General features: G+C 50.7%; 3 protein-coding genes across 8 annotated transcripts; 1 reads left to right on the forward strand and 2 right to left on the reverse strand.

Annotated features, from left to right (window-relative positions):
* Positions 1-29,630: 29,630 nt before the first annotated feature.
* MRPL46 (mitochondrial ribosomal protein L46) lies at positions 29,631-32,080 on the reverse strand. Of its 2 annotated transcripts, none has more exons than XM_017805111.1 (4): positions 31,865-32,080; positions 31,362-31,554; positions 30,738-30,911; positions 29,631-30,077 (listed from the first exon to the last, which is right to left on the reverse strand). In XM_017805111.1, exons 1-4 carry the CDS (start codon positions 32,075-32,077, stop codon positions 29,827-29,829), a joined length of 831 nt encoding a protein of 276 aa, XP_017660600.1. In that variant the 5' UTR covers positions 32,078-32,080; the 3' UTR covers positions 29,631-29,826. The 2 variants fall into 2 exon arrangements, with proteins under 2 accessions (XP_017660600.1, XP_017660601.1); XM_017805112.1 differs by lacking the exon at positions 29,631-30,077 and adding an exon at positions 30,435-30,642.
* Positions 32,081-32,131: 51 nt separating this feature from the next.
* On the forward strand, positions 32,132-35,814 carry MRPS11 (mitochondrial ribosomal protein S11). The gene is made up of 6 exons (XM_017805118.1): positions 32,132-32,202; positions 32,342-32,455; positions 32,692-32,781; positions 33,522-33,651; positions 34,952-35,017; positions 35,444-35,814. The coding sequence occupies exons 1-6, from the start codon at positions 32,150-32,152 to the stop codon at positions 35,549-35,551; spliced, it is 561 nt and encodes a 186-aa protein (XP_017660607.1). The 5' UTR covers positions 32,132-32,149; the 3' UTR covers positions 35,552-35,814.
* An 8,327-nt stretch (positions 35,815-44,141) lies between these two features.
* On the reverse strand, positions 44,142-58,399 carry DET1 (de-etiolated homolog 1 (Arabidopsis)). 5 transcript variants are annotated; one of them, XM_017805115.1, is made up of 5 exons: positions 58,376-58,399; positions 56,631-57,762; positions 53,393-53,583; positions 51,563-51,754; positions 44,963-47,841 (listed from the first exon to the last, which is right to left on the reverse strand). In XM_017805115.1, the coding sequence occupies exons 2-5, from the start codon at positions 57,711-57,713 to the stop codon at positions 47,652-47,654; spliced, it is 1,656 nt and encodes a 551-aa protein (XP_017660604.1). In that variant the 5' UTR covers positions 57,714-57,762; positions 58,376-58,399; the 3' UTR covers positions 44,963-47,651. The 5 variants fall into 5 exon arrangements, with proteins under 5 accessions (XP_017660605.1, XP_017660604.1, XP_017660603.1 ...); XM_017805114.1 differs by lacking the exon at positions 58,376-58,399 and adding an exon at positions 58,109-58,321; XM_017805113.1 differs by lacking the exon at positions 58,376-58,399 and adding an exon at positions 57,983-58,321.
* Positions 58,400-69,455: the final 11,056 nt, after the last annotated feature.

A 69,455-nucleotide genomic window follows, 5' to 3' on the forward strand; every position in this document is an offset into this window, starting at 1 on the left:
TGCCCAGCATTGCCCACCTCTCCTAGAAGACATGACCTTTACTTGGACTCCCACTTTAGGTGCAGAGCTAGTGGAGGGGGGAGGTTCGTATGGGCTGAGCCCGATGCCTGCCTGTCGTCACCATCTACACAGCACCCCACGGTATTTGTCTGTCACAGTCACAGGACATGGTCACACTCACAGATCCCTGCCCTCTGACTAGGGCTGCCCACACCCCCAAACACAATCCTTGTGTTGTCCTTCCCACCATGGCTGCATTACATCATTTTTGGGTTTCATCTCCGGCTGGCGATGCCAAGTCTCACGCATACACTGCACACTTCCCAATACTGGATATTTTCCTTAAAGCCCCAGTTCATGGAAACAAGTGATTCAGCAAGACTCTCAGCTTTTAGCTTATACTGAAAAAAAAAAAAAAGAAAGAAAAAAAGGAAAAGTTCTAGTTCTTGCAGCTGGGGAAAAAATAAATAAAAGCTGTGAGTGTTATTTGAGTGCAACCTACCGGTTCCAGAGCCAGAAGGCAAGTGGAAAGAAAACAGTACTTAATATCTTTGTTTGAATTTGGAGACCAGACTGGTGAACTCTGAGTGTCTGGGGTCAGGAGTACGGCACCTGTTGTGCCTCTGCTCTGGGGAGCAGGTGAAGGAGCCAGGCTCATCTCCTCAGGCAGATCTCTGTGGCTTCGCAGACAGGGCTCTGCTTGCTGTAAGGGTGGGTATTGTGGCAGGGGAGAGTTCCCCATCTCCATCAGGAATATCTGAAATCTCACTGCAATTTCAGTAGCTTCTTATTCCTTCCTGTGTCATGAAATGCTGCTGCCTGCTAAACTTGATGGCTAACCCATTCCCACCCATATGAAGTGATCTCCATATGCTGCCTGATAAGTCAGTGGCTTTCAATCCATGGTCCTTGAGACCTGGGGGTCCAAGTGACTACTTGCGTGGAGTTGTGAAAAGGTTGCAAAGAAAAGCAATTTCCTTTCTGCCATTCAACACTCTGCATCTGTGTTGCTGTCAGAAAACTTGTAGCGGCCCTCAAGCTGATGAAGCTGAAAGCCATTGTGCTAAATACATTAAGGATCCTGTGGGATGAAAGGTGGAAGAACAGGAGAGAGCGCTGTCAACAGGACAGGAGCTGCCAGACTGCCTGTCAAGGAAGGAGGACAGGGATATGTGAAGGTGGAATCCCCAACTTTGTGTTTATTCCTTTGGGCTTTTGTTTGTTTATGCCAGAATGAGTTTCAAGTGAAGTGTGTGGATGATCTCCTCAAGCCTTTCCAGGGTGGGAGTGGGCAACATGGAGTGCTCACAGCTAACGGTCCTCCTGAAAGGCTTGGATGGAAGCAAACAAAATATGTCACAGCAGTGTTCATGCAGTAAAGTTTACTGCTGAAAATCAATTTGGCTGGCCACGCGCCTTGGACTGGGATGCCATCTTATTCCCAGGCAGCCATGGCATTGCAAAGATGGTCCTGAAAAACACCCTCTAAAATAAATGGGGCAAAGTAAGGGAAATCTCTGCTTGAAAAATGTGTGTCCCCATCTGTTAAACAATATTCAGGTGCTCCTGTATTTACGCTTCCTCCAGATTTATCCAGTGATGGCTTTAAAGGCAGATTGTCAATGAGAAGAACAGATGGAGTGAACAATCCTCCCATCCAAGCTCTGCACCAGAACTGAAGAAGTTTGTAATCTGGTTCTTGTTTACAGAGCCAAGGCTTCAAATTAAGCCCTCTCTGGTCTGACTGAGTAGCTCAGGAACCCATGGTGGAGCTGAGATACTCCTGATTTTGCTTATTGTTTTCTGCTGGTTTCCCATTGAGGGATATTTTGTTAAAGCAAAAATGGTGTCAGGGACTTTTTCTGCATGGGCACCCACTGGGGTCAAGAATGTGGGCCAAAGATTACAGGGCAACGGAGCCAAAATTTCCTTCTTCCCCATAGATATGAGAGAAAATGTTCCAAGTGTCTGAGCCAGCTTCCCAAGCTTCAAAATCAACTGGTTAGCAAGTCTCTTCACTACTCTGAACCTTTCATCAGCACTAAATTTCTTGTAAAATGAGAAAAGTCATTTCAGTGAAGCAAAATAATACTCAGTCACATCAGCATCTCGGCTCCCAATCTCTGTTTTCTGTATCTCCATCGATATTCAAAGGAAAACAATGTGATTGTTAATTACAAACTGTTTTGAATGCATGAAAGAAACTGTTTCAGAGCCAGAGCCAGCCAGAGGCAGGAAAGCTGAGAATACAACAACATGCACTGAACTGCTTTAAAGGGCAGAAAGTCCCTTTGTAATTAAGGCTGATGCAATCATTGTAACAGACGCAAGGTGGAAACGTTACCTTGCATAGCTTCCCACTTGCCTCCTCTCTGCCTGTTGGGTTTTGCTTTGGACTAGGTGAAAAATGCTGAAATATCAAGGGAGTGCTTTTCATTTCAAAGAAGTTAATGTATAAGTGATGTGATTCATTAGTCGTCTGTGGATGTATTGGTGTTCCACGGTCCACAGCCCTTACTGAAGGCAAGTGCTGCCCTATGCTCATCTTCTGCTTCCTGGGTGCTCAGGAAGGAAGAGGCCAGCTGAAACCTGGCAACTCAACCCTGACAGGAAATATAACAGAGCTGGAGGTTGGTGCAACAGCTAATCCTCAAAACACAGTTTCTTTCCCCCACTCTAGGTGATCTTTTTAATCTCATCATGACCTAGCCTGCCATGGGGAAAGCAATCACAACAACTTGATGATGTATAGGATGAAAATGAAATGCACAGCTGTAAACAGAGAAGGAGTCCAGATGTCCATGTGGAGGATGGCAGTTCACAGCGGTATCTCTGGGGCAGGAGACAGGGGACAGTGGCTGGAGCATGTGTAGGAGAGCAGGGAGGAGAGAAAAAAAGGATGTGAAAGACAGACTGGATTAGACACCCAGACCCAAGGAGGCCTTCGGACAGAGCCATGTGGAGGGCTGTGGGAAGGTGCCAGGAGCCCAGGACAGCTTGCAGCACCAGTTCACCGTCTTCTGCTCATTAGCAGAGAGGGACTGCAGAGCTTAGTATACTGCACTTGCCCAGCCAAGGACAGCTGTGCCTCTGCCACTTCTGACTCCCCTGGCCTCCTCTCTGTCGGCAGTGCTGCCAGAAATCTCCAGCACCCCGTGGCCAGAGCTTCAGACCTGCTGCCTTGCACTTCCACCCACCCTGCAAATAGGGCAGCTGCCTACTCTGCAGTTCAAAGGCATCCTGCTTTCACCTGCCAGCCAGGCCAAGGCTAATTCAGAGGGAAGAAAATAATGCACGGAAGCATTTGTGGTCACTCTCTGTCTGATCTGCTGCCCATGTACTCCACAGGACCTGGAAGCTTAGGGTGAAGGGGCTGGATGAAGGGCTCCTCTCCCAGCTGAGAACTCCCTCCATGCTTTTTGACCAAGGCTTCTGCAGTTGGGACCCCCCTTCAGGACAGACAGCCAGGCTGTCTTCTCATTGTCATCTCCTGGAAACTACTCAGAGGGGAATGTCCCTTTGCTCAGCCCTGCTCTGCTCTCCTTGAGGGCACCCCAAAAGTTCTCAGACTCCCACAACTGCCTTTCTTTGCCCTTGCCCTGCTTTCTCACCTACATCACTAAGCCAAACCCCCTGGAGTGCTTTCCTCTTCCCTTTCCGGTCCATCTTCTCCAGTTTTATCTAACTGCCCTCATGCTCATTCACACCAAGCTCCTCCTCCCCAAAAAGGAGCACTGGGAAATGTGTCAGTTCCGTGGCAGGGAAAACTTCTGGGTCTGTCCCTCTCTCGACCTAATCCCAGACACACATCAACGACTCCATGTGTGACCTGGCCCCTTCCCTCCCAGGTGGCTGCAATGTACCCAGAATGTTTTTTCTGCGCCGTAAGAGCCGTGTCAGCACCGGTGTCCCCCAACAGCCTGCTCACAGCCCCAGCCAGGAGGCTGCCTGTCCCCTCTAGCTCCGGACACAAGGAGAAGGACGGGCAGCGGTGACACCGTGCTGAGCCGGTGGCTGTCTCTAGGACTGAGGTCTTGCTCCACATCGTGGCTCTGCTCCTCCTCCTCCTCTGCTCACAACCTTCCTCCTACGGGAACGGTGACTAATGCTGATGGCAGTGCTCCTCTCTGGAATGCATCATCCCGGCGCACGTGGGTGTGCGAGGGTGAGGGAGCGAGCGCACGGAGCGGGGGGAGCGCGCTTGCCAGTGTGAGACGGGCTGCGGGAGCCTGCGTGTGACAGTGGGAGGGAGGGACAGCCCGGAGACCATGAGAGCATCCAGGCTGCCCCTCTGGGCACAGAAAGAGCTGGGGATGCAAAGGGATTGTCCAGGTGACACCTTCTAGTGGGATGTTGCTCCCAGGGTTCTGAGTGAGTCGGTGCACAGACTTGAAGGAGCTGGAAGCACTGGGCACACTGGGAAGATGGGGAGTCCTGGGTTTCTTTTGTGTGAGAAACAGAGCAGGAGGCCAGACAGAACAGGTGACGCACTTAGAGCAAGTCATGTCTCAGCCTCTTCCTCAGTTTCCCCCTGAGCAACACTTGATACTGCCACAGCCATTATTTTTAAACAGTCTCCCAGACTAACATTCTCTCACCAGCTTGGTGCAGCTCCAGGACTCGATACGAGACAGCTCATGATGCACCGATCCATCAGCAGTGACCATAAAGGTTGATTGTGGGAATAAGGAGACAAGGGAGTGGCCCAGCACTGCCCAGTGTCCCTTTCGTGGGCTGTTCCATCACCCATGGGGTGTTAGACACTCAAGGAAAGGAGCTGCTCTGGGTCAGAAACTTAGGTGACCCTTCCCTCCCTCAGCAGTACCACCAGTCTCCATTTAGCCCCATTCCCCACACAGTGCATTGGTTGGTGGTTCCTGGGGAACACAGAGTGCTGAGGGATGCAGGATGCTGAAGGAGGTAGCCCCAGGAAGCAAGATCCGTGCAAAGTCTCAATCCAGTAATGGAAAAGAGCATTCTTGCCTGCTGCTCAGGCCAACCTTGGGTGCCCACCTGCAATTTATCTGTGCACGAGTGCACCCATGGAAGACTTGGATATTGCTCCTGAAGGCTGCAGGGCTCTAGCCAGGGATGTCCTTGCAGGATATGGGAGGACACAGCCAGTGTCCGTGGTTGGGATGCTGCTGTGATCTCAGGCTCTGGCTGCAGGATCAGTCCCGGCATCCTGCCCACCAGGTATGTTAAAACCCCACCTCCGGGATCCGCTCTCCCCTCAGGCTGGTACAGTATAAAATTTATAGCATTTCTGGCATCCAGGAACTGGTACTGGGGGCTCATGACACATCTGCCCACTTTTGGTCAGCCTGCCATGTGGCTGCCACCCATGCACAGCCAGGACAGTCCTCGTCCCCTCCTGCCACCCTCACGCACCTCCTCCTCACCCCGCCAGCCCCGGGGAGGCTGTCCCATGAGAGGCCAGGCATCGCTTTTAAACACCACGGTTAACCATCGCCTCTGTTTTCCAGGCGCGCGGGCGTGTGGTTGGTTTTTACAAGCCCACTTAAGAGTGGAGGAAGGGGTGAGCTGCCGGCTGCCCTGCCGGCGTCCCCGCGGGCTCCGGCGCCCCGCACTGCCAACCGCAGCCCGGCCAGCCCGGCGTAATGGCCTGAAGAGTGGTGGAGAGAGCCAGAGCAGCCTGCTAATGCGAGCAGAGCAGACAGCGAGCACTGCCTGTGCCCCTCATTCTCCCCCCACTCCTCCTCCCTTCGCCAGAGCCAAGCCCAGAGGGGGAGCCTGGGGAGACTGGTTTTCTCTAGTCCTCAAGAAGAGACCCTGACAGGGCTGGATGGGGAGATAGGATCAGGCTGAGGCCAGGGGAAGCCTCTCCCACCCTGCATCCTACCAGTGGTTGCTCCAACACAGCTGTTCGCTTCCCTGCCCTTCCCCTGACAGCTCCATCCGATCTGCGCTCAGGGACAAGGTGCCCTGGAGTAGCGAGGAGGGCAGCAGGATCAGGCCTCCTCAGCCAGCTTGGAGGCTGGGAGCCATTTAATTGACTGAGGATTTTAATTACCTGTGCACTGGATAGAGCCCATGGGGAAAAGAGTGATGGGCAGGCAGCTGGACTGGCAGGTACAGAACAGGGAAGGTCATTGCTGAAGGTTTTTGGAGCAATACTATGGAGCAAGTGCCACTGAAAATGCACCTAACAGGTGCCATTCTGCATGCTGTGCATCCATGGGCAGGTATGAGCCACTAAATGGGGCCCTCTTGCACCCTTCCTTCTGCAAAACTCACCCAATAGACCCTACACAGGGCTGGAAACAGCACCTAAACAATTCTATGATTCAAGTCCATGTTACCAGGCAGGAGGAGGATTCGATGGTCACAGCCTTGGCCCTCCCATTTATTAGAAGAGCCTTGTCTTCATAGGGAATAGGTATGGATCCAGAGCACAGAGGGCAGAGACAAAGATTCCTCACCCAAGTCCTGCCCAGGTCTCACCAGAAACATGCTATGGGACAACAATGACAAATTTAGAGATGCTGAAGGTGTTCAAGCCTCTGTTTGCAAAGATTCAAGGCATAACAAGTGTCAAGGCTGCAGAGCAGCATCAGTGTTGATTTAGAGGATTTCTCAAGGCCCAAAGAATCCCCTCAAAAGCCCCCAGACCTCAAACCCCACCACTGACCCCCAGACCACCAATGGCAGGTGTCATTACGTAGCAGCAGCGGTCATTTGTCACATAAGCCTTGTCCATTAGCAGCAGGGTGGAGTCTCAAACAGTTTTTGTGGAAGATTCTGAGCAGTTTTTGGCACCTACTGTTTGGATCAGAAACACAGTCCTTACAGGCTGCTCCAATCATAAAAATGGGTGGGAGAAGCAATAAATATTCCTTAGTCTTTGGCATAAAAGCACATAAAGGAGGAAGAAAAGCATCTCAGCTCAGGTGGCAAGGACAGAGCATCCGCTGAATCCTCCAGTGCAGGTCCCCATGCTCCCAGGCTCACCACAACCTGTCTCCCTCATCCCCCACCACATCCACCCCATCACAGTGGGGACACATTTCCCAGGCAGCCCTCATCCGGAAGGACCTCAAGGCTTTTGGCAGCTGCTGCGTCGCAGAGCATTTTTGTGGCTTCTACATGAACATCTCCATTCCAGGAGAGCCCATAAAGAGCCATCAGCGGTTTCGGCATCGGGGCAGACGCGCGCTGGGAGACGCTGCCTGCCAATTCAGCAGTGCAAACGCCTCGGAGGGGTCTGTTGCAAGCAGAAAGCTGGCCAAATCCTGCTTATCTGATGGGATCTACCAACATCCCTGCTCACAGCAGTACGACTTCAGGTTTTTTTGTCAGCTGATGATATGAGGCTGAAATGAAGATAAATGAGAGCGGAAAAAAAAAAAAAAAAGAGAGAAATCCTTCCTCAAAACACATCTGAAGTCAGGATAAAAAGCAACTCAGCGACAAGGGCTTCTTTTTTTCTTCTCCCCAAACTTTGGGAACTTGGATGTGGGTGTGAATATCACTTTAAGGATTTATAAAATGACACATGGCCTCACCTGTCAGCATGCCAAAATCTGAATGTCGGTTTTAATTACACCGAATATTTTACTTTCTTATGCAGAGGCATAATCAATTATCTTATTTAAAGGCATTACGATAATGTGTGTGTAAAATGGAGCCATTCCCTGTATTGCATTAGATTCTCTAATTATAGGAGAATGTTTGGAGCTAAAATGTCAGCCTGTCATCTGGCGGGTGTGTAATTCATGATCTGCATTTGCCGGCACGGATGGAGCTGACAAAAATTGCATTCATTCTCTTCCACTGCTTTGGCCTCAAATTTGCCTGGCCTGGAGGTGACAAATCTCACCCTGTCTCCCTTCTGGAGCACAGTGAATCCATCCCACCCTGTGCTGGGTGGATGATGCCATGAAGAGCTGAGTTTGACAAAGTGGTTTTTATTGGTGGGTGTTTCTTAGTTAAACCTCAGTGAGCGCAGAGATCAAGCGTGGGGTTATATACCAAGCTCTTGGGCAGTGTGGAGCTGTTTGGATGTGATCATGAGCTCAGCAAATGCTTCCTCATGTCCCACATGGCAGGAGGAGATCGAGGCGTGAGCAGAGCTGGAGGCAGAAGACAGAACCCACCAGGGACTCTTCAAAACACCCTCATCTGAATTACGAATAATGAAAGCCCTCCAACTCTCAGTTATTAAAGCAGAGGGATTAGATAAAAATAGTGTGCTTGTTTCTTGGGATTTTAGTCCTTTCTTTAAGCATTACCCAAGTGAAAGCAGCCTGGATGGCTTCCATGTCTCTGTTTTGCAGGACAGTTCCTGATCACATCTGTTATTTCACTTCTAGGTGGGCAACCATGCAAAGGCAGGAGAGAAACTCCTCTGACTTGGGGCAGGAGCAAGGAGGAGCTTGGGGTTTTGGAAATTATGAAGCTTTCTCATTAAATATGAAATACTGCAGTGAGATTGCTGTGAGAGCACTGAAACAGTGATTGTGATCCCCACAGGGCAAGGGGTAGCAAGAAGCATCACCTGGAGGTGACACCTCAGCAGCAGCAGCATCCCCAAGGGGATGGTCCTGATGTAGGAAATGCAGCTGGTGGCCATGCCATTAGCCAAAGGGACAAATCACATCAGGGAGTGCCATTGTTTTGTCCAGGCAATGCCTCTTCCTGGGCAGTACCTACCCAGTCACCCCAAAAACAGACACTGTAGGACCAGACACACCACACAGTGCGATGCCACAAGCTGTGGGCAGTGCCACCTTCTGGCCTGTCCCTGTGCCCCAGCTTTCAGACCAGATCACCTTCTGGATTTTCTGCAGTGACCCGGATCCATGCAGCAGAGCAGGACCTGAGTCCCCCACAGTGCTTCCCGCATCACCCCTGCCTTCCCAACCCTCAGTTCCCAGCACTGCCTTCCCTGCATCCAGGTATCCTAACACAGGCATCATCCCAAAGCCGCCAAGGATCCGCACGATGCCATTAAGAGGCTTATTAAAAAGTGATGCTCCAATTTAACACCTATTAGCCAGCACGATGCCCTTTAACAGCACAGGGGAACCTGCAAATGGAAGCCCCAGCTCCCAGCAGAACCCTAAGTGGCTGAGTTTAACTTTATGGCTCCAATTAGAGCAACACTAAAGCAGTACCCGTGCTGTGGATTTATTAACACTGAGCCCATCCCCAGACCACTGCAGGCCGATGCCAACAGCAGGCACGAGTGGGTGCTTTGCCAGCTGTGACCACACCACCACGATGCCCCATCCCCCCAAGGGGAGGTTTGGGGGAACTTCTAGGGAAGGTATCGTGTCAAACAAAGTGGGATCAAGGGGAGCACAAGCTGAACCCACCCCCAGTGGTTGCTGTAGCTTGAGTTTCCTATTTTGGCGGATCTTGCCAGCAGGTAGGATGCTAAGGCAAAGCAGGGGAATGTCTCTCTGGGTCTCAGATCTTCCTTTGGTCTGGATGAGCAGGGCAAGAGTGGGAGGGAGAGCAGCTGCCTTCATGCACGGTTTGGAGATGTTTAAAGAGCCTGTTTGTTCCAGGAGGTTTATAGGCCGCCTTTGCCTAATAAAGTAATTTTTTAGCGTCTTGCGTCACCCTAATTACTTGTCACAATAACGAGAGGCAGCCCTCGTGTGGTGTGCTCCCTGGCCCAGTCAGGGGCAGGCACAGCCAGTGGGAGAGATAGTGGGATGCACAAGTCTGCAGAGAGGATGGAGACTTGGCGTCATTCATTCCCACCCCTCATCTGCAGCATTTGAGGTCATTTTCCCCATGCACCTGCTGTTTCCCATTTCCTCATCACCACTCCCCAAAGCAAAAGCACAAACACCTCAATAGGGGCCCCTCCTGCCTGGGTTGTGTTGCCGGTGGGACCCTTTGCCAGCTGCAGGGGTGGGAGCAGCTTTTCAGCACTGCCCCGGTGCTGCTGCCCTGGGACCACAAACATCCCCTCCCTGGGACACACAGATGTCCCCAGAACTGAGCAACTAATGCCTGCTAAGGAGAGCTGGGGAAAGACAGAACAGCAGGACCAAGCAGGTCCTATTTTGGACCCTCCAGTAGCACATTCTCTCCTGTGTAAACCACCCATGGGGCTGCAGTCACCCCAAGGCAGGTCCTACACAGCCCAGGGAGCAGCCCCTGCCCACATCACTGCCTTAGCCAGCAGAGCAGGCAGCACAACTCCCACAGTGCTGTCTCTCCCACCTTTCTCAGGCTGCTGTGAAAGCCCAGGAAGGACCTGATCACTGCAATTTTCTCCCCATCCCCACCGCTGGCTCATCAGCCAACATGCCCCCGCCAGCACGGGCTGTCATTTCCTCACCATGAACAACATCTAACAGCTCTTTTTCCCTCTTCATTCAGACAAACAAACAAACCAACCATTCCAGGCCTTTGTAGCAAGAGGAAAATTAGTAGCAGGTGAAAGCAGATTTTAATGAGACCAAACTGTTCCTAACACAGCCTAGGAACAGCAGTTCCTTCCCCTCCCTTTTGCTGTTCTGTGGTTTGAGTGAGTAAAAAGAAAATTAGCATGGGGAATGCAGAAGGTTTTCCTGAGCAAAGTGCAGGTCTAAAGGAGAGCTTCTTCCAGGCATCTGTGTCCCTCCTTGCTCCCTGCATGGACTTCCCCGTCATCCATCCTCTGTCTGTCCTCTACAGACTGAATCCAGCCATTATTCATGTGCAATGCTCCACAAAGTATGAACTTTTCAGGCTGAAAAACAAAAAACTCATTCCAGTTCAACATGAAATGTTTCATTTCATTCACACATTACTTGTTTTTTACATTAAAAAAAAAAATCAATGGCAAACATCAAAACCCCAACATTTGGGAACAAAAAGTCTCAAGTTTGGTTCTGGAGAGGCTCATGAACTGCCTGGATGTGGTCACATGCTGCCCAAGAAATGCCTCATCTTTGAGCCAAACCATGGTGTTTGACTCGAATTCATTAGTTCCTTTTGTTTCTCCTGCCACTATTTTCTCTGTGTTTGTTTACATGAAGAAAATCCCCCCCTTCCCATTCCCCAGCTCTCCTCACATATTAGAGGAACATTATGGGATATTTATAGCTCAGCTGAGCTTGCTAAATGCCTTCTTCTAGGAAAATAGTTCATCAAACTGTCTATTTTGACTATTTGTTTATTCTCTCTTGCCCATCTGTTCCTACTTCCGTTGCTGGAAGCCCGGCACCACCTGAGTGAGAACAGGCACAAGTGCACAGCTCAGTCTGGGGAGGTCACCTGGCTCAGGAAGGCTTTTTTAGCTGGCTGCACCCACTTATAGCACACTGGGCAATGCAGAAATGGACCCCCGTGGGCACATAGAGGAATGTGCCACTGCCACCCTGGCTGGGAAGGAACATCCCCCGGCACAGGGCGCTTTGCTGCATGGCTCCACTTTCATTGAAAGCCTGGCAAATTTGACAAGCTTTGAAGAAAAATCCTTGTGCCCTCAGGCTGTGGAGCCAGCTGTAGTGTTTGTGAAGCAGGGAGGGGAATGCCTCTGAGAATCCTACAGCAACACAGAAGGAATAGCCCGATGTGGGAAGCCTCCACTTTTTTCCACAAGAGATTATTCAGATAATTTCAGAAAGGTGATAGGAGTGACAGCCTGCTCCCAGTCCCCTTGCTGTCCCCAGGGTAGCTCTGGAGCCACATCTGTACCAGCACATCTGGCAGGTGTCCCTCAGAGCAAAAACTGTGCTCCCCACCTGAGGTCAGAGCTCTGAAGCATCCCACCAATCCCCCTGCATCCCCACCTATGGCCACACGGCCAAAAGGTCTTCTGCTCCCCTTCTTTCTAATATATAGGAGGGAAATATCTGAGATCACTGCAGTTTTATTGTCAGATTTGGCAGCCTTTTCATATTTGCTTGGATTGAGACATAAATTGAATTTGGTTTTCTCCCGCTGACTCAGTTATTTGTTATAGGAATAAGCATGTGGTAATGGATTAGACAGGGGAAAGAGATTTCTCTTTCAGGCGTGTGCACAAGGTGGGATTTGCCATGCCCTGTCCCACATTTTCCTGGCGTGGCTTTGCATCATCAACAACTCTGCAAGCGCTTTCCCCTCACTGTCTGGCCACAGCTGGATGTGGGACTCTTTTCACGGCAGGGCTCTGCTTCTTTACCCAAATTCTGCAATGTTTTAGTGCAGAAGAAGTCTTACCAACGGTGAAGTCATTTTCTAAATCTGCTCCCCACCCATATCCTTCCCTCTCCCTTAGTCCCCCATCAGTCACTTTGCTGAAAACAGTGAAAAGCATTTCTGGGGCTCATCAGCAACCATCCTGACTGAGGAGCTTTCAAGCTCCCTTTGCCCTTCCATCTTTCATTTGTGCAGACCAGGAGCAGTACATGATGCTCTCTGCATCCAATCCACATCCTTCCCACCTCCCTGCTCGCAGCAGGGCCACACTGCACCACTACCAGCCCTGCAGGGACCGAGGCAGCATATGTGGAATTAGCCCCTGGATTTGCCCACCAGCTTTGGCATTTCTACACTTCCCATCCCAGCATTGCCCCTTCATCCAGAGTCTGGCACTCCTGGTTTTCCTCCAGTGTCCCCAGCCCACCTGGGGGCAAACAGAGCCCTCCAAACTCTCAGGCATGCTGCAAGCAGCAGAACCCAGCTCTGGCTCCCCAGCATCCCTCCTCCACAGCACTTGTGGGAAGTTTTCATGGAAAATCCATAAAATCCTCCTGTCCCTGGCACTTGACAGGGATGCAGGTCGCTGCAGCATCCCTGAAGCCACAGCACACTCTGCAGGCACTCACACCACAGCACTGACCCCAAACCCTCCAGCACGTCCCTCCCCACAAGTGTCACAGCATCAAGCCCCAGCCACTCCACATGTCCCTGGAGATGGTGGCACTGGGCTGCAGAGGAGTCTGTGCCCACACCTAGCCCAGCAGGTGCTGGCAGGTGGGGCCATGTCCACAGACACGAGCAGGCAAAGGCATCAAACAGAGCGCATCGCACCATCCTCCCACCTGCCCCAAAATCTCTACCGTCCCACCACATCCCCTCTTTACAAGTCACCAGGCACTCACTGCCTGCAGCCCCCCCCCCAGTGGGCTTTGGCAGCTGAGGGCAGCTGCTGCAGGGCCTTGCCCCTTCTGATGGTCATCCCAGCTGCAGGGCTCCAGCACGGCACAGCCGTGGCTCCGCTAATTCTATCAGCATAAACATGGTTTATAGGGCTGCCATTTCCATGTGTCAGCTTTTCTAAATCACCCTGTGCGATGCTCTCCATCCCTCACCAGAGCACCAGCCCCTCTCCCGAGGGCAGAGATACTGGGAGATCCCACTCAGCAGCAAACAGCACTAAAAGAAAGTTCATGTCAGGGATGGGGCAGGCTGGAGACACTCAGAACAGCCTCCATCCAGGACGCCTCCACACCACCCAGAGAGCAGGTCAGCCCCTCCACATCTCTGGGGTACATCCTGCAGGGGGGCATTTAGGTGAAAATAAAATCAAACAAGCAAGAAAGCAAACTAATAAACAGTCAAAAAAGCCCTCAGAAAAGAAAATACAAGCTACACAGCTCTGTGAAAAGAAAAACAGAACAGCCACAGTCCAAAAACTCTGCCAACCCAGCTGCTACCCACTGTCCACTCCCCATAAAGCTTTTTTTTTTTTCCCTTTTTTTTTTCTTTTTTAAAGACCCTGCTCAGTTCCCCCAGAACATGCCCAGTACCTGCTCTCAGCCACTTAGAGCAAACACCCCATTTTTTGAGCTTGAGCCCACATCAAGCTGGATATGAAGCAGCTGTGGCTCCTGACCCCCTTGTCAGGCCCAACAAGCCCTCACATCAGTGGTTTCACCTGCGGAAACCACCCGGCCCCAGCTCTTGGGCATCTCCCTGTCCCAGTGCCAAACGTCCCAGCGCAGGGAAGGAGGCCAGAGCTTGCCAGAAAGCAGCAGCATTTCTGAGCAGAGCTCTTGCAAAATTCCCGTCCTTTCCCACGCGATTCGCAGCAGAAGCAGCCGCAGCGTTCCCACCTCGGCGGGAAGGAGCCACGAGGCAGACGGAGTCTGCCAGCACTGAAGCACTGTGGTGCAGGCTGCCAGGAGCCAGCCAGGATGCTCCTAAACAGCATCCAGCAAGCCTCAATAGCGTGGAGCCTGGTGTGGCAGCAAAGCCCTTTGCTGTGATTCCTGTCAGGAAGGCTGAGGACCAAGAGAGACACTGTGGAGTGTCCAAGGGCTGGACCGGTCCCATCGATGGCTGCTGTGGGGTGACACTTGACTTCTGAGGACGGCACCCAAAAAAAGGTGTGTGAGTGGTCCCTGGAGACAATGAGGATGATGGGGCCTCTGGGGAGCTGGGCATTGGGGAAATCCAGCTCCAACGAATCCACAGAGGGAAGCGTGGGATGCCAGCTTGCTGCTGAGGGTCTGAGCCTTCAGAGACACATGCGTGGGGGTTAAAACCTGCTGCTCAGTTTGCACTCGCTTTTGGAGGCAGTGGGGTCCCCAGGCTCCTGTGTCCTCCCTGCTAGAGTCACACACCATGCCAGGAGGGGAGCTCAGCACCCTCCTGGGTGTCCCCCTGCTGCCCCCCTCACAGCCTGCATTGCCCAGAGCCTGATGTCTTCAGGGTACAACTCCCAAAATCTGTCCCACATGTGGAAAACTAAACAGCTAAACCAGCAAAGGGACTTTGTTGCTGCAGCAGGGCCTGTCAGCTGGCCCTGTCAGCTGGCCCTGTCCACCTCTCATGTCCCAGCTAGGCTGAGCCTCTGCTCATGTGTCTGTCACTGATATTTAAAAATAGAAATAATGACAACCTCTTCTCTCTTTCCTGCCTGGTTGGAGAAATAGCTTAATTAGTTAATAAGGGGTTTAATTTGTTGTGTAGCTGTGTGAAGAATTTGCAGAGGGTGAGCTAGGTCAATAAGTCCAAGAAATGAGTCTTAGAGGGGAGAGGAGGGGAGGGGAGGGTGCCCCAGCTGTGACTGGTTATGTTCCATGGGGAGACCCAGCTTTGCCTCTGGCCTCAGAAAGATTTCTAGATCAGGCCTGAGGAGCTTCTCTTGTGGTGAAATAATTGTGTCTGGGGGGAAAAGTTGGGGCAAATCAATGGTTTTTGTTTTGCCTAACAATTTCTGCCCACATTAGCAGTGCAGTTGGACCTCAAGATGTTCGCCCTAGACACAGGGGTCTCCCCTTCTCTGCACTGAGATGTGGGGTTCCCAGTATCCCCCAGTTCTGGGGAAGGGCAGGGAGATGACCAGAGGATGGCTCTTTATTCCCATGCACTCAAACCCAGCTGCAGTGAAGATGTCGACTCCTGGATATGGATTTCAAAGTCTTTATCTCCGAGGGCACTGTGCTTGAACACTTGGGGACACTGCCCATATCTCCTGTGCCCCTGTCCCAGCTGTAGTGGCAGGACCTGGCCCCCCAATACGCAGTCCCTTTGGCCATCAATTTGGCCAGGGCATGTGCTGTCTCAGCAAGCTCCTGGTCCTAAACAACCTGGCAATTGCTTATCCATAGCAACACTTAAAAAGGTAAAAAATGGATCTTTATATGGAGTCACTGCCATGCTCCAGAAAGGGCTTCAGCACTCCTCATTCCCAAGCCTGGGGTGGGGATTGAGGACCCTGTGATGGTAGCCAAGATGCTGTGGCAGTTACAGCTCTCAGAAATGTCCTTACATTTACTGGTTTTTAGTGGTGTTGGCTGGAACTTGTTGAGAATGAGCTCTTATGCCTCCTCGACCCCACTGAGCACCAGCTGATATCCTAGAAGGGGAAAGGGTAGTCTGGGCTGCTGATGAAGCCAGAGACAGGGAAAGCTGCTGGAGTCCACCAAGAGCCACACTGGGAGATGCTGGAAGTGCCAAAGGCTTCTCCCCATCTATCCAAGGGAAAGCCACAGCAAACTTGTCTTTCTTCCCCTATGGCAGCTCTCCACTTCCCATTTGGGTGTCATTATAGGTAATTCCCTGCTTGAGGTCTCATCAGAGGTGGGGGAGGGAGGCACCATTTCAAGGAAAGACAAAAGGGCTCTTTCTTCATCAGCATTAACCTCAGGCAGCTCTCAAGAAAAATTCTGGGCAATTAGTGGAGCATAAGAAGATTTATAATTGAAATCTAGTTTGTAGCACTACAGGCAGCTCCCTCGAAAGACATTTCTCAGAAACCAAAAAAAGAGGGGAAGAAAATAATAGAGAGAGACAGAGGGGGAGAAGGAACTAGTTAAAGAGTTTTAAAATCTCACTGAAAACTCCATTTAGTTTAACATTGCATGATAGCTTTCATAATTCAGAACAAAGTGCAAAGCTCTTTAATGAGGCCATTAATGACCCTTTAATTTACTCCACCAGGGCTGAATTCATAAAACATTTATGTTCCATTTACACAGGATTTTCCTGAAACTCTTTGGGGCAAGTCACCATCACAGAGCAGGTGGGATGAAACAGAGGATTCTTCTTTTCTGTTCCCACTCTTCTTCACCCCAGTGCTGTAGATCCACATGGGACCCAGGAGGAAAAAGAGCCATTTTTTACTCCTCTGCATGATAAACAGATGCAGAGTGCTCACTTGGATTTCTGCTCTAGGAACTGTGAAACCCCTTCTAAGATCAAGCTGGGGCATCAACAACCAGCCTTAAAAGACATGTTTTTAAAAATCATTACAGCCCAATTCGTTACACACTTATGATATCAGATTTGCTCTTGGGGTAGCACTGTTGATCCCAGAACATCTGGGGAGATATGACTCCCCCAGCTTCCCAGGCTGCTTCCCACACTTAGAGTGGTGATGGAGGAAGGGATGGGGGGAGACTTAAAGAATGCAGGTATGTAGGTGAGTGCTGAGGCTGCTGAGGCTGACTGCTCTGCTTGCTGATGAGGGTGGGCTGGGCTGGGAGCTGCTGCCAGGCTGAGCAAAGGTGCCTGCTGGGCTGCTGGTAGAGGTGGTCACTGAGGTTGTCTCTTGGCATCTCAGTGTCTCCTGCCCCTGGCAGCTGTGGGAAGCTCAGAAAGCTGTCAAGGGCACATAGGGCAGCACCCTGAGGTGAGAATGGGCTGGTTCAGCACTTCCTGAAGGCCACACCTGAGCTGCAAGTGATGCTTCAGTCTGGTTGTCCCTCGACTCAAACTAAGCTATTTGTCTCTCCATGATTTTTTCTTCTGTTACAGATTGCAAGCAGGGAGAGACACCTAGGAATCTTTAATTGTTTGTATTGGCTGAAACATCTCTTTTTATTAAAAAAAACAAACAAGTCTTCCTAGTTTATTTCAAAGACCTCACTCTCATTTCTTCAGTAAATGTCAGTTTCTGAACATCTTCATATAAAAAGAGCCATTAATCATCCGAACAGGGTTCACAGCATCTTAATTTTGCTTTGACCAGCCTTCTCATATGCTTGCTCAGCTTTAGGACTTTTAAGCACTTCGATCTGCTTCTGGCTTTGACTTAAGGAGGGTTTGTTGCACCTGCAGACACAATATTCATGGCAAAATCAGGCGTACCAAGGTGTCAGCCCACAAGAGTCAGTCCCCCCAAAAGCCCTGCAGAGAGAGATAGGGAAGATGCTCTCAGGCTCTCGGAAGAGTAAGAAACTTGGAGCCCGTTGGAGAACGTGTCCAGAGTCAATATTTCCAATATCTATGAATGACAGCAACAGTCCATTCCTGATGGTCTGTGGAGCTGGGTGTCCCTACAGCTTGTGTCTGGTAAGATGTGGGGACACGGGCTCAGAGGGAGCTGCATTTTCCATATCACCTGCCTTCTCCCCCTCAAATTCAGGTTCGGTTGTCATTCTGTTTTCCTTCTTCGCCCCTTATTTTGCTGACGCAGGTTAGAAACCCAATGGACCATCAAGGTACTGACACCGCTTGCGTCCGTGCGGTTCATGAGTCATCCTCCTCGTTTCACAGCTAACAGGGCTGCTGACGCTGATGCCCTCAGAAAGGATACATCAGCAGGAGCATCAGTACCTCTGAAACCATGTCAGCACTCATCAGCAGCGGGCTGTGTGCACACTGGTTTGTTATTGTAGGGTCTCTTGTGTGCACCAGGTTCTACGCACCAGGTTTGTGGTTGTAGGGTCATTTTTCACTTCAGGGGAAGGAAGCAGAGAAAAAAGATTGCTTGACCTACTTGAATCATTCATGCAGAACTGCTCTGCAGCGTAGGGTCAAGTTTGTCAGAACACTTACATCACAAAAAGAAATTATGCCAAAAGAAACTTTAAACATGGACAAGGAAAAAAAAAAATAACTAAACCCTCACAGGTATACACTCCAACTTAGAGAAAAAAATGGACACAATTTTTCAAATATTCCAAGACCCTGACAGGACAAGAAGGGAATTGGTCCCAGTTCAAGTCCAAAGTGTCAGTAATGCAAGTGGTGTTGCAGGAGATCAGTGAATGGGAACCTACAGCAAGAAGAGGAGGCAAAATGGAAGTGGCTGCCCAAGGGACCAGTATACCCAGAAGCAACAGGTTACCCACTCTGAAGAGATACTCTCCATCCCAGCACAGAGGTGGGATTTGCTTAAGTGGAAGCATTTTGTGAACCACAGTAGCAGGAAAAGTCAAATTTCTTTGCTGAAATCACCCTCAAAGGAAAATGGAGAAGCAGGAAGTATGAGAGCAGCAGTGCTAACGGGAGCCATGGATGGAGCTCATGGGATCATTCCTGGGATGCTGTCTGGTGCAGTGACAGTTGACTGACAGAGAGCAGGGAAAGGAGCCAGTCTGAGCAGCATGGGGACCTCTTACTGTCCCACAGAGCTGCCTGCAGACCCGGATGCTCCAGGGGCTCTCAATCCCTTTGGCTCTATCAGCAGACTACTCTGGGCAGCTCCAGGAACAAGCTGCCTTAGTTCAATTGTTATTTGATTTCCAGAAACATCAACACAGGGATCCCATTCAAACTGGACCCTGGATTGTTTACTAAGCACAGGCTGTCATTTAGTTAGAAACACATGAGCTTTTATTATATTTCCCTGGAAAAAAACAATAGTTTAAACTAAGGGGGAAAATATTTAGTAAAAATCCTAAATTGCACTCACACAGAGGCTCTGATGTTTCATAACCACTCAGTTCCCTGCTCACCCATCCCAGTTTCCTGCTTAGCACATCTCTACTTACAAAGACCAGCTCTAGGGAAGCCTAGAGCCAAGGACTTGGGTTTGCTAAAGTTATCCATCTTGACAGCCACGTGGGGTCAAGACTTGCAGGCTATGAAGTAGAGGCAGGGTCCTGAAGCTTCCAATGTTTGCATCGATTTCTTAACATCTCCGTAGCTCACATGCCTCCAGGGCTCCAAGAGCCAAGACCTGGCAGCTACTGCCCTTGAGAGCACGCAGTACTTGAAGCCAACAGACACACCACCTGTACAAGGATCTTTTTATATTTTAGCTAAAACCAGAAGTGCAGAGTTTCAGCCACACTGAAAGACCCTTGCAATATATCCATGAGTGATCCAAGCTCCTCTGAGCAGTCCAAGATCTCTCTCCACCACTATAACAGTGCACAGACACTTGAGGATCATCATGTACCCACTTTCCTGCTACTGCTTTAAAACCTGCAGAAGAGGGCAGCTGAAGCACTAAAAGCCTCAATTTGGTCATTTTGACAGGCCCCAGGAGGTGGGCCAGTGCTCACAAGGTGTCTGTCCTACTGGTGGTGTTGATGCTGCCTGAAAATCAACAGGGTTTTGCAGCCAAACCACAAGGTACAAACAGGGAAGGATCAGCAGGCCTGTGGGAATGCCCTGTTTTCTTCAGTACGGCTGCTGGATCTTCTAATCAAGACTATCTGATACACTGATGTCATGCTAGTAATGGTATAACTCTATATCAGCCTAATGACACAATGGGTTTACAAAAGGAGCAGTAGATGCAGCAATACACATTCATGCTTGCTAATCCTTCATAAGCCTGTAATCCTGATTTTCTTTTCCAAATAATAAGTGCAGATCTATTAAGACCCTATCACTAGCTGCATGCTAAATTCCCCTCTTCCTGCCTGGAATCTGCAGTGTGCCCTACACATGGTGGGTCAGGGGAATGACATGTCATGCCCACCAGCTCTCAGCCCCTGTAATGATTGGAGTGGTGCTTGCTTGAAAATCCCATTCTGGGGTTTCTCCCTCACCTCTACCAGGGGGAGTACAAGGAAGCAACCACAGCTTCATTGTCACTTCACTTCCTTTCTGGAGGGTCTGAGGATGCCTTCTAGAGGGCATTTCTGCATCAAAATGAAATACATTTATTCACAGGCATGCAAGTAAGCAAGGGAATAACCAGCAGTGTTTGACAGACTCCTCCATCCAGCCCTGGCAGAGTTTTTCATCCCTTTCTTGACGATTGCGTCCCACTGCTGCCACATCCCCACCTTCACCAGCATCCCCAACCACGGACAGCTGCTTCCAGGGAGTCTTGGTATCAAACAACATTTCATAACCACTCCAGCCACTTCATGCAAACAAACTGGAAATAACCCTTCCAGGAGTGACAAAGTAATAGTCACTAATTACACAATTAATTTATTCTTTGGCACTAATAAAAAAAATTACTTTGTGTTTCAAAGCAGCAGGAAAAAAAGAATCTAAGGACTTGTTTAATTAAAACTACAATGTATTGGAAAATCAAGTAGTTCTAATGACACAGACAATGGTGCCATTTTATAAATAGTAATTAATTACCTATAGAAATGACACTTTCTTTTCTTTAAAGAAAAGAAAACAAACTTCTTTTCGTGTTGTTTTTCTTTTTTTATTTGCATGCAACTATCTTCAGGGCACAAAAATCCTGGGAGCTACCAACCTGGTTCTGTGTGCCATTCCTCAACTATGGGCAGAGGTGCTGTGTCCTCACCTCTCACATCCTGATCCCCCCACTGAGCACCAGTTGCAGAACTCCCTCCACAATCTCCCTCTGTCTGTAACAGCTGCTCTCCGTCCTGAGCTCCCAGCAAAAGCGGGCAACGGGGCAAAATGTGACTCCAGCCATGAAGAGCCACTGGGACAGAGCTGACAGGCAGAACAGCTACAGCCTTCTCTGGAGGGAGTCAAGGCATGGACTGTTAGCCCAGTGCTATATATATATATTATGCTTATAAGTCCTGATGTTAACCAATGTTATATATATATTTTAAGTATTCATGTATTCACAGCTATAAAGGCCTTTTCTCTACTTGAGCTAAATTGTATAACCGTGACCTATTGTCCCAGAAGGGTTTTTATTCATGTTAAATGGGTACTGAGATTAGAGTGCTCCTTGGTAGTAGGTACAGAAGCATTCTGGAGGAGACAGGAGAAGATAGATTGTTGTATTGAGGCTCAGCACAGAAACCAAAAACAGGAGAACCAAGCAGCTCTGCAGCCCAACTGGCTTCACATCTGAAAAATCGGCTGTGGGGTTGGAGTGGGGACAACAGAGCTCAGCACACACCCCTCACTCATTCACAAGTCCCCAATTCCAGTAGCTCCAACTTCCTATAGTGATGCCTCAGCACTCTCCAGTCCCATCTGTTCCCTGACCTGTGAGCCAAATTGGCCTTTGTGGTGCTGTCCATGGTGGTGCTTCACAAGTGCTGCACCTCTGACAGGTTCTTCCAGGAGCCTGCTCCTCCAGGACACCGTGCCTGCTTGTATTGCCCCTCATAAACAGTATGAATTGTCACTGGGTCCCTAGTACCCATGGGACCCTCCAGCCCCATCAATGAGCCCAGATGCACCTTGGTAGCTCCCAATTAATATACAAGGGGAAACACAAACTCCTTGGAAAAAGCTCTGCATCAGCATCCTACAAACTCCTGTGCCCTCATGCCTCCCTGCCCAGCCAGGAGATCACTGCAAGTCACGTCACTGAGACTGGCAGATCCCCTGCTCTGATCTTAACCTTTATCCAAGGCCAGGGAATCCCTCTGGTTTCAAGACTCATGGTCACATAGCCACCAGAGGTGACATATCCCCAGTCTGCCTGTTCATTCCCAGTGCACACCAAGGACAGCCTCAGTTCCTTAGAGACCTGTTACCTCCACACTGTCTTGTGAAGAAATCAGGACAAGGCTGGCCTGGGTGCTGGTGCCAGGATGCACAGTGCTGGCCAGGGATGCTGGTGACCCCTCGCCAGCTCTGATACTCCAGTCACTCTAACACAGTCAGGGTGGAAGCAGCAGTGAGCTGGCTGCTGGCTGTTATGCTGGTGCCAGATGGTGGATGAGATTAAAAGAATTTGATTTTCGAATAATCCATAAACCTGGCTGAGCTAATGTCGTTTCATATGCATTATCTTGTAATCCCAGGGAAGAGAACGTTTCAGAGCAAAGAGCCTTATTCTCCCTTCCTGCAAGGACTCTAACAAGCTATAGATAATCCCCTTTTTGTTGGAAGGTGCTTACAGGGGACCTACAACACCCACAGTGTGGCACAGGGGCTGCAGCTCTGTGCTTGTGCCTGTGAACAGGACAGCCAGGCATCCAGCACCACGGGCTGTCTTGCCCTAAGCTTTGTAGGGGTGGGACCAGCACATAGCAGGGCCCAGGGACAGCTGAACTCAGACCTCTGACCAGCAGAGGAGGGATTTTACCACTCCTGCCTCCTCGAAGTGCATAGGACCCCATGCTGCACCACTAGGGTAGAAGAGGGGGATACATATATTCTTCTAGGTAAGTACTTTTGTGTGCACTTCTGGGGATAAACCCCCAAAGCCCAACCCAAGTAAATCAAAAGCATGCTGTGCCACCTTGGAAACAGGATCAGGCCCTCCCTGGTGACTGAACCCCACAGCCAGGTCTGGTGACCACCTTTCCTCTCGCAAGGTGAGGGACAGCATCCAGCTGAAACCTGGACACTGCTGGAAACACTTCCACTGCCCTCTCCAAAGCAACTGCTGCACAACCAGGGTTATAGGAAATTCATCCTCAGGGATTTCTTAACTTCTCATTGCCTGTGTCAAACACCCACAATCATTTTTTGCCCCTATCCTTACCCTCTGTGGATGCAACCCTTCTGCACTTCCATCCCTCCCTAACCCTCACACAGAGCCCTGGGCAGCCCTCACAACCTGCCTGCCATCCACCCTCCAGGCTCAGATGCTGCCTACCTGCTGCCTGTGTCTTTTCTCTGCACTAGAGATTCCTTGGAGTCTCTCGCTACTTGTCAAGCCTCAGTGGAGCAAAGACAACTGTCTGCCAATCACTGGGATCCTTCAACATGCAAGGCATAAGCTTGAGCACAGCAGTTAAAAATTGTTGATCCTTATTCCATGCTTCAGGTTCCCACGTTGAAGCATGCGAGAGCTAGAGGAGGAGGTGATTTTAAGGGGAAAGGGAAGTAAAACTCCACAGATAGGATTTCCCAGTCACTGCCTGCCATCTAGTGCCTAGCACCGAGCTGTTACATGGGCAGCAAGTGACATCCACCTCCATCCTCGGGGGAATTTAGGTCTTAAATTAGAGCCAGTGACATTCAAGCATCGAGCTACCAGTGCTGATAGTTGCCTACCGTGTTCCTCAGTCTGGGCGAGGGCCAGGGAGAGGAGTTCGGAGTCAAATAGCCCAAATCCTGGTGGGACCTGTCAGTGAAAACAGCATGGGAGTGAGGGGAGGCGATGCTGTGTGTGCCTGCCTGGGTTGTGACACAATGCCTGGCTACAAGGAGCTCACTAAATACAACATGTCTCTCTTCGCTGCACGCCGCTACCTTCAAGGTCACATCGCCGTCGTCAGCAGCTCCGATCGAAGCAGTGCAAACAGGCATTGTGTGAAGAGTGCCACAGACAGGCTAAAAACAGAGACATGAAGCACGAGGTAAAGGGGTGAAGGGTGAGGCTTCTCAGCTGCGCAGAAGACTGAAAACTTACAGAGAATCAGGAAACAAACAAAAGTAATCAAGAAACACTGACTTGGTGACTTGGGATATTCTGGCACTTGGACACACCACTGGAGTTTCCTGCCCGGTTCAATCCATGGGCAACCATTTCAACAGGAACACAGTCCCTACCAACCACTTGTAGCCTTTGGGTTAGCACCAACAGCAGGTGCTTTGGAGTGGTTTATAGGTCCTCAGGCAATCTGGGGGGCTAATGCTCTCCCTCCCCTTCCTTCAGTAGGGATATACCTGTGTTCACCTTAGGGGGTGCCTGGCAGCTTCTTGCCCCTCTGAAAGGGCTCTGATACCTACCTGCCCACAAAGGCAGGAGAGAGCAGGCAAGACACCTACAGCTCACCATACTCCTGCTTTCAGGCAGAGAAAATGAAGGAATATGAAATCCAGAAGGATGTGGGACAGGTATGTCCACCTTGCTCACTGCCTCCAGCCCCTGCTAGCTCAGGAGCCTCTAGCACGCTGCTGGAAGGCACCGTCTGCTGCACCACATCCCTAAGCAGGGGCGAGACTGGATGTTGAGCTTTGAGTGCTGGTGGAGCAGAAAAGTGGCTCCCCACAGGCACCACATCCAGCAGTCACCCGACCCACCCCCTGAAATGGGGAACTCACTGCCCCTACACACAGGGCACTGGTGGGATCAGACACCCCGAAAGCCCAGCCTCCCTCCTCTCCAAGGCTCTTATCATTTGGCTGCCCACTCCCTATGGCATGCCACTGCTTCCCTTGAGCTCATCCCAACATTTGCAGCCCGTGCCATTTGGTAGTAGCACAGCTTGAGAATTCTTGCAGTTGCTGTTCTGCAGAGCGGGGCATTGGGTCTGACACACTTGGGCTGCATGGGGCATTTGGAAAAGGCAGGCAGAGCAGGGCAGCAGCTTCCAAACACACAGAACCAGACTGACTGATTAGCACATGGCTCTCATTTCCTCCAATGCTTCCAGAAAAGCAATAGGCGACATTAACAAAAGGATTACTCAGAATTCAAAAGTAAATGGGATTTGTGACCCATTATATTAACTGGGGACTGGGAAAGCCCTACAGAGAGAGAACACTGCCAGCAGGTCACCAAACCAATTATTAAGAGCTCACAGATCACGAAAGTAGAGATATACACACATCAAGATAAATTTCTATTTGCCTGCAGAAGCAGGATGCTGGCTGAGCCACCCTCCCAACCCAGTGTGGTTTTTCTACGTGCCCATTAAACCTGGATTATATCTAGTTATTTCCCCCAATAATTCACTCACCCCACAGGTTTAATGCTGTGGAATAACATTTGGGAGGGTAAAACCTGAAAGGAGAAATGTAATGGTCGTAATTACTTTGATAGATGAGAGAGTGCAGAAAGCGGGCAGGCAGCACGTGATGGGAGCAGGACAGTAGCACACACTCACCCCTGGCATCACTCACCGTCCTCCCAGCAGCAGTGCTGGCCCGTGCCTTGTGTCCCAGTGTCCCCAGCTTCCCTCTGCCCAGATGCTTGAGAGGCAGAGCAGCCTCTCAGAAGATAATCTGCCTTCGACATCAGCTCTCACCTTAAACTCCATCAGAGATCAGCTTAAACTGCAAATTGCTCAGTGAAAAATCTCTTTCTAAACTTCTGCCTCAGCCAGTTATGACATTGGAAGTTCATGGTAGACAGGTAAAGGGACAGGTCCTGCCAGCACACTGTCCTGCTTCTGGAGTGGCCTGTGATAGTGAGTCCTAAAGCCTTGTACACCCTGCGTTAGGGCTTTGTTGCCTTTCCTCGGTTTTGAAGAAGCTTCATTTTTATGTTGCTGAACAACCCTTCATATTTCAACTGAAAAACGCCCCTGGGTCTCCAAGCATTGCCTATGAAGTCCCAACAAAGGATTCTATACCCCCCAAGATCTGTTAGGGAAAAGTAGCCTTGACAGAAAGCTGTAGCTGGAACTATCTGAAGGGCGTTCCTGCTGTCAGCATTTCATACTCACCTCACAAATTCCTGGCTTTCCTTTTCGTGGGCTTGGTGTCAAGGATAGGGTATTATGAACAAAGTTTCTGGGGTAATTTTACCCTGAGTACAAGTTTCCCAGCAGCACCCCTTCTTTTATATCCATTCTTACCTTTGTAGAGATTCACTCAAGCATTGCCTTCTGCTTGCCCCACTGTGCATCCTTCCAACATGCTGGTTATGCCAACACACAGGGGTGATTTCAAAAGAAAAGGGAGGTAAAAGGTGTCCTGAAAACAAAAGGATGGGACAGAATCCACTCATGCCACTGCTGATCTCAACCAGATTTTCCACACAACTTTCTGCTGGGTCTCTGGGCTGCCATGAGCAGAGCAACCCCATGCTGCATCCCCTGCAGGCAGCAGAGCACAGCAGGAAAGGGTAGTGCTTGCAGAAATCCCAGGCACTACTAGAAAAATTCCCTCCAAAGACACAGATCCCTTCCAACACAAGCACAGGAGCTTGAACAGAACAAAGGCAAAGTGACTGATGCTTCTGGAGATGCTTCATCCTCCACGACAGGGAGCAAGCCCAAAGGCTACACCAGCTGGGACAGCATAACTCCCACCTTCCCTGAGCCAGCCCACCCCTTGCCCCAGCAGTGAAGGATACCACAGGTTCTCCCTGCACCCAGCAGCTCTCCCTGCTCGAACAAGCTCACAGCTGCGTTTGGGAAAAACAGCAGCTCCCCTCCTACAGGTTTTCAGAGAACAGTAAGCCACTTAGCCTGTGATTCCAACAGCCTCTCCTGGCTCCACACATATTTATCTTCTCCATTTTGAAGCCTTTGGTTGCTCGGGGCCAGCCAGGAGGAGCAACAAACAGCAGCTTCCCATTATGTGGGAAAGCATGCAGTTCTGAACAGTTCACAGAACATGTGAGCACTAACCCCCAAAACTCACATAGACAGGGAGGGATGTCAGCTAGGGAATGATTTTGTAGGAGAAGTAGAGGAAAACTATCTGTGAAGCTGAAAAGCAGTTTTATTAGCACTTGTTATCTCTCCTCCACTGGAGGGGAGTACTAGCATCAACTTGCCACAAAAAAACCCTTCATCTCCCTCTTCTAACATGATGGCTTAAGCAATGGCTTAGATGCTTAAATGCTGGTGTTTTAGGTTGCAATTGATCCTTCCATTTGTTTCTGCTCATGGTAACTTTTAGCAACAGCTGCTGGACTCTATCACACCAGGGAAAGGGCATTTGAGATGCTTCCTTCCCCCTGGGAGGGGGGAAAGGATTTGGCTTTTGTTTATGACCCTCATGAATGGAAGCGTCCTGTGCCAAAAATGGCTTTGAGGAGCAGAAAGGCCCCCCAGTCTGACCACATCCCAGCTTCCTCCCCCCGTGTGCACAGTCAGGGGAAGGTAACACTCTGCTGCCAGGCTGGGAGCACTGATCTTACACTGGACTCCTCAGATGAGCCCCGCGTTGCTGCTCTCAGCGAGGAGTCACAGGTCCTTTCCAAAACTCCTCTCTCCGGTGAACACTTCACAGGAGAGCTCTTCAATTGATCTGACTGTGCCTTGCACTGAAGTACCACAGCAAATTCAGTCCTTTTCACAAGCACTTGCTACACCTTCAGGTTCTGGCAGAAAGATCTCACGTGAGGAGGCTTTTGCCCAGGCGAAAAAAAACCTCCAGGCTCTGGGTGCAAACAAGCTCCAGCCTCTCTCTACACCCAGGCAAAGACTCACAGAGGTCTCCATTGCTTTCTCAAGGGGAGTTTTTTGTTTCATGCTAAACAAAAGTGAAATCCTCCCCCAGCAATTTGTGCTGGACTGCAGGAGGCACACTTGGCTGCAGCAGCTCTCACCCAGCCATGACACAACAGCTTTCTTCTGCTCTCTCAGAAAAGGTTTTGTGCTACTCTTTCAGTGGCTATCAGCAAAATATATCCCACCAGCCTGCCTGCTCAGGTTTATACAACTACAGCTATGGGTACAGGTTTGCACTGTGTGGAGCCACCAAGCTCCCAAAAGAAAAGAACAGCCTACTGCTGTGACCTACTGCAGGACTCTGGGAGTAGAGGAAGTGAGACGACCTCAAACCATTCTCTAGGAAACCATCACGATATCCTCCTACCTTCCCTCTCACTGAGGCCAGAGAAGAAAACAGGCCACACACAAGAAATGTGGGAAAGGGCCCAACTTGCAGGATCTGGGATTGTTTGCAGCAACTGGCTGAGGGTTTTTAAATAAAATCGACTGCAGGGAAAAATCAAAAAAAGCTTTCAGTACAGCTTTTTCTTTCTTTTGTGCTCATGCTTTTGAGAACAAATAAGCACTGATTAAACAGCATTTTAGATGTTTTAAAAGTTTTATTCCAGCAAAAACCTCCTTTTGGCATAGGAAACAGGGTAGAGACCTTGGCAAAGGGAATGCCCTAAGCCTGCGTCCTATGGAGCCAGTGACAGCATGAAACAAGAGTGGCAGAGAAAAGCCTAATCCTGTGCTGACTGCACCCACAGCCCCCCAGGTGGGGAACAACCTGAGGGGAAGGACTCACCTCTCCCCACTGCAGGAGCTTCCAGTCCTGGAGAAGGCAATAGTGCTGACCTCAGAGAGCAGCCAAAGTATCTACAGTTTTTCAGGCACATATTTTGCTCCACCTGCATTTCCCCTTTGCCACTGAACTCTGCTGCAGACTCAGCCTCCTTGCCAGGCCTGCAAGGGTGCCTCCAGGAACAGTTTTGTTGGTTGGTAATTTATGGGAAACCTGCAGCTCCCAAACTGTCCAGTGTAAGAAAATGCAAGGTTGATGTGCTCCCTCCCTACCCTGATGGCTAGCAGAATGATTAAGGATAGCTTTAATTTGAGGTCTGCAGCTCAACAGCTCCCAAAGGATTGACAAAATACATAGAGCAATCTCCAGTTCCACCTCTGGAGGCCAAAGTCTCTCTGGATGATTAACAACAGCTATTTCCTCCCTCTCTCCCTGCCACTGGAGGAGGCTGATTCCCTGCAAGGTCCAGCCAGCACTCTGACTACCAAACAGCAACATTTACAACCAGAAAAAACTTCCAGGAACAGAACTGGCCCCAGAGGGGTAAGGTAGCACCACACAAACCCAGGATAGATCTTCTAATAAAGAAATCAGGGTAATAGGGTCAGGCTTCCCGAGGCAGACCTAGCTGGGCTGGGTTAGCAGTGCTGGCCTAATGCAGTGGGAATGGGAGTTGAGAACTCCCTACAAACATCTTTGAGGCTGCTCCCACAACACAGTAATGCTATAACAGCCTTCCCCTTCTAGAACAGCCTCCCAGCCCAGACAGGGAGCTGCTGCTGCTGCTGTTACCCTCCTTCAGTGTCTGTTGCTGAGGCTCAAGGGGAGGCAGTGTGGGTGGGAAATCAGCATTCGTCTGAAGAATGAGCTGCTGCCTATTTCTCACAGATCCATGTCCTCCACAGCCGCTGCGTATCGAGTCGAGGCCAGAGGCAGCTCCAATGCAGATTAAATGTTAGTAAGCTGTGAATATCCCAGCTTCCATCCTCCCCAGAAACCTACCTTGCCCTGGCTGGTGTCCATGAGGGTTTGTTCTCATCTGGACACAGAGACAACCCTCCAGTGCTGCTCTTACCAGACAGCAGGTACTAGAGACAAGCATTAGCCACTGCAAGGAGAAACCATTTGAGCTTGAGCCTGTGACAGGAGTCTGGGGAGGAAAGCGAGCCTCCCGGGTACCACAACCCCAGGGAATCACACTCTTGGGAGAGGGAAAGATCACAACATGCATTTCCAGAAGAGGTGGAGGAGGAGGATTCAACAAGAGCAAAGAACTCCCTCAGGAAAACTTCACTTCCGAGTATAAGTTTTAATATTTATTCAGTACAGGGCCAGTGAAGAGAACTGAGAAATAAGGCAAAGGCAAATTATCCTCCAGAGCCTAAGTTAACATCTCATACACACAGACCATGCAAAGCAGCAGCCGTGCTCCTCCCTGGAGCCATGTCCCACATCTTCCCCATCTGCTGGAGCACAGCCCGTCGCTTACAAGTCCAGGAGGAATCGATCGACTTTTTTCAGGTATTCCGGCTTCAGGTAATCTCCCAGCTCGTTCTTTGTGACCCATAGGTAATCTGCCTTCAGCTCTGTCTGGGTAAAATCAGTGCTCTGCAGGAAGGCTTTGAAGAAGAAGACTTTGGCTCCCACATTATCCTCAGTCCTGATGGCCCTGGGGAACTTATACTTGTAAATCCCATATGGTGCATTCCCCAGGATTTTGGCTTGAATGTGATCTCCTGCAACACCCCAGCAATGCAAGAGAAAAAAAAGAGACATAAGAACACACAGCAACAGTATCTGCTCTCCTGTATAACAAAAAGGAACCATAAGCCACTCCTTGCCTCTGGTTCAGACTGATTGTTTCCTCTGTGGCAGAAATACTGACAACTGTGAGCCTTTTCTCATGAGGAAACTGCTCATTTGGAGACCAGCAAGTCCTCTCAGAGTGGGAGAGGGTACCAAGCTTTGCCAACCCACAGTGAAAAGTAAGGACACATGGGTTTGCCATCATCACCCATCTGCTGCAAAAGCTATCACACAGCACCGAGAGGGAAAGAGAAGCCATATACCTGGAGCAAGCCCAGACATTCAGAGGGTGTCTGGTGATGCTCCAGAATCAGATCAACTGGCACTGCTTGCTGCTTGTGGCAGCCAGAGATCTCAACTCACAGCTCTCTGCCAGCCCTCCACATGCTGCAGTACAGAGCCGATTACCCTGCATCTTCCCAAAAAAGTCTGCCCCACTGAGCTCCATCCCTCTGCCATGAAATGCTTTTTCCCAGCAGGTGGCAAGCAATTTCACTACAGCAGATGACAAAAATCTCTCAGACAGGGCACAGGAAGAAAACTACTGGGACAAAGAAGAGGGAGGGTCAAGCACAGGGCAGACTACATACCCAAAAACGTAGCCATGGCTCGCTCAGCTGTGCTTCGCAGAGTCTCTCCAGGCTGCCATTCTGCTTGAGGCAGGAGCCACAGCTCCTGGTTACCAATTTTCTGTTTCACCAGAAGCATCAGGTTACTGTCCAGCTTCCTGTTCAGTGATGTTCGAATGTTCTTTTTATCAGCATCTGCCAAAAACCAACATAAGCTGGAACAAGACAAAAATCTAGACAGGAGTGCTCTCAGTTGCTCAGGAAATCAACGAAGGATTCAGCTGGAAACCACTCCTGTTTCAATTCCAGAAGGAATTTATAGCAAACAGTCTGGACCCCTACCTTGACAAAAATCAGCAAGAGAACTAAACAGAGCTTAGGAACCAAGTGACCAAACATTTCTCTTGTCTGGAAACAACATCTATTTTCGTCATTTTGCTCTGGTAAAGCTGAACACGCACATTTTTTTGGTGTGGGAATGCTGATCTCCCTGTCAGTTAATTGCTCATGTGCTAATGGTGCTACCACGGAGTAAAGACTCTCTTTAAAGCAAAAAAGACTCAAAAATGCCTTCCTTCTACTGAATTGCACTCCGTTTGGCAAACAGTCTGGGTGTTCTTACCCACCAGAAACTTCAGCCTGTACCTGTTATCCGTGGAGCAGGTTTGAACCGCAGAAATTTCTGTTCCCACTTATCCTCCAGGTCTTGAGCCATGATAACCGTCTGGCCAGTCGCTTCATCATCATCATACAGGCTTTCCTTCCTCCTCTTGAGCCGCTCCTCCTCCTCCAGCTTACGGACTTCATGATCCGAGTAGTGGCTTTTCTCCAGCTCTATCTAGAAGGGCAACATAAAGAATTCTTGAGCCACAGCACTACGGGTGTTAGCAAGCTGAATTGTTTCCACCTCAGCGAACACAAGATAATGGGAATTTCCCTGAGGTTGAGCAGGGCTTCCCTGTTTGCAGCAAGAGCACCTAACAGGGACACCACCAACACCCACATAATGTAGTGCAAATAGCATACAGCGCACTCGGGAAGCAACATCAGACTGTGTGTGCAAGGCCACCAGCCCCTGATGCTCCTCTCCCCTCATTCCCGAGGGCCCCATTTCCCCACCAACACTCCCCACCACCAGCCCCCTCTACCTGCCCCATAAGCGCCATCATCTCCTCCTCCTCCTTCTCCAGAGGCTGCGTGATCCGGGGAAGCCTCAGCAAGCACATCGCGCCGAAAAGCCTCCACGGGCGGCGAGCAGCAGCAGCAGCAGCAGCAGCAGCGCTGCAAGCCCACCGAGCCGGACCCGCCGCCCGCTGCCCGAGGGGCGCCGCCATCACGCGCGTCCCACAATGCCCCGCCATGTTCCCTCCCCGCTCCCGTCGTGCTCCGCGGCCGCCGCTGCCGGGGCGCGGGTCGCGGTCGCAGTCGCCGCCATGAGCGCGGCCGTGGCGGCGGCCGGGCAGAGGGTGCTCGGGGCGGGCTGGGGGTGAGCGGAGCCGGCGGGACGGGCTGTGGGGAGCGCGGGCACACCGAGGAGGGTCTCTGGGGGTTTCCCGCTATCGCTACACGCGGTCCCCACACCTCCCCAGCGCAGGTGCTTCACCGGCCGTTCTCTCCCCCCTCAGGGCCCGCGCCATCGCCGCCCTGTGCCGCGGGCTCCGCACCGGCCCCCCGAGGCTGCAGGACATCGCGGGGGCGGCTGCCAAGGAGACGGAGAAGCAGAGCGCGACCGAGCAGAGGTGAGAGCCGAGGCCAGGCCGCGCCGGGAGGGCGCTGCCATCTGCCGCTCGCTGCGAGGTTTTATCGCCTCCAGTGGGTTTGCAGCCGAGGGAGGGGAGGGAGCGGCTTGACTCAATCAGAAACGCAGCTTGTGTCTTTCGGAGACTTGGTCCCTTATTTCTTTATTTCCCCATGCGAAGTAAAACTTTGTAATGTTTAAAGAGCGAGGCCTGATAACTCTTGTTTTGCTCCTCAGCCCTTTAATCCTGCAGAGGAGCTCCATGAGATGGGATGGAAAGGTTTATGAAGAGATCCCAATAGCGCACATCAAAGCGACGTACAACAAGTAAGAAAATAAACTCCTCCATTCCTGCTCTCACGCACAGTAAAAGTTCAGGACGTACCCGTGCTTTGGCCTGTCATGATTTTGATCTAAAGGTGCAAAGGAAAAAAAGTGGTGTTCATGACAGAGAAGATGATACAGATTCAAACCTCAGTGCTGTTCAGGAGGCATAACTGTCCTTAGAATGTCTTTAAAGCTATAAGATTAGTTTTATACATTTTGACTACATTCCGATATGAATAATCAGATGCTGACAGCTTTAACAGCAGGTTACTTCCAGCCTTCTGGTCTAGCACTGCCACTGTGCAGCTGTTGAAAGAACTGCCATATTTTCCATGAGAGACGATTGTATTTCATCAGTGATCCTTACTATGGTACTTTACTGTTGTTTCTAAAGGTTTTCAAAGTTCTAGAAATGTTTTGTGAATTTTTTTAATAAGCAGAAGAGGTAAAATCCAATGAGAGGTGGGTCTGAAAGGGCTGAGTAGGATCTGAGGTGTACCTGGATAAAGTTTCTGCCACCTCGCTCAGGGTCTGTAGGGTGGCCAGAAGGTCACTGCTGGGAGGGCTCTGCAGCAGGTTTGAGTGAGTGGGATGCCTTGAAAGGGAATGCTGAGCTAGGGTGGCTTGGAGAAGGGAGGGAGGAGTCCTGCAGTTAGCTGTGACAGTAAGGTGAGCGAGAAGAAATGAGCATAAAGCCTTGTTCCACCTTGCTTACTCCCTTTGCCCCTCTCTCTCTGCAGCACCCATGTCCAGGTGGTCAGCTTTGACAGCCGGCCGCTCGCCCACACGTCCTGTGGCACAGAAGGCTTCCAGAATGCCAAGAAGGGAACGGCCATTGCGGCACAAACCGCAGCCATGGCAGCAGCTGTGGTGAGTCCACACCGATGATTCCCACCTCCCAGTACCTGGGCACATGCCTGGCTCACAGGCAGCATTCCAGAGCTGTTCCATGCTGTCAGTGTCCCAAGCTTCATCTGCACACAGACAAAGTGTGTTTGAAGCAGCTGTTAGAAATGCCCTGAGGGTGAGCTGAGCTGTGCACAGCTCCTTTTTTCCTAAGTGAACATCTCTCAGTCATTTTGGGAATGTAGCCCCTGAATCAGCGGCAGTTCAATTTTTGCACCATGGGGGGACTGAGAAGTGGCTGTAGTTACTGGCTGGATGTTTCATATTTGGTCTCTGCCACAGGAGAACTGAGCTGCTGCCAGCAGTTCCACTCAGAGAAGGTGATGTCCTTGCACATGTAGTTTCCAGCCACATATGGTTTATTATAACTTTCTAACAACCACATGGGTGTCTAGGTAGAGGAGATGAGACTGGCTATGTCACAGTCCTCAGTACAGCAGAACGAGGCCAGGTTAAACTGAAAATCCTCATCCTACATTAGGTGGAATTCACTCCAGCCTTTCATGTCAGAGGTGTTTGGTGCCATTGCTGGCCAACAGCTTATTGTGATTGACTCAGAGGAGTATAAGAACATCTTCACTATTAATCTGTGATCATTGGAGCCTCTTACTAGCTGTGTAGCTGTGCTTGGGCAGATTTATTCTGTCACTGTTGAAGTTGTTAGTATGTTAATTGCACCAGAACACAGCGAGACAGAGAGCCAGAGGAGCTCCCTCCACGTGGTGGCAGCAGGGCTGTGCTGTACAGCACTTCTTCATTTCCAATTTGCAAGCCCCTAGAATTTTTGCACTGGAGGTGTGGACTCCTGCACAGCAAATCTAAAGCTTGCCTGCACTTCTCATTTACCCTCCAGAAGGAATCTACTTGTCACAGGGAAAAAGTCACCGCATTAGGGAAGGGAAAACAGCTTTCAGTTAGTCCTTGTTAGTCCCTTGCCACTTCAGTCACATATCCATGGATATGTCCTTTTTTGCCTTGGCTTTAGATCACAGATAGTTTGATTTTAAAGCTTTCTCTGTCTGCAGAGCTGACAGTCTAGCACAGAAGTCCTCCTGAACTTGCCATGGCTATATCCAAGCCTCCTTTGCTCCTAGATTCTCTGCAACAATCCCCATATATGTTTTCTGTATCCATTACTGAGTAGTCTTTATTTTTACTTAAATACTATTATGATAATGGGTCAGAAGGGAACGACAGACTCCAGGGGATCCAGGCCAGCAGCAGTTCTCTCAAAGAGAACACTAACCAGTTGTTCTTTTCACAGAAAGCACGTGGGAAGGGTGTATTGCACGTGCGAGTCGTGGTGAAAGGACTGGGACCGGGACGCAAAGTAGGTGTCGGAGTTTCTTTGTCATATTTTATTTTCTCAGGCATCATGCATGTTTTCTAAATTCAGGCTAGTCTCAGTTAACATCACTGAATGAGATGTAAAGGATTCATCATTCAAGTTCCTTGAAATGAATTATTAGAATATTTAGAGTTGTAGGACTTCAGAGGTAGCATAAAAGCTGTATTTGGGACTTCTTACAGTTCAAGGAGGAAAACTGATGGTAACACTGCAAAAAGAACTGAAGCAGATAGGTTTAAACTGGGTTTTCTGATACAAGTAACTTATTTTGAAAATAATTACAAAGTGAGAACCACTGGAACAAGTTGATTTGGATGGGGGACCAAACTGTTTTGCCCAGAGCTTTTTCCCTTCTGTGCTGTTCGGTGTGTTGGTAACAGTGTGTCATCTACTGTCTTGTTGTTACAGGCTGCCATCAAGGGTTTGACAATGGGAGGTTTGGAGGTGATCTCCATCACCGACAACACCCCGGTTCCCCACAACGGCTGCCGCCCTCGGAAAGCCAGGAGAATGTGAGGGGGCATTGGAAGAGACACACAGCTTTCAACATCAGTCCATGCAACAGGGACTGGGTTGAATGTTGCTCCTGTGACAGACTCTGGAAAGCCTCCCTCCCTGGAAATACTTGCTGAGGGAAGCTTGAAGAGGAGAGACCATCCTGGGCCTTAAAAGCCCAGGTGATAGAAGCTGGTGGTGAAAGCAGGCATACATGTGCTCCCTTAGTGGGAAGCCTCTTGTCTACAAAGTTTGTTGATTAAAATGTTGGTTTTTGACAGCCATTCCTGCTGTGTTCCCAGGAGTATTTTGAATTATTATTGCCTCTTAACTGCTCTCTTCCTCTTACCACTGTATGTGGCTCTTGCCTAGCCCTCTGTGCCATTAGTGCCCTTGTTAGAAGGGGAGCCTGAGGTCTCAATTTCCTTGTAGTAAACAAATGCATGGGGTCACATCATCTTCCTTCCCTCTCTCAGTGCACATATTGGGAGACAAGGCATGGGGTAACTCTTTCCTTCCCCCTGGCTCGCATAGCTCATTGTGCTGTGTGAGAGGCAGCTCTCCCTGTTCACAGAGCACTGGATCCATTACTGGCAAAGATCTGTTGCAGTGCTTTGTTTTGCCCAGGCTGTACTGGCCTGCCACTGCTTTTGGCAAAGCAAAGCACCATTCCATCTAAAGGGGCTGGAATCTTGCCAGGTTTGGTGCTTAGAGGCTCTTTGGCCCTGCCTTGTGCACCACCAGGTGGATTTTCCAGGGTCCTGGTGAAAGCAAGCAGGGGTTAGTAGACCTGAGGAACAGTGAAATGCTGCCAAGGAGATTTAAAACACTTAAGTCTTGAACTGTACTCTGTGTAACCGCAAGCAGCAGGAGCTTGTCGTCGGTCTGTGATGTATTATTGCTGTCCCAGGTCCACCCAGAATTTCTGCCAAGGGAATATGTCTAGAGCATTAACCAGGGAAGGTAACAGCAGTAACTGATTACAGGATTGATTTCCTGGATGGCAGAGGCCCACTGCCTAGCAAAGGGCACCTCCTTCAAAAACCCTGCTGCCAGAGAAGCCCTGGGGCCATACAGCATGCACTGGGCAGGTATTTCACCTGTAAACAGGGTATATTTTGGAGCAGCCAGCAGTTCTATTGCAAACCCAGAATCTTCCTTTCTATTATTTCTCTTTCTGTCGTTCCTCTGTAGTTTCTTAAATTGCATAATTAACCATTTTTCTTCTTCTTTAGAGAAAGGGTGCCATGGCAACAAGGCAGTGAACCTCCTTCATGGGGCTGAATGGCATTCGGCAGGTTTTGAAAGAAATCACTCTGCTTAGAAGAGCCCGTTGAGTTGCATTTGACAGAAGAGAAGAAAACAAGATTCAGATGAGTCCCCTACCTTAGTCCAGCTGTCTGAATTTGAATGGAGGGTAGGTGATCTTAAAGGGAAGTTCCTTGAGCTGTCACAGATTTGACAGCAAGGAAGAGAAGCTCTTCCATAGATGTTTTGACACACTAGAAGAGCTTCCCCCTTGCTCCAGAAATACAGCTGAGCTTCTAGTGACTTCATATTCCTGTTTATAAGGAGAAGATGGCAGGTCAGCTATAAACTGTGAAGATTAACTCTGTGAATGCAGGCAGCTGGCTGGGGAGGGCACGTGTGATGTGCTTACAGCAAGGCTGGGCTGGTGTCTGTGCCGAGCACAGCGACCAGCCCGGAGTAAGGAGGAGCACCAGGCTCTGCCGGCAGGTTTATCAGCAATGTACTGTCTTAACACACTGAGAAAACCGAAATCTACCGTTCTCTACCACAGGCTGCTCCAGTTGCATCAATGCAGGAGTGCCCACGTCACCTAAAGATGATAGAACAAATTGAAAAATAAGATTGTGAAGAGACCTGCAGTCCTTCTGAAATTCAGGGAAGAGTATGTGGGTGACTCAACAGTCATAAAGCAATGAGAATAAATCTTGCCTTGCCCAGACTTAGAATCAAAGGCTGTGCCCTTTGTAAAGGCCACTCCTTAACACTCTTGGGTTTTGGGTATTTGTGAAGAGTTTAGGAAGTCTGTCCCTGCATCACCACTGCTTATACAGAGGGAAGCTTTATGTCCCTCTCTGCCCTGCCTACTTCTGGTAGCTACCCCTACTTCTTCCTCCAGCTGACATTCCTGTAGCACCCTCTGAGCTGGACAGAAGAGGCTGAGTCTCTTCTGCATGGTTCAATGGCTGGATCTGTACAGTACCCTGCAATATTTGTCCTCCAGAGCCCCAGCTCCCTGTACTCTTCCTGAGCTCCCTGGCACAGTGCTTGAGTCGAGTTGTGCAGCTTCTTATTGAAGTCACATTTTTCATCCACCACCTCTCCTGCCCTGATGGAGCACCCCCTTAATGCTCCATGCTTAACCCCATGCTTAATGCTCAGTCCGAGCTGTTTATCCTGCAGCACATCCCAGGGCTCTGGGGCACTCAGTGAGGCACGAGAGCACAAAGCAAGGGCTTGGACACTCCTTCCTGCACACATTGTACAGTGAAAGAAGCCTTAAAACTCTCTATTGTGGCTCCTCTTGCAGGGAATTAATAGACACCAATAGTGCTTAATGATTTCCTTACCCTTCAGATGAAACTATTAATTAAGGGCCCGGTTTTAGTCAGCCACTGGTGTTTACCAGTTCTAATTGCTTTTCTTGGCGCCTGGGTGGAAAACAGCGTTTTCTACTGGCTCACGTTCCTCCTGAGCAGTAATTACTTTACTTGTCAGTAGCTTGGCCACAGCATTAGCACCCTCATTAGGTTCATATCCTCTCCCTTTGGGCTTCCCTATTGCTTTTGGACATTCTTCTCTCCATTTCCTCCTAACCTCTGATTCCCTATGCTCAAAGATGACTTTTTCTGTGAAACAAGCTCCGAAACTGCTACTGGTTGCAAAGCTTCATCCTAAATTCAACCCTGGCCTTTTCTGGGGGCTTGTCTTCCGTTTTAAAATAGCACATGGACCTCTCTCCATTGTATCCCTATAAATCCCTGTGTAAAATGCAGAATAGTCTCCTGACTTACAGATAAAATGCTGCCTGAGGTCTGTTTTACCCCTTACTGAGTGCACACCACCTTGGGGAGTTAGTTTAACTCAGTTACCCTTCCCTTGGACAGGGATGGCACCTGGTGGCTTGGAAAAATAGCCCCCAGGCTTCTCCTGAATAGTGTATTATTCTGCAAAGAGGAATTATTTCCCTGACCCCAGCAACAACGACTTTCTACCCGGAGCTGCAGTTTTATCTGCTGATTTGGTGATTTACTATTTCTTCTGTGAGCATCTCAGTGACAAGACTCAGGCAGCCAATTTCGATCCCTTTGTGAGATTCAATTAAACCATTAAGTGATGTCAGTGTCCTTTAACAGCTGACTGTACACACAAGCAAATAGAAGGGGGAGAAGGGAACAGACCCTGCAGTGCTAATAAACTGTAGCAGCAGGGGTGGCTTAAAGCAGCCCAGCTGCAGCTGTTAGGGACATCTGTGCAGGTTTTGCTGGCTTTCCCTCTGGTGTGGGAATACCTGGCTCGAGAAGTGCACAAAGCAGGTCGCTGAGTAGGTGTTTATAACCCTAAAGCACCCCCAGGGGGCCTTGGAGAAGTAACAGTTCAAATCAGGTGGTGTTTTTGCACTCAGATTTCAGCAGATAATCACGGTGCTGCTTTTGTGCCTGGGTCCGTGCCCAGCCCTTCTTTCCCTCCAGCCTCGGCCTATGACCCCTCAGACCAAAAAGAGATCAAGGACCCTCAGATCGTTTTTATGCTTTCCCAATGCTCTCCTCTCCCCTCAAGAGGCATTAATGGGTACTCAACCACGGTAGGAACTGCTCAAAGGTTTTACTAATGAACAGCCTAAGAGCATCCAAATCCGCAAGCTGATGATGAAGCTGAGCTGCAGGGTCCTCTTGGGGAGATGCAGAGGGGAGCCAAGCCTCAATGCTATTCCCTTTTTTTGAAACCACTCACCCCTCCACTGAGCTTTCCAAGCTTCCCCTGCAGTAGTGCCACTTGACAGTGGCACTCATTCCTCCAGAGTCCATAACTCTCTTCCTATGCCCACATCTACTGAGAGTGCACCTGGACCCAAACCCCTTGGCAGCTATGGAGCCCTAACAGCGACTGCTCGTGATAGCTGCTCCTGGCAGCAGCTTCAGCACTTGTTTTTCAAAAAAAAGGAGGTAGAAGGGAGAAAGGGTTGGATACAAGGGGCTGAATGCTAAGCGAGAATGCAGGCAATGAAAAGGTGGGTTGGGAAAAGAAATGGAAGGAAAAATGCATGAAGAGAAAATACAATATAAAAAAGCCCCAAAGACCAAAAAAACCCACCCATTTCTTTAGCCTAAAATCTCACAGGTTGTGGTCCAAGAGTTAGCACAGGTCAGGAGAAGGATGCAAGGAAGGGCTCTCCAGAATCTGGCTAGATGCGCTCCCCTTTGCTGTTCTCCCACATCAGAAGCACAGAGTGGCTTTGCTCAGGAGTCTTCCCTGCCACCACAACCAGCTCTTTGGGGCTTGCCATTCACCACTCTAAGGAGCTGTATTTAGAAACTTCCAAAGCCTCTCCCTGCAGCAACAACAGTCCTCAAAACCTTCCTTCCCTTGCAAGGGCTCTGAAATCCCTCCTCTGTGCCTTTCCACTTAACGATTCATTTTGCAAAGCCAAACTCTAACCCGGAGCAGCTGGGATTGATGTCCACCATCCCTCCCAGCCATATCATTAAAGACTCCAGCTTTTGGCCCTTTCTCTCTCCCCCTGCTCCTCTGCACAGGAACAGGCCAGGCTCCCCATCGCACACAGAGCTCCAGGTAACAAATAAAACTTGGGGCTATGAGCAGGAGAATGACATGTATTCGTCCTGCAGCCCCTTCTGCAGGTCCCAAGGTGAGACGAAATAGGACTCCTGTCTCTTCATGCAGCAGCCTGCAGGCGAACAACTTGTTCTCCTATTTGTCAGCAGTGGCTCTCACACAGCCCCTTGGCAAGGCCTGGATGCTGCCTTTCATTTTGTACCTGCCAAATCCATAGAAATACCAATTTTCTGAGCTGCCAGGGTCAAACTGACAAAGGAATGCAAACTACTTTAGACCTTCCAGCCCACTGGACTTCTCTGTGATGCCAACGGCTGGGAAGCAACCTGCTCCAGCACTGGGAGATGCTCTGAAACAATCTGTCCTTGGACATGGTTGCAAAATCAGCCCTGTTTACCAAAACCCCTCCAAGAGGAGCAGTGCTGCTGGCTGGGGAGATCCCCTTCCTGGTGATCGTGCAGCCAAGAGTGGTCACACAGTCACCAAAGGGCCAGTATAAAACTGGGACAAACTCTACTGGGCTTCAAGCAGCTGCATGGCAGAGCTGCTCTCCCCAGCCCTTATCAGAGCCAGCGGGTCAGCACCGACATTGCCTTCAAATCTGAGCCTTCTCTGGGGAAGAAGCCGATGGGGGATTTAAAGGGTAGGAGGCAGGATGAGGAGAGATTAACTCAGACTTTGCTGCCCAAAGCCAGACAGGCTGCACTGCACAATCACGCTGTCGAGATGACATTTGTCTGTCCTATGTTACAGGAGACCCTGTTTGGCTGCCAATTGCTCCCTCTCCCTTACAAAGAGGGATTTTACAAGCATTAAGGACTCACCGGTCAGGGCTGAACCAGTGACCTACCTACACTGCTGCAGGTATCAGGACAGATAATCTGGACCTTACCCTGACCTCAGGACCAGCCCCAAAAAAATAGGGCAGCAGCAATGAAAACTATCCTTCACGGTCACAGGTGCAAGAGCACACGCTAGCTCTGCAACAGGGGCGATGTTTTGGGAGGGGAGTCCCACACGCTGGGACGGTGCCAATGCCGCAGTATCCTGCAGGATGTGGGTTCAGCCCAGCAGCATGGGCCAGGGCTCCCCGCTGGTAGTAACAGGGATGCTGGTGCCCCTCACCTCCATCAACTCACCATTTGAACCGTCTTCCCCCCCGTCGGTTGCTGGGCACAGCAAGGCCGTTTCCATGCGGATGGCTGTTTCTCCCCGTTGCCGTGGTGACGGCACTGGGCGCCAGCAGGTCGGAGGCGGGAGAGCGAGGATCGTATCTCCCCGGCGCTCACCAAGGGCAGTGGGTACATCTAATCCGGCATTGCTCCATTTTATGCCTTTGAGGAGCACCGAGAAGCTATCAAATGACCAGCACAGCAGCGGCGAGCAGGCACTCCGAGGGATGCAGTGCTGCCCACTGCTCTTAACAACACCCTAAAATCACATCGAACATCGGCCAAGACTGCCCTGGCAGGGCTTTCCTGCCACCTGCCTGGCTCTCACCCCTCCAAGCCTCTCAAGCAGCTAGTCCCACCACAACCCTCAGCACCAGCACCCCCAGGCTGTCCTCTGGCAGGGCTCAGGCACAGGGATGGATGTCAGCACTGCCAGTGCATCCTCACCAGCCCTATCCAAGATGACCAGAAGCTGCTGCCCAGTTCATCAGGCACTAGAATGAAGACAGTGTGCTGAGCCACACAATTTACTGTCATACCCCTCTGTCTGCCTGCCTGATGCTGTTGCAACACACCTGGATAGAGGAAGGACACTGGCAGAGGGGAGGATGAACATGTGCAAGAGCAGCTTTCAGAGGGGAATGTGCACTGCCAAAAACAGGGGCTCAGGGAGTCCTCTGGGCAAAGCCAGGGCTGCTCTGGCCCATGCTTAGTGTGTTGCAAAGCTGCTGGGGAGAAAGAAAGAGAAGGGCAGCCACGGAGAGTAGAAGTAAAGTGTTCCTGGCTTTAAAAAGCCTGAACTCAAACTAGTTCTGTCATCCACAGAAAATAAACTCCTCCAAAGGCTCCAGTTCATACCTGGACAAAGTAGAATGTAGAAAATGCTGGGGACTTTGTAGTGTTATCCATGACTTTCCGATGTCGCACTTTTTTGTTGCACTTTTTCTTCCCCAACGGCCAAATGTTGTGCTGCTCCTCTTCTAGAAAATCACCCCTGGCAGGCAGCTCTTCCTGTGGTCTGTCTACCTCTGGCCAGCCAAGGGCCCTGGACACCAAGCCATCTCCCTGCCACGTTCCTCTAAAACTGCCCTCAAATTTGCAGGTGCACTTGGCAGCAATCACCCCACTAGCAAACTGCAACAGCTAGAAGGTGCCCTAGGAAAAGGTGCGACTTTCGGGAGAAAAGAAACAAGAGACACAGTAAAAAATTACCTCAGCACAAATGCAGCAAAGCCTTGTGCTTGTACAATGTCCCCCCCTCCTGATTAACCAAGAGAGGGCCCACATGTTACCCAGAAACTGCAGCACAGCCCTGAGCAGCTGGGACAAGGGGCACTGTGCCCCTTTCCAGTTCTTCTCACATGCAGGGCCACGGCAGTCGCTCATGAATTACCAATTTCCAGACTGCTGGTTTAAAACTGGTGCAGTATTTTTATGTCAAAACATCAGAAAAAAAAAAAAATGAAAAAAACCGTTCCATTCAGGGTTTTTTCCATATCTGTATTTTTCTGAGAACTCATTTCCTTACACAGTAAGTACAGCTCTTCCCAAAGAGAAACACAAGCAAATCAGACCTTGGCCAGCTCTAGCAGGGGCCAGGGTTGCCAGATGAGCAGCCAGCACCAGGCTGGGACTGCTACAGTGACTGACTGCATAGCTCAGCCTACGGCCCCCACAGCTCTGGAGCAAGTTAAAAAAAAAATAAATTAAAAGCAATTTCACCATTCTCTCCTTCTGAGGAGTATTTGGCCAGAAAAGCTCTTTGCAGCCATGTAAGGAGATAGGGAAGCACAGGGATTCAGCCACAACAATGACCTGCACTCTGGAACTTGGATAGCAAGGCAAAAGCAAACCCACAAAATCCTGTCCTGTTGCTTGTCCACAGGGCCAACAATTTGCTCTGCAGCATTCACCTATCTGATAAAGACTCACAGAAGGAAAAAAGCTGTCAGAGGGCCACGTGTTCCACTGCCATCCCTTTACCACCTCTCTGCCCACAGCCCTGAGAGACCCTGCAGGAAAAGCTGGCAGAAAAGCAGCAAGACAGAGAACATACACAAGAAAGACAAAGAGACTTCTTAAAGCATCAGAAATCTGATTCTTCTAGCTGGGTCAAAAGGATCAAGGGAAGAGCATAACAGATGCAGCACCTGAGCAAAAGGAACGTCCTGTCAGTACACACAGGGAGCTAAATCAGGGCCAGCCATGAGCACTGGAAGGTTAATTGAAAGGAGTCTTTAGTAGGGGCACACCATTAATGGATCCATAGGTTTGACTCTAGTGGGATTTCTGTGGCTTGCTGTCTAATGCCACTTATATAAGAAATAATGTAAGTGTCCTGCTTTTACTGCTTGCTTTTTTTTTAAAAGCAAAGGCAGCACAAGAAATAACAAAAGATGGGATTTTGCTGCCAGTCAAACATGGTTTCCAACTCAAGCATCTCCTTGTCACTTTAGTGCCTGTCTGAAAAGCCACGGGCTCAAGAGCTTTCTGGTGTGCTCAGGAAAGCATCCGAGAACTGCACATGGGAAAGTGGAGGAAAGGTTCAAAGGAAAATCACATCCATGCTTAGAGGGACTAACACAAACAGGGATGCTGCCAGGTTGTTACAGAGCAGCAGCGGATTACAAGGGGAACACAGACTGTGGGAAGGTCCCGATCGTGTGCTCTCGGCCACAACGTTCTGCAGAGGCAGGGAGCAGCACATGGAAAATCCCAGTGCCTTTGCCCAACCCAAAAGCAGTGGACAGGCAACAGCTCCTCTGGCAAACAAGGTGTGCTCAGCTTTGTACTGGTTTTGGCTGGGGGACTTACACATGATGGAGCCCTGCTTTCCTGGAGATGGCTGAACACCCACCTGCCCAAGGGGAGTGGGAATTAATTCCATGTTTTGCTTTGTCTGCACGTGGCTTTTAACCACCCATTAACCTGTCTTTATCTCAACCCACGAATTTTCTCTTTTACTGTTCCAATTCTCTCCCCAGTCCTGCTGGTGAGGGATTGAGCGAGTGGCTGTGTGGGGCTGAGTTTCCAGCCGGGGTTAAACCACAAGCTTTCATCTCTTGATCGTGGATCATCAGCAGAAAATGACCAAAAGGTTGGACAAATACTATAAATGGAATAAAGGAAGAGTCTCTGAATACAAGTTGGGATAGTAATAATATACAAAGGGGAAAACACAACTGAAGGCCAAGAATTCCTCTCCCAGCATTAGTTCATGTAGACAAGAATTTGAAAAATCTGCAGGAACTACAGAAAAGCTTCAGGTGGGAACATTCTTGAGCACACTTGTACTCCAAATTCCAGGAAGAGGCAGCAAACTCCCATGTAATATGCCTGCATAGTCCAAGACACACCTCTGCCACCTCTTCTTAGGAAAGGAATTCCCATTTGCAGCATCCCTGTTTTTGGAAGACAAAGACAATAAATCATAGTCTTCAAGCAAATTCTGTTTATTCCATTTTTGTCTTGTGTTGCTAACAAATCTTTACCCTAACCTAAGAAAAATATCAGGTAGAAAATATCTCCCCTTTCCTCCCACCCTCCCCACCACACACACACACACACACACTTTTTGTTTCTTAAACAAAAGAATCAAAATTTCAAGCATGAGAGACTTTTCTTTCCATACAATTCTGTAATAAAATTAACTCTGTTGTAGATATAAAATGCAGCAGCCAAGACCAGAGGATCTGCTACACTACTCCAAGGCAATTAGTACCCAGAATGATCAGTTTGTCTGCAAACATAATAAGAAAATACTTAGCACTTATCCAGCACTTTTTATCCATGAATTTCAAAGTGTTTTACAAAAGCTGAAAATATGTTTTTGGCCTCATTTACAGAGAAGAAAACACCAGCTGGAACAGGAAGAGTTTTGCCCCCAGCCACAGAACAATTTAATAGCAGAGCTAAGAACAGATCTCTGGTCTCTGAGCCCAAAGTCCAACAATTTGTGCCACACACTCTGCTTCACACAGGGCAGCCTGAATTTAGCAAAAGCCCCGACTATAGAAATGCTGTAGTTTATATTTTTTGCCACTGAAAAAAAAGTCTAAATGGAGCTATTTTAGTAAGGACAGACCTCCTGAGGCTGTGACACCAAGAAGTAAACCCAGTCTCAGATGGAGCTGCTGAAAGCTTTGGAAAAGAAAAAAAAAAAAAGTCTCATACCAAAGTGTGAACAGCTGTGAGATGGTGCAGAAGGAGGTAAATCCATGATCTACAGTGTGCAAACGATTCTCCACTTGGAGCTTTAATTGAATGTTTGAAGAAGAGATCACAGGATAAAAATCAAAAACCTTGACAAATAGTGTTATTAGATGGAGAGGAACCTGCAGCTAAAGCACACACGGCCTGACACCTGTTAGCAGTGTTCTGACCCACCATCACTCCTGACAGACCTGAGACACCAACAGTGCAAACAACAGGTAAAGAGTGCTGAAATGGAATGTCTTCCCTAGAAATATGTTTAGCAAGCCCAGGAGAGCAGAGAAGTACCATGAGGCAGAGAGTAAACGCTGATTCAAGGACCCCAGGGAACCCTCGATTTCGAGGTCCACCATTCATGCCATAAGCAGGTACCAACACCCACAGTTCTCCTGTTCATTACCAGCAAAATGAATGCATGACTCCAACACTCCTCTTCACAGGCATGTGGGCACAACACATCATCCACAGCTCATTTTGGTCCAAACAAGATACCCACAGGGTCCTTTAAAGGGTTTCCTGTGTATTAGCACCAATTTTCTAATGCCTCCCCTGTACCTCCCATAGGAATGGGACAACAACAGGCTCCAGCTTCCGACAGAGCACCTCGTGATGTTGAGATGGTTGTGCTGCCTGGCAGCACACAGCCCGTGTGCAAAAACCCCCAAATGCTAGCCTACAACCAAAAACTCCATTTTTAAGAGAGAAGGGCAGGCCAGCATCCTCACCAGTCCATGGTGGCAGGTAATTACACCCAGGAGCTTAATTTATCAGCAGCATAAAAACTGCCGTGGTCCAGCCAGCCCCGACACAGCAGGCAGCTGTGCTCTGAAGCCTGGGAACAGCAACTCGGTTCTCACAGAGAACAGTGTATCAAACAGGGAGAGGTAAGCAACCTAAGTCAACAAGCTCATCTAACTGCAAACCTGCAGCAGTGAACATTAATTCAGGTCTCCTCCCTCCTTCCTGGGCAAACCCAAATGCTACTAATTTTCCATGCTCATACTCCAACACACCTGGGGGTGCCAGCAGCTGGGTCTCCTCTCCCCCCAGCAGCAGAACTGCAGATGACCATGAAGATTCACCCCATGCTGCAGAAAAGTCCTTCTAACGTGACCAAGGAGCTACTGTTGCTCCCCTACACCCTTCCCAGCCACCCATCTTCCTTCTGCAGCCACCTCCTTGTGCATTAGAGACACAACCAGCTGCCCTGGCTTGCTGGTATTAACACACCACCTTGCATTTAGGAGCTTTTACAGATACTAAGGCACAAAGATTGAGAGACTTGCATAAGAGTCAGGAACACACCTCATGTCTCTCAGTTGTAGTGATTTCTCACACCTTTTTTCCTGACCTCTTGCATATCAAAATCATATGAGTAGAATGTGTGGATTGACAGCAGGATCTCGTTGCCCTAGCAATACTGAAGATACAAACAGGAGTAGCTGTATCCAAGCCTTCCCCAGGGCTCCCATCCATTCCCCCTATGACAGGCTGTTTGTCCAACAAGGTAAGAGAGCACCAGTGCAGAAGGGAGCGCTCCACAGGTGCAACGGAAAGCCCTGTCTCTGCCACCCCAAGTCTTACAGCAGGATAGAAAATGGACATGCCTCTGGCAAACCAGGAAAGGAAACCTCAGCTACACTTTGTTCATCCACAGGGATAGGGAAGGACAGCAGCGCTTAATGCAGTGGGACCCCCACAGTACAATCAGGATCAGGAGAAACATCCGCACCCTCAACTGGAGCAGATCAGCTTTCCTCAGCTGAGTGCCCCGTGAGATGCCACTGGCAGGAGCTCCCTGGTCAGGTTTCTCGACACGAGCGACGGTTTGGTTTCCCAGAAGGTGTGAGTGTCTGGCTTTGGAGCATCTGCGGCAGAGGCCCGGACCCAAGGAGAGCAGCTGGTGAGGCCCACTACGTGCAGCTGTGCCTCATGTGGAAGTTCACCACGTACTCGGCGTTGGTGCGCTGCACCGAGATGGCGAAGGGCTCAAAGGGGTGGAAGGTGAACGCGACCAGGCGCCGCACGGTGTGATTGATGGGCCGCCCCAGGAGTCCCGCCTGGATCTCAAACTTCAGGAGGCCAGAATCACGAGCGTAAAATCTGAAAGGAAGAGAAAGTCAATTATGGCTGTTCCCGACTATTGACTTTGCCATCTGGGCTCTTCACACACAGAGTGCCTTGTTCCATCTCTGGTACTCCCTCAGGGGCAGGAGGTCCTCAGCTGGGTGTCAGGCTCTTGGCTATGCAGAAAAGTCCCTCCTGGGGCAGTTGTTTTCTACTGTCTAGAAAAGCTTCACTTCATTTTAGTATTAGAAGTGAAAGAACTCTGCCTGTTATTTTGGTGGACAAAGCTGATTTCACAAGGGGGAGTAAGTTTGGTTCAGACCCCACCTGTGCTGGCTCTCCATCCTCTCTTAATGCAAGCTGCTCCCCTTGATCCCTAAGGTAGATTTATCGTATAGAACTGAGCTTACTTCTCTTAGCAATGGCCTTCACTGAGACTGTAAGGCTACCCCTTCCCCCTCCTGGTGCTGCCAGGGAAGGCTTTACGCTGCTGTTCTTGTGCCTTGCTACCTCCCTGTTCAGCTGAAGAAACTTGATCCAATCCTGCTCAAGGGTGCCAAGTTGTACTGTACAGCTCAAGCAAGGCTTTGCAGTTCCTTTTAGATTTCCATCAAAAAAGCATTAATGAGATAGGCTGGGCAGGAAGAACCTGGTGGATTGGATTCCACAATCAAAGCAAGGGCAGAGGTCAAAGTAAACCTAACATCCTTCTGCCGTCACACACCTTCCTATGGGTCAAGCTCATGTGTGTCTCCAGACAGTTGAGTTCTGGAACACAGCTCCAACACACAGCAAATACTGCCAAGGGGACAAGGCAAATAGTGCTGAAGAGAGGGGCGTCTGGGGAAGCTCTTTGCTTCTTGAACCTTCTCTGCACACAGTGTGTAACTGACATAAGCCCAGGTAACACCACTTTCCTCTGCTGCTGTAGGAACATGGGATTCTCTGTGACGGTCCCACACTCCCCAAGATTTTGAAGGAGGTTTCTGGATGTGGTACCTTCACAAATTAGCTGGACTCTTAACTTAAATCCTCACCCTGAAGTTGTCTCAGTTCAGTAGACTATTTTCATTAGAGCTCTTCCAATCTTGAGCACAGAATTGCCATTTTGCCCCACAGCTGCTTCCTTTTCCACCAACACTTAGTATATGTGGGTATTTTGCATTTTCCTCTGGTTTTAACTCAAAGAATGCTTTTAATCTTGGAGCACATCTGCCCCCCGCCAGCAACACAATGCGCTCAGCTCTCAGTCTGGAAGAATGGCTGATGACAGATACGCTGTTTCAGGAGCAGACATACTCCACATTTTAACAACACAGCCTATTGAGAACCTCATGTTCTTCCTGGAGGGCCACTCTCGTCTCCCTTCCTCTGAATCAAACTGCCAGCCAGCCCTGCCTGAAAATTGCACACAAGAACCCAGCAAGAGAATCACAATCTTGGTATTTGGCTTTTCAAAAAGCCCTTTCCCTCCTACACAAGGCTGGGTATGCAGAGGGTCATTCTTTAAATAAATCACAGTCCCCCATCTGTTCCTCTCTCTCCCAATTCACAACAATTTACTACTCAAGATGAAGCTCCCTGTAATCTAAAAGATGTGCTCAGTTTGGTATTTTTAAATGTATTTTTAAAAGTGCTCTGCAATCAGAGGCCATTTCCATGGGCTCTCACTCTGGGGATAAATTAGGCACTGCAATATAAAATTGTATGTCAACAGAAACAGCAAGACCAGCCTTTTCAAACTGTAGGAAAATGGAAGATTTATCTGCAGACCAATTCTTCTGTTAAATGGCTCCTTATTAGCCATCTAGATGGATTTTAGAGACCCCCTGCTATAGGTAGAGTGTGTTAGAGCCTCTTCCTCACAAGTGCCATCATTTCACCCACTGAATATCTCTTCAAGCCTCCTGAAAAGAGACTGGAAGGCGGTGGTGGTGGGGAACCTAAAGTCCTTCCAACCTGAGAGCAAACAACCACTGGTCTCTCAAGTAGGCAGAGTTGAGAGCTGAACCTTCCGGGATGCAGAAAGGCACTAAGGGTTAAAAGGACACAGTGCACAGAAGTGCTGAATGGATGCGAAAAGGTCTGGAGGCCTTCCTAGCTCACACATTGTGCCAAGAAACTGCACACAGATTATAACACCCTTAACTGCTGAAGGGTTTTCCATTCCAGACAATTACAGGACTTACATTACAAATCCCGCGGTCCTTCATTTCCAAGCCCTCTACCCACAACAGGCAGCTGGCATTATTTTATTAATCCCTTTGTTTTGCATGTGAGAACCACAGCAGCACTATTTGAGCTATTGAATGGTTAAGGTTAGCGCCTCATCTTCTGCTTGCTTTCCAAAAACCAGGAGCCCCACTGCTCCGAGGCTCTATTCAAGTCCTAATTGACTCTGCACAGCTTTGAGCTTTAAAAGCTCTGGCTCTGAAATGCCGGTTTGCTCAGGGGAGGGAGGGAAGGTGGCACTTGGCTTTGTTTACTACAAAGACTCCACCGCAGCAAATGACTGCGGTTCTGCTCCCTTTTGTCCGCAGGAGCCGGGCGCAGGTTGGCGCTGGCAGACAACTGCCACCCTGCAAGTTTTCCCAACGTCAAGCATGACAAGGGGGAAAAGGGCAGGCTTTCTCTGCAGATAGCACGGAAGCTGGAGATCAAACCAAATCATACAGGCAGAAAAATCAATTAAATATACATAATTTGGGAATTGAGAGCGCAGGAATAATCAGAAGTTCCCTGCCACCTGAGTCAGGGCCAGGGGAGATATGAAAACACTTTTTGAGAATGAATTGATGAAAACAAAGTTGGGAAGCTGGCCAGAATGATCTCCCTAGGCTGCCTGAGCCCCAAACATGTGTGCTGTCACTAAACAAAGCACTCAGGCACTGAAGGCTCTCTTTGTTTTCAGAGCATAGGTTTGCTTCTGCAGTACTGAGAGTGGAAAGACTATTCTGTCTGGAGAACTCAGCCTCTTTGAGCCTTTCCGGCCAGAGATGTTGGATTTTTAACCACTATTGCTTGCAGCCATGGCTGCAGCCAACAAAAAGAAATAAACAGTCCTGATGTTTCTGCAAGAAGCATTGCAAACCTCCTTATTCCCAAGCTCAGACTGCCAACATCAAAGACTCAGACAGGAGAGGCACTGAATGGCCCTCGGACCTGGCTAAAGCTCCTACTACAGACAGAAATTTCCTACAGTGCACAGAGAGAAGGGGTGTATGTGGAGAAGTGCAGCTCTCAGGGTGAGAACTGTAAACAAGGGAAGTCTGAAAACAGCTAAATCAATACCACAAGCATTCTGAGTAACACCTAACTCAGCCACTATTTTATTCACAGGACAAACCAGATAATCCTTGCCAGCTAAACCCACGTGCTCAAAAAGGATCCTTCCAGCATAGGAAAGCAGGCATCCAGAACTGTATCACTCTGCAGCCCAAACACAACAACAGCACTGCAAGAAGAGGAGGATGAACAAGACCATTCATATGGAAAAGGTCAGGCTTCACTACTCAAACCTTCCCCAGTGCAGCACAGTGAGAAACCTGAAGAAGCCTCCCATACACACGAGTTACTGCAAAGGAGAGACACCAAGCTTTGTGGAACTGCTGAAATAAACCCTCTGGTGAAAGGATTTCCTAAACAAAAGGCCTTGATCTACTCCCTCTTCTTCACATGTGATGCCATGTGGCAGAGGCGATTTAGGATGACTCTCGCCCTGCTCCCCTCACATTCAGCTTCTTGGCCTGTCCCATACCTTATGGGGTGATCACCACAGGTCTTGGGCCGCTCCATGACTGACACCCACTTGTCATCGTAGCTGAACAGGGAGAGGTCGAGGTAGGGGCTGCCACTGTAGGACTGGGCGCTGATCGGGAGCTGCCCCAGCAGCCGCCGCACGGCCTCCGTGTGCCCTCCGTACTTGGCGTTCACGATCGTGTCCTTGAACCTGCAGCAAACCCAGAGACACCCTTTGTTCACAAAGGCCACAGGTGAACAGCACAGCTTAAACAAACTAAGGAGGGAAACAATTAGCGAAAGAAAACAGCAGCAAAGAACCAAACCAGCTCACTTCCAAAGATGTATCACAGTGATTCAAGCATCAGCCAGTTCTGGTGACCTTTTTATCCTCCCTCCTCATTACTGTTTCTGCCCTCAAAGTCCAAACTGACAGAAGAAGAAGACTGTGCCTAGCCAGGTCTGGCCCCAGCTGCTCTGCAGTACAGGAAATGAACAGGATCAGAAACAGGGAGAGATGGATTAGCAGCTTATCAGTCAGTCCAAGTTTCACCATGAAGCTGGGAAACAGTATAAGCAAAAGCCAGAGGGTTTCACAGTAACGGTTGAGCTATTAATGTTGACTTGAGAATCCCCTTCTCTCCAGCCACTGTGTTTTAAGGGAGAAACCTTAGATGAGGAAGAACCTTGACAAGAAGCACAAAGCTCTTCAGAAACTACAGTGAGCTGAAAGTTCTTCCTGGGGGAGACATTAACACAGGCTGGATTTCTCTTTCCAAACAAAATTTTAAGTTTTCCATGTGCGAGAACAGTCAGATCAGCTGCAGGGATGTCAGACATCAAGGAGGGTAAAACACTTCCATTTAACCAGAAATGCTCAGCCAAAAGCCAGCTCACTCTAGATTAGTCTCAATGATACTTTGCTGTGGAAGTTACAACGCTCCTGCTACATGCCCTTATAGCCAAGAGAATGAAAAGATTTGCCTCTCTGCTTTAACACAAAGCAGGAGTTGTTCTTCAAGAGTCTCTGGTGAGTCCTCTCATTCTCTCTTCCATTAAGCATTACGGATTTCCTGACAGGCAGCTCTAGAAAGTTACAGACATAGTCAACTTCGTCACATTTCTGTGACATCAACCTAAAATCAACAGAAGCTTAATGCCCATAAGTGAATGCCAAGTACTTTGGATGATGTGAAACAAGTCACTGAAAGAACAAAAACACCCTGAGTCACATAAAAATATATTCCAAAAGAAATAACGCACTCTGCCTCATTAAAATCATGTTTGACTGTTAAAGCACATTCTAGAAAGCCAGGTTATTTTGGTATTTTGCTCAGCTTTCACAATAGGTCTAAGCAGATGAGTTTCCTTTCTCCTAGCACTCTTTGATGAGAACCACAAGCTTGTCACTGATGTTGAGGAAAATGCTACAGAACAGAGTTTGATACACACTAAATTCAGAGAACATCACTTGGCAAAATACGTCCAACTAGATGACGCCAGCATCTTGACAAATCATATCTTCAGGGACCAAGGCTACTGGGCAGTAACACTTTAATAACCTCCAGAAGAGTTATTACTCAAGGAAAGATGGGAACATCTTTCCCCCAAAATTCCTCTTCCTTCTTCTAAGCCCCAGATTCCCACTGCTTTGTGGCAATCCTGTTGCAAGGCAGATGCTGTGGAATATAAAACCAAATGCATGAGGCTGCAAGGTGAACCATGTATGAGCCTGCCCCTTACATCACCCTGCAAAGGGGACAAAGTTATTTGTTATTTGATACTGGCCTTCAGCGGACGGGGGTGAGCGTGTGTCTATACGGTATAAAGCATGCTCCAAATGGCTCACCGGCGCTGGATCTGCCTGGCAAAGTTGTTGCTGGAAGCTGAGCAGGGGAACTGGACAGCCTCACTGTGCAGGGTGGCATTCCTGAAGAGGTCACAGAAGTTCTCAAACAGCTCCAGCAGCTCGTCGGACGTGTTCTCGAACACGGCGATAACCTCCGTGGTCACCATGTTGTACACGACGAAGAACGAGGGCTGGGGAGAGAGGCAGAGGCAGTGGTTACCCAGGAGAGCACGGAGGGGAAGGTCTCCCTTCCTTCTCCCCACATCACACCACGGACCCTATCCAAATTTCTCCACAGCGCAGGAGAATCCCACGTCCTTATGCTAATCCATATTCTCCTATTCAACATGTACCAAATTATCCACTTCTTAACTGTGATTAAGAAAACTTAATGGGCTCCCCATTTTTTAACTCCAACTGATGCAACAGTTCTGTTTTCTCTTCCTCTCTGTCCCCTCCACCAAATCCAAAACACTTTCTCAAGTGCCAAATTTAATTTTCATTCCTGCTGACAAAATGATTTTAGATCCAGTGCTAGCTGGCCATAAATTATTTTTTCTTCTCCATAGAGACATTATATCCTTCCCCTTCTTAATATTTGCATCACAGAGAGATGAGCCTTTTTAGTGTACTGTGCGCTATATCACTGCCCACAAAAAGTTGTCCCCTCCAGGTACCCTGCCAGCATAGAAATGAAAATCTGAAAGACATTAATGACTTCTTTTTAGTGCTGACATTCTTGTGCAAGAAGGTCCTTGTATTACACTGTGGATTTGGCAATGGCAATGCTTCCTGACACGAAGTTGGGAAAAAGGTGACATTGTGTCAGCGCAGCTACATCAAAGGGAGATGACATTCCCATTCCATTGGGAAAGGGCAGATTTAATTCTTGGTCATTAAAAGTAGCTTTCATTAGACACATTGGCACCCCAAATAAGAACCTGCCCCCGCTTCAGAGGTAACAAATTCCCGTGGTGTATGCACGTGCCTGATTAATCTTCTGTCAAGAGGTAACTTCTAAATGCTTCACCTCCTGCTCCCAAAAACAATGCTCAGGGATGACGGCAGGCACTCTGCCCACCCCACCCACCCCCAAATATCACAAGGTTTGTTTGTTTTACAGCCCCAAAATAAACTGTGATAATACAATCCAGCCCCCACATGTCAAAATGAAGCGTGCTAGATGAGGTTACTCACTAGACTGCTGCCTAAGGAAAGGGAAGCCCTTCTGAAATAAAGGGTTGGAGCAGAGAGAAAATAAGGAGACAGCAGAAGGAAACACTATTTAAATCACTGGAGACTGTAGGGAGTACCCTCCTACCTTAAATAAAAAAGTTCCTTGGCCAGGTTAACATACAGACACATCTACAGGATGTCCCTGAGCAGAGAAACTACCTTCCCTGCTTTTTAGCAGCACCTGTAACACCAGCAAAACATCATCACAGCATGAGAGGCAGCAGCTGAGTGTCACAGAAATCACGCAGCAAAGCTGTCAAGTCTATCAACAGAAGCCTGGAATAGCAACAACAACCCCCAAGCTACATATGCACAGCACATCTCAAAGGATTCAGTGCAGACCCAGACAAAAAACACGCAACCCACAAGTATAAACAGTGACTCCTCAACCTTCTTGGCAGAGAAGCCAGAGAGTAGAGAGGAGCCTGAAATTGGATGAAACTTTATGTTCCTTGTCTGATAGATGAAAGAAAAATCAAAGCTGTAGGTATTTTGAGAGCCAAGTTTTCTTCAGGAAGCCCTAACACAACGCCTACGCTCAGGAAGGTCTGCGGAGTCTGCTCCACATCTGGTATTATATCCTGAAGAACTGAGAAATGAGACGCTTTTCCTTCAGCATAAAAGCCAGCACCTGAGGCTACCAACCACAGCCTGCATCTTAAAGTAACCCCCGGGTGAAGAGAGTTGAGAGCTCCCTGCAGCAAACCAGGCACAAAAGCCCCAGTAACCACAGTGGAGCACTGAGCTGAGCCTGCCACAAATATCTACATCAGGGTCAGGAGCTCATTCCAGACACCAGCAACGAGCAGAACGCTGCAGGCCACTTCCACAGAGCTTTAATGTCTCTGAGGCAGATGTTCAGTTTTACACCAATGAGCAAAGTGGACTAGATTAAGCCTTTTCTATTTCCTACCAAAGCAACTTCACCAAACAAACACCAAAGAAGAGAAAAATAAAACAAATGAGTCATCTTCCAGGAAGAATCAGACTAAGGCAACAAGCTAAGAGCTACTGTCTATTTCTTCTATGATCTAAGTCCTGGTGGAAGAGAAGAGTATGAGAGGAAAACAAACATCTGGGGAACAATCAGACCTACATGCTGTACTGGAGATTTATTACAAATTCTTGCTAAATACTTTCAACAGAATAAAAACCAAGCTTGTTAAAGGAATAAAAACTGGCTTAAAAAAAAAAAATCTGTTTCACAGAGCTCCAAATGTGGCCACCACTTAAACAGCAGTGAAAAGAGATGATCAACCTGCAGGGTGGTGAAACGTCTGGAGAGACACAGCACTGACTGAGCTACATTTGCTGTAATTCCACTTCTTTAGTACTAAACTGAAAGAAGAAGCAATTGGCACATTAGCCAGATCTAAGAGCTGCTACTCCAATTTGGAGAGATCATAAATACTGTCTCTCACTGAAGCTTGAAAGAGTAAGTATGCAGGCAGAACAGAAAAGGTAATTCTACTGGGGAAAAAATGAAGACTATTATATCTGAAAAATGTGCTTGAAGATACATGAGAAAAGGGAGAGACTACCTCTACACTTTAAGTGGACTTTATGAAATATCAGCTAAAAATAAATTCAGCTGGGTATCTGGAAGAGAAAGAGGGTTCTACAGCATCTATGAGTATGGGGAACAAACCCTGGAGAAAGGGAACTCACTAAGCATGTCAGATCTTTTCTCTCTCATTTTTCAGCTGAGAAGGAAGAGATGAAATTGTGCAAACAAAAGACACAAAAGTTATTTAATATTAGAGGCATCAAATGTTCTCGTAAGAACAAAATCCTGGGGATCCTAAACAACATTCACAGGCTCAGCTAAGAAACAAGCATTGTACTGCTTGAGCACTTGCCCCAAAGCAATGAGCAGCCTGAGGACAGAGGCAGTACCTGAGCAACCTAGTCTAGTGGAAGGTTTCCCTGCCCATGGCAGGGGAGTTGGAATTAGATGATCTTTAAGGCCCCTCCCAACCCAAACCATTCTGTGATTCTATACCTGGGAAGGATCCGTCACCCGCAGCGTGACCACGTCCTCACTGGTGTATTTGATAAAGAGATGGTTCTCATCCAGGAGCTGCATCTTCCACATGCGGAGCTGCCTCAGCTGGTCAAAGTACTGGAAGAACCTTCTCTTTGCTATAGCACTTCCATCCTGCTCAGCCCTCCTCCACAGGTACACCAGCAGCCTGTGCTTCAGGGAGTTTATGAAGGGCTCTTTGTAGGGGTTGGCCATCCCTGTCTGTGAGTCCCGCTGCACCTCGGGATACACCGCAGACAGGGTCAGGAGATCATCCTCGTAGCAGAAGCGGCCGATTGTCCGCACGTCGATGAACGTCCCCTCGGGTGTCACCTGGAAGACGTGGATGGTCTGCTGCTGCACGGAGAGGATGGCCAGGATGTTCTTGTAGAGGTACAGCCCCTGGTTGTGGGACAGGATGACCTTGTCGCACTTGAAGGTGCGCGTGTCGCACAGCCGGCCCGTGTGGAGGTCGATGATGTGCAGGGAGTAATCCTCGAGCGGGGAGCGTGGGTTGGGGGTCACGGACTCACTGTTGCGATACACCTCGAAGAAGGGCGGGTGCGGCTCCTCGGGCAGGTAGGCGGCCGAGCCCACGATCACGTACCGGCAGTCGTCCGTGAACAGGCTGCACTCACGGTTCAGGTGCTCCCCGTTGGAGGCCACGTTGGTGATGTGCAGCAGCACAAAGAAGCGCTCGAAGAGCCGCCCACGGATGTTGACGGACCGCTGGTCGTTGCCATTGGCCAGGATCTCCCCTTCGTAGCCTTGCAGCAGGTCCTCAGCCGCCTGGCAGCCCTGGTACTCATAGATCTCCAGGGAGGTCTGGTCGGAGGAGAAGGCGATGAAGTAGCGGCCATCGGGGGAGAACTTGCGCAGGAAGCAGGGTGGCTTCTCCACATTGACCACAGTGAAGTTGGGGAAGACATTCTGGTGGAAGACACGGACCTGGTGCCAGTGGGTGCCAGCCTTGCCGGAGCTGATCCGGCGGCGCTCCAGGCGGTGGATGACGTTCTGGTTCTGGATGCGCCGGGGCCGGATTGTGGGGGCCTCATGGTCCATGGTCAGGGCTCTACCTCATCCTCTTCCTCTGGGGAACAGCACTCGAGCTCTGGGACCACACGGATTGGAATTCAGGGGACCTGCTCACATGGACCCACAGCACCCCAGGGGGGTGGCTAAAAGGGGCAGGCTGGACTTTGGGAGTGGGGAGATAACACAGGAGAGCACTGGGAGCAGGGGGAGAAACTGGGAGAGAGATCTCAGCGGGAGGCACCAGGAAATCAAGGGGAGCCCAGAGGTGCTCCCAGTGCACTGAGGGGTGTTGGTACCTGCAGGTCTGTCTGCTGAAAAGAGACACACAGCGGGGCACCGGGAGGGAGTCAGATAGAGGGGCAGGCACAGGTGGACACCAAGGGAATAGAGGGAGCCCAGGAAGCCAAGGATAATCCGCAGACCTCATAAATGGCAAGCACGAGAAACTGGGGGCGAGGGGGCACAGAAGGAGTCACGGCGATGCGCCCGGCCCGCCTGCCGAGGGGGGAGCGGGGAGCCCCGGTCCTCCGGGGCCGTGCAGGGACTGAGCTCCAGGGGAAGCCCGGGGGCTGCCGCGGGTCCGCCCGCTGAACGGCGCGAGGCTCCCAGCAGTTCTCCTGCTAGGCTGGGGGTTGAGGAGACACGGGGGACCCGGCTGAGGGCCCGGGGGAGGCCGCGGCCGCGCTCACCGCCGGGGCCGCGCCGGGTCCCCTTACGCCATGGCCGCCGCCATCTTTCCGCCACCGCACAGCGGCAGGAGGGCGGTGCGGCCACTTCCGCTTCCGGCCGCGGGACAGCGAGGGGGGGCGGCCGGGCCAGATCGGCTGCGCGCGGCTGAGAGCGCCCCCTGGTGGCGGGAGGAAGCGCTGCTCCGGGCACCCCCAGAATGCACAGCAACCATCCTGGAACCATCCTGCACCCACAGCACCCATCCTGGAACCATCCTGCACCCACAGCACCCATCCTGGAACCATCCTGCACCCATCCTGGACCCACCCTGGAACCACTCTGGACCCATCCTGGACCATCCTGCACCCCTTGCACTCATCTGCATCCCCTGCACCCACCCAGAACTCACTCAGCACCCATCCTGAACCACCCTGCAGTCATCCTGCACCCAACTGCAGTCATCCTGCACCCACAACACCCATCCTGGAACCACCTTGAACTCACCCAGCACCCATCCTGGATCCATCCTGGAACCACTCTGTATCCATCCTGCAGCCATCCAGCACCCATCCTGCAGCCTCTGCACCCCTCCAGCACCACCTGCCTCCACCCTGTACCCATTCTAGACACCCAACACCCATCCAGAATCTGCTTGACCCATCCTGTACCCCCTGCACCCACCCTACACCCATTCTACATCCACTCTGCACCCACCCTGGACTCATCCTTCACCTCGTGCACCCATACTGGACCCACCCTGTACCCACAGCACCCATCGTACAACCGACCAGCCCTTGCACCCTATCTCAGCACCCCCTGAACCCCTCTTGCACTCCAGCTACCTCATCCCAACACCCTCTGCATCCCCATCCAACCACTCCCAAGCCCCCTGCACCATCCTGCACCCCCATCCCCACACCCAAACACCCCTGGAACCCCTCCATGCCTGGAGCACCTCCATCCCCAGGAGAGGTCTGGCATGGCCCCATTACTCCTTGCACCCCTTGTATCCCGAGTCCCCACACGGGGACACCGCAGGGGACATCACAACTACCGCCAGCACACTGGGATGCACCCCAACCCTTCAACCCCAGCACCGGCCGCAGAGAATGGGGTCACCCCCGGGCACCTCCTTGGCTTTTCCAAGGGTCTTGAAAGCCTTTTGCTCGCCTTGGCTTTTACCAGCACCCCTTCCCACCCCGTGCATTAGCGTCAAGGGCAGCTCCGAGGGGCACTTCTCCTTCAAAGGAAAGGAAGGAGGATTGTCAGGGGGCCCTTGAGATCCATTTGCCAGCCTCTTGCCGAGGCTGAGCCGACACACCAGCTCTTGGAGCCACTCCACTGGCGGGCGTGGGAGCTGGGAGTGGGGGACACCGGGCTCCAACCGGGGTGCTGCAGAGCTGGGTGACAGTGACACCCAGTCAGCGTCACATCAGCATGGTTGGGGGATGCTCCTGCTGTGCCAAAGCTCTCGCCATTGAATTCCCAGGGATCCTTTGTCTGTTTTATGTGATGCTTTAGGGCCCAGACAGCAGTGGGGCAGAGTAGGACCCCACCACCCAAGGAATTGGGACCTGGGTGTCTCCAACTGCCTTCCCTAAGGGATAGGGGAAGGTGGGATACCTGGCACACCCTGGGTGACCCTCTGCATGACCCCACTGCCACCCCACCTGCCTGCCCCATTCCAATCTTCCACTGGTTCCATGCCCAGCAGCCATATCCTGTGTCCCTTCCCGCTCTCCCTGCCACCTCCCAGTGTCAGAAGGCGTGATGACAAGACTAAAATTGATGGCTCCGGTGTCCCTCTTTGTCTTTCTGGCTCCTGCCTAATTAATTGAGATCCACCTTAATAGGATCAAAGTAAATACCAAAGGACATCCAACCACACAGCAGCTGGCATGAAAACAGGCACCCGGCACACACACACCGAGAGGCAGCTCACTGGACAAAAGGGTCGTTAATACAGCAGCAATTAGTGCTTCCAGAGCTAATAACTTCATCACAGTAACTTCATCACAGTAACTGTCCCACAGTTTCAGCCCCCTCCCCAATGCCTGGAGAGGTCAGAGGACTCTCACTGGAGCAGTTTCAGCCATCAGCAGGAATTTGCATCACGTGCAATAGATCTCATTGCTGGCACAAGGCTGGGGGCAAAGTTAGTCCTGGCTTATTTTGGCCTGGGGGATGGCAGGAGGTGGGGGGGTCACCATGCCAGATTTCCCCCCCTCCCAGCCCCAGGTGAATGTTGGGGGTTCAGGACTCCTGGGATATTTCCCACCTCCCACAGCATTTCGTGCCATCCCTTAGGGGCCCAGCACTGGGGGACACATGGCTGTCCCCATCCTTGTCTGCTGGGGGACAGAAGGGAGGTATGGTATCCCTCTGCACAACCCCAGGCCAGAGGAACAGGGCAAGTCCCTGTCTAGAGCCCAAAGCACTGGTACAGGGTTACTGGGGGCTGGTATGGGTGTCACTGGGAACTCATGTGGAGGTTACGGCAGGCTGGTGTGGAGGTTTCTGGGGATTGGTATAGAAGTTACTGGGAATGAGTATGGAGGTTACTGGGGGCTGGTCCAGGGGGCTGCTGGGCTCCTTCAGCTTCACAGAGCATCTGTGGGTCCATGGCTCTGGGTCTCACTGGGCTGGTTTTGGTGGAAATCCCTTTAGCAGCATTTTGTGCCGAGGAGAGGATCCTCCGTGCCTTCACCAGCCCCACCACTGCCCTGCCAGTGCTACATCCACCTCCAGCCTCTTTCTCCAGAGCCAGCAGGTGGGTTAAAAAAAAAAAGAAAACAATAAATTGCAGCCCATTTCAGCTGGTTTGGATAATTTTTTCCTGTTCCTGAAGCAAGGACCCTTCTCGCTTTGGCTGTTTATCAAGAGCCTCCCAGCTCTGGTCCTGTGGCTGCTTTCCCAGGATTAGAGAGGGTATGTAAGGAGAACAGGGCTGGGGAAGTCACAGGCGTGGGCTGCTCCCATCCTGGCTGCCCCACCAGCCAGATACAACACCCACCATGAAAACCCTGTGGGGAAAAGCTGGGCCATCTCCTCACAGGAGGAGGCTCATGGAGGAAGAAAACCCTCCAGGTCCTGAACATCACCATCCCACTCCGATGGCCACTGGGCTCATTGGTGTTCAACTTCTCCATTGTGCTGAGGGTGGGGAAAAAGAAAATGAACCTTTTTTTATAATATATATAAAAAAAAAGAAGGTGAAGTTTGCACAAGAGCCTGGTGTGAGGAGAATGCTGCAGCCACGAGTGGTGCCTTAATGCCCCTCAAGCCCCTCCGTATGCAGGGATGAGTGGCTGTTCTGCACAAACCAGCTGCCTCCACAGGGTGGTTTTAGGTGGAAGCATCCTAATGATGGCAGCGACAAACTTCAGCTGGGGAAACTCTTGCTGGCGTGAGAGAAGAGCACGTGAAGCAGACAGAGACCTTGGGTGTATCTCATCTTTCTAAAAGAACAAGGATGTAGTTCAATACTTACAATATTGAATGTTTACAATATTACAACATTTACAATGAATATTACAATATTGTAAATATTAAATATTTACAATATTCCCCAAATCTGGGGAATTACTTCAGTCATATTTTCAGAGTTTGGGGCTCCCATTGCATGGGGATCCATGCGCACATTTGCACGTTTTCATAAAGGGGATGAACAGGTCCTGTCCACCGTGGCTGGCACTCAGGGCTCCCCATCTGCAGCCCCTCTCCCCATGTTGAGCAGGTTTCACTGGGATTGGGCTCCATCAAAGCCAAGTTTGCAGGTTGTAGCACTTGTGGACTTTCACAGCTGTAAGGGAACCTTTCTTTGCCACCACAGCGTCCCTTGCTCTGGTTTTAACTGGCATCAGAGACTCATTTTGGAATGGAACTGGATGAATTTTGGAGGCTCTTAATGGGAGTACCACTATTCCATGGTCTGTGAGTCTGGGGTCGTTGGGTGTGGGACTGGGCCCCCTTTTCTTGCTCCTGGTGCTGTCTCTGCTTGAAGGCAAGATCTGCTTTAAACACCTTCCACAACTTTCCTGATCTTTGCAAAACACCCCATTGCAGGTGCTGAGCACAGGCAGGACCAGAGAGGCAGGAGCTGGGTGGTGCCTGGTCCGCCCAGGGTGCCCCTGGGATGGCTGGGGGTGCCACCGCTGGAGAACTGGGATCCCCTAAGCACAGGAGATGGCAAGGGACCAGCACCCTCATAGGCAGGGGGACAGCAGCACCCACCCCTGCTGCAGGGTGTCCGGACTAGGGGAGCATCCAGCTGCTCCTCACCCCAGGGAGAGAGCTGGAGCTGCCCACCTGCTTAACCCACAGCCAGCTCACTGTGTGCGGTGACAGCCCTGTCCCCTCCCACACACCCACCACAGGACACCGGTCCTGTCCCCACCGTGCCACCCGCGGGGTGACAGCCCTGTCCCCCACCATATACCTATCACAGGGTGACAGTCCTGCCCCCCCCGTGCCACCATGGGGGTGACAGCTCTGTGTCCCCCGTGCCACCCATGGCGTGACAGCCCTGTCCCCTCGCCGTGTCCCCCCGGGGGGGGCAGCCCGGCAGCCTCCTCCCGGCTGATGCGCAGTGACATTTGCAATCTGTTGCCATGGGCGCTCGGGGACTTTTGCTGTGGAGAGGAATCGCGTTTCTCCCCCCTCCTCCTCCTCCTCCTCTTCCCTCCCTCCCGATGACGTCATGGATGACCACGGTGGTGACAGGGCCACCTGTGGGCTGATGAGGGGTTTAAAGAGACAGTCTGCAGCTGCAACAGGAGCCCTGGCCATTGTCTCCGCACCTGAGAGCGGGGTAACCTGCAGCCCCCAGACCATCCATCCATCCATCCATCCATCCATCCATCTATCCACCCACCCACCGCATCTCATCCATCACATCCCATCCGTCCCACCTCATCCCCGCATCCTCTGCTTCCATCACTGCAGCTCTCCCGGGACCGGGGCATCCCAAGCAGGGTTCCGTATCCCTTCCCTGTAGAGGCTTCTCCAAGGTAAGGCTGCGCTCCGTGCCCTCCTGTCCCACTGGGGACCCCGGTGGGCTGCCAGCAGCGTTCGGTGCTGCAGCCTGGAGGGATCCCCTGGGAATCCAAAGCCTGGATGGTGTACCCCCACCTTGGACAGAAGACAGAGCAATCCCTGGGACAACAAAACCCCTGAGGTGGCATTTCCCTGCTTGCAAAAAGGGGCTGGGATGCTCCTGCCTGGGGTAGCACTGAGGTGTGGGGGGTCTACAGGGTCTTCATCCCTTGTCAGACGGCATTCCCTGACTACTACAGAGCATCTGCCTTCCGTCTATGCCAACCCTCTGGAATGAGCCTTGAGCATCTTTTTGTCCCCGCAGTGGTGCTCATGAAGGGGACCCTCAGAGCTGGTACCATGTCATGCATCTGAAACCCACCATGGCCCAGCCCTGAAGGGCCACGGGTGATTCCAGGAGCGACAGGTGATGCCAGGAGTCATGGTGCAGGCTGTAGGAGCAGGCAAGGGCAGGAGGAGAGGAGCTGCACTCCTCATTTTAGGGGAAGGAAGGACCATCTCTGCCCTGTCCTCAGGGCTTTGTCCCACTGTCCTTCCAGCTCCGATGAGGTGAGCGGCAGGTAAGTGCCTCCGTTGGGTGTCACTTGGATGTGTGAGCAGGGAGCGAGGTAGAGAAAGGGTCTGTGAGAGGCTTGGAGAAGAACAGATGCGTGTGCAGGGATTGGTGTGTGTGTTTACCCTGAGAGGAAGGTTATGTCCCTCCCCACTGGACATACCCCAGTGGTGACCATGCAAGTCGCCAAACTCCTCAGCAGTTCCCACCAAGCAGTCCTTGAGGGTCTTTCCAAGCCCACAGCTGCCTGCAGTTCCAGATCCACTGGAGCCTGCATGGACTCCCAACAGCTACAGAGCCGCTGGTCCCACAGGGTTGGCTGTCATGGGAGCAAAGCAACTGGGGCAAACCCCAGGGTGAATAGCCTGGGCTGCCTCTGCAGCCTTCCCAGGGACAGCTGGCATGGGGACATGGGGCAGGATGGGCAGGGGACCACACTGCAGGGACTCCATGGTCCATACTTGAGGATCTGAGCAAACCTAGGGATGCAGCTGACTCTGGTACCCTGGGATCCTGCTGGAGTCAGGCTGTCTACGTCCCGGTCCTGCAGTGCTGGGATCTGAAGGAATAGGCAGTGGTATGTTTCTGCCATCCATCCCTCAAAAGATGCAGAGGGATTAGGCTGGGCCTGGTTTTTGAGTGGAAGAAGCAAAATGTGAACTGTCTGACAGGTGGCAGTTTCTGCCTGGGTGGCCTTGGTGTTTGCCCATTTGGTAGCAGCAGAAGTGCAGGGACACAGCCTGGACTTCTGGGCAATGGCCTGGGAAATTTGGAGGGAAAACCGGCAGCCCCCAGTGATGCTCTGTCACCTTTGCCCCCATTGCTGCCATGGGCACACTCCGTGAGTGCCCTCTGTAAATCTGGGAGCTCTGGCTATGCTCAGCACCCCAGCGTGGCACAGGGCAGCCCTGGGTGGACTCACCTTGCTTTGGAAGGCTTTGGGAAGGTTGAGGCTGCTGCTCCACGGGCAAAGCTCAGAGGGGGTGAAGGGTCTGTGGCAGAGGGCTCTTGAGGGGGTTGTCTCCCAGGTGTTCAGTTGGGCTCATCCCCTCCCTGCACGTTGCATGGGGCAGAGGCTGCTTGAGCAGCAGCCACGGAAAGCAGGAGCTAATTTAATAGTAGATAGGCATGGGTGAGGGCTGCCTGCTTTCCCAGTGGCTCTAAAAGGTGCAAATAGAAATGAACAGACATGGGGTGCGGGGTCTGGCTTGTGCAGATGAACACATGGAACAGGCAGGGGATGTACAACACACGGGAGGAATTGTGGAGTAGTGGCTGTCTGAGCCCAATGGTCCAGGGATGCACTATGTAGCCGGCCTTCTTTTCCTGCTTCAAAATCCTGCAAGAGCATGTAACCAGAAGAGAGCTCTTGCCTGTGTGTGAGGGCACCCAAATACACACACACACACACACACACACACACACACACACACACACACACGTCCCACCCCAATATGTCGTGGAACCAGGGAATGCCAGTACACGAGCTGGTTACGCTCCCAGCTCCCCCTGGCAGGCGCTTCCACCTCCCCCATTCCCTCAGGGGAAACTCTTCGAAGGCTGGTGATGGATAACACTGCCAGAGCGCAGGCTTCTTTCTTGACCCTCCTTCTGGCATCATCCAAATTCCCTCTGCCAGCATTGTAGGCTTCAATTTGAGATGGTGCCTGAGCTTGAGGCTAAATGCCTGTTTGCCACTGTCTTTAACAGGGATGGGGTCTCCAACAGGGATTTCCCTGGGTGGGGAATGAGGTTGAGACCTTGCTCTGTTGATGAGAAATCCAATCCTTTGCCCACAGGAGGCAGAGTTAGGGTGAAGTGGCCAATTCCACCTTCAAGGTTCCTCCCTGGTCTGTATTTTCTCATCAGGGTCTGAGCCCACCCAAGGCTCCGGATGTTGCTGTGTGCTGGAGTGACGGCTCCCTCTGGTCAAACACCAGGAGGGGATGAAGGTGCCAGTTTTCATGCTACCCTTGGCACGCTTCAGGCTGGACTGTGCCCAAGCCACAGGGAGGAAAGGTGAGGAACCAATGCCACCAGGCAGTAGCCAGCATCCCTCACCTCCCATCCTGGCTCAGCGTGTGCACGCAGCAGGCACTGGCTCCTCAGCAGTGACACGCAGGCTTTTCCAGCACAGCCTCTTAACCCAGCTAATTCCCTTGTTTGCTCCTGCCAGGCCCGCTGTGCCCTGCCAGGGGATGGCCCGGATCCTGCTAATTGCACCAGCAAGCTGCCATGTGTCTCCATCACTGGGGTTGTTATTTTCTGGGGTTATTTTGGGGACTGCTGGCCCTTACCTGGCAGTGCATGTCAGGGCAGTGATTGGTAGCACCCCTTGCCACTTCCCTTTCACCATCTCCCACTAAATTATCTCAATTATAGATTGACTCCCCATAGACTCTCACCAGGAATCAGGGAGATCCTCGGCACGGCACAGCCCTATGTTTCTCCCATTCCTTCTTCCCTGTCAGGAAGGCAACAAAGGCACAGGGCTGCCTGAACTCACCTAACCCACTCCCAGCCCAAAAGTCCACATCTCCAAGGCTGGTTTGGAGGTCCTAGAGTTGATTTGCAGGTGCCATAGCTCACCCTCACAACAGTCCCCTGCTCTCCTCCCTTCCTCATCCAGGGGAGGCTCAGGGTGCCAGAAGCACCCTGGAGCATCCCTCACCTCCCACCTCCCCATTCCCTCCTCCTGTCCCCAGGCCATCTGGCCACACTCATCCATGTTAAACAAATGCTGGAGTCTATTATCAGGCCCTGCCTCCCCCTTCCCCCCCAGACAGATGGAGGCTGAGCACACCCGGAGCCCCAGCCCGCAGCATTCATGTGTGTGAATGAGAAAATTGAATTATTTATGGCCATGTGAATAAGGCTGGCGGCTGCGGAGGCCGAGCGGAAAGGACTCCATTACGTGGAGAGTACCTGTTGCTATGGAGCTGGGGCTTCTTCCCCATGGCCCCCCATGCACAGCTGCATCCTTGCCCACCCCCCAGCCTCCCCTGCTCCTCACAGAGCTGGGATGGAGAGCAGAGCTGAGTGCTGGACTGGCCACAGTGTGCCCAGTGTGGGTGCTTTTCTCCCTGCGTTCTGCCTGGTGCTCCTGCAGACCGCCTTGGAAATCAGTCCAAATCTCCCCACGTTTTGAAGCAGTACCCCCAGTGCAATATGGGGATGGTGTGATGCTGGTGGCCAGTGGCTCCCTGATTCCCTGGCCACAGTGCTCTGCAGCCAGAAAGCAGTGGGAAGGGGTGGGGTGGGCAGCGGCAGCACCTCATGGCTGGGGTTGGGCAAAGCAAGTCTGATCCTGGCACAGCATGGGGTGAGGGCTGACTCAGCTTGGACTCCTTAACTCCCCTTAAACCTCTAGTCCCCCGAGGCAGCGGGAGCTGTGAATTGAGGCTCCCCCAACCCCCATATGCCCAGGCAGAAGAGGAGCTTTGCAAGAATGGGGACTCCTTCCCGAGCCACCTGCATTGCAGCCTCTCCTTCAGGGATGCTGAATCCTGCAGTGATGCTGAGAGAGGCGGTGGGGCATCCCTCCCTCCCACTGTCTCCCTAACTCCTCCTTGGTTATAAAGTAGGACTTTGTCCCCATTGGGGCGCAGCTGCTCCTACCTCGATGCCACCCTGAGGTCAGGCCAGGCTCCTGGGGACCATGAGGGGATGAGACCTGGCAGCCCCCAGCCCTGCACGACAGCAGCGCAGGGACTCCCGCTCCCTTCCCTGCAGAGCTAAGAATAGACTTCAGCTCCACTCCTGGTGCTGAGTGGGCTCTGCTGGGCTCAGAGGAATAAAAAGCAGGAAAATGCTTATTTTAGCTGCTGCAGTCGGCAGCTGTGACTCTGATGTACCTAAGGAGAGGCTTTGCACCGTGTTTACCCATCCTCTGCTGGGAGCAGAGGCACCATTGCAGACCTCTCATTCAGGCTACGGATGCCCCTGCCATGCTCACAGCCCAGAAATCTTAGCTGGCTCCCAATCCTTCTCTGGCACAACCAGCTGCTTCCCCCTCCCTTCCTTTCCCCATGCTTGTGGAGTGAGCCTGGGGGATGCAGGTGCTCCCACCATTCCCATGCCTTGGGGGATGCTCCCCCCCAGCTCCCCACACCAGCCGCTGCTGGAGGCCAGCAGAGCCTTGCTAAGATGCTTAGGGCTTGTGTAGGGTCCTGGGGTTCAACCAGCTATACCAGGCAGGGGGGGGGGGGTTGTCCCCAGCACCTGAGATAAAGGGGGACTGCAGAAATCCTTATGTCTGAGTGACGTGCCACCCTGGGACGCTGCAGCGGTGAGCTGGCACATGCCAGCCCTGGCTGTGGGTGCAGGGCCAGGGGAAGCACCCGCTCCAGGAGAGCACCTCTGGGTCCCTTTCCCCAGCATCACCCCCGAGGTAAAATCAAGAGAAAGCTAATTGTTACCATAGTTACGTGAAGTGGCCTTTCTTAGGGAGCCACGTCATCACTGCTGTCACAAGGTTAAGGCGGTGGGGAGTGGTGGTGGGGAAGGGGGGAGAGATGTGTTTTCTATGGAAAAACCATGGCAACAGCTATTTCTAAGGGAACAGCTGTGCACAGTGAGGCCATGGGGAAGGGGAAGGGGCTGGGGCGTCTCAATGCCAGCCATGCTCTGAAGGCAGCAGTGCCAGGTCCAGCAGCTCTCCATGGCAGCCTGCATCCCCAGAGTCCCCTTCCCACCTGTGCCAGGGTTCACTGGGCATCTCCCATGGTGCCAGCACGTTGCTATGGGCTCCAGTATGCCCAGCAAAGCAACACTCAGCCACTCCAGTTTGCTTTCCTGTTCAACCCCTCCTGGAATGCTCCCATTAGCAGGGCAGGAAGGGGTGCTGGACGTGTGGGATGGCTGAGACCACCCGCCATGGGGAGTAGGGATTCAGTTGCTTATCCAGAGCAAACACATCCAGACAGAGCCCCAGCAGACAGCCCAAGGTTGATTAATGAATGACACAAAGCTTCAACAACTGTAATGCAAACACTGGTGGAGATGGTCGGGATGGACGCAACACCACCAGAGTCAGTACAGCCTCTGGTAAAATGGAAGGTACTCTTGGGGCTGAGGAACACTAGTGGAGGTGCAAGTGCAATGGCCATGGGGATGTCCTGCAGGTCTAGGCATGGCTGGCTAAGCCCTGGAGATGCAGAGGTCTGAGGAATCTGCACCCTGGATTAGCTTTGCAATGGCCAAGTGGACCCACCAAGGAGAAGATGCCGGTCTCAGCCACACCCTCCACCCTGGCTCCTGTTTCAACACGTAGCTGGAAATTATCTCTGTTTGCAAGATACTTAATTAAGACCATTTCCCTGAAGGAAACCAAGATGGAGAGCTTCACTTTTCAGTATTCCAGTGCTTTCTGGCATTCGTTTCCACATCAATTAGGGCACAAATTAGTCATCTGGAGTGCAATTCAGTGGCTGTGCTCAAGGGAAGCTCTTCAGCACACGTGCCATCTTCTTCCAGGAAGGTGGGTGTCAGGC

This window comes from Lepidothrix coronata, unplaced genomic scaffold (genome assembly GCF_001604755.1).
Source record: "Lepidothrix coronata isolate B3197 unplaced genomic scaffold, Lepidothrix_coronata-1.0 Scaffold11, whole genome shotgun sequence".
In the NCBI taxonomy this organism is placed as follows: Eukaryota; Metazoa; Chordata; class Aves; order Passeriformes; family Pipridae; genus Lepidothrix; species Lepidothrix coronata.

Bases quoted from the DNA above. Each gene is read 5' to 3' on its own strand.
- MRPL46 (XM_017805111.1), bottom strand. From the start codon at position 32,077: ATGGCGGGGCATTGTGGGACGCGCGTGATGGCGGCGCCCCTCGGGCAG. The intron at 30,912-31,361 runs GTACAGGCTGAA...GGTTTTTGGCAG, and splicing joins ACCTGCTCCACGGATAACAG to ATGCTGATAAAAAGAACATT. The intron at 30,078-30,737 runs GTATGTAGTCTG...GGGGTGTTGCAG, and splicing joins AGCCATGGCTACGTTTTTGG to GAGATCACATTCAAGCCAAA.
- DET1 (XM_017805115.1), bottom strand. From the start codon at position 57,713: ATGGACCATGAGGCCCCCACAATCCGGCCCCGGCGCATCCAGAACCAG. The intron at 53,584-56,630 runs GTATAGAATCAC...CTCTCTCCCCAG, and splicing joins GGGTGACGGATCCTTCCCAG to CCCTCGTTCTTCGTCGTGTA. The intron at 51,755-53,392 runs GTGAGCCATTTG...GGTTTGCTGCAG, and splicing joins GCCAGGCAGATCCAGCGCCG to GTTCAAGGACACGATCGTGA.
- MRPS11 (XM_017805118.1), top strand. From the start codon at position 32,150: ATGAGCGCGGCCGTGGCGGCGGCCGGGCAGAGGGTGCTCGGGGCGGGC. The intron at 32,782-33,521 runs GTAAGAAAATAA...CTCTCTCTGCAG, and splicing joins ATCAAAGCGACGTACAACAA to CACCCATGTCCAGGTGGTCA. The intron at 33,652-34,951 runs GTGAGTCCACAC...TTCTTTTCACAG, and splicing joins CAGCCATGGCAGCAGCTGTG to AAAGCACGTGGGAAGGGTGT.